Source organism: Ammospiza nelsoni, chromosome 25 (assembly GCF_027579445.1).
Source record: "Ammospiza nelsoni isolate bAmmNel1 chromosome 25, bAmmNel1.pri, whole genome shotgun sequence".
NCBI classification, from domain to species: domain Eukaryota; kingdom Metazoa; phylum Chordata; class Aves; order Passeriformes; family Passerellidae; genus Ammospiza; species Ammospiza nelsoni.
This window is the reverse complement of record NC_080657.1, coordinates 2,811,074-2,872,021: the sequence shown is the minus strand read 5'-3', so window position 1 is coordinate 2,872,021 and position 60,948 is coordinate 2,811,074. Positions and strand designations below refer to the sequence as shown.

General features: G+C 52.6%; 4 protein-coding genes across 8 annotated transcripts; 1 reads left to right on the top strand and 3 right to left on the bottom strand.

Annotated features, from left to right (window-relative positions):
- Window positions 1-417: 417 nt before the first annotated feature.
- SMIM12 (small integral membrane protein 12) lies at window positions 418-1,458 on the top strand. The gene is made up of 2 exons (XM_059488917.1): window positions 418-995; window positions 1,133-1,458. Exon 1 carries the CDS (start codon window positions 579-581, stop codon window positions 855-857), a length of 279 nt encoding a protein of 92 aa, XP_059344900.1. The 5' UTR covers window positions 418-578; the 3' UTR covers window positions 858-995; window positions 1,133-1,458.
- A 6,420-nt stretch (window positions 1,459-7,878) lies between these two features.
- GJA4 (gap junction protein alpha 4) lies at window positions 7,879-11,059 on the bottom strand. Its single transcript, XM_059488894.1, has 2 exons — window positions 10,774-11,059; window positions 7,879-10,031 (listed from the first exon to the last, which is right to left on the bottom strand). Exon 2 carries the CDS (start codon window positions 10,009-10,011, stop codon window positions 8,980-8,982), a length of 1,032 nt encoding a protein of 343 aa, XP_059344877.1. The 5' UTR covers window positions 10,012-10,031; window positions 10,774-11,059; the 3' UTR covers window positions 7,879-8,979.
- A 716-nt stretch (window positions 11,060-11,775) lies between these two features.
- GJB3 (gap junction protein beta 3) lies at window positions 11,776-16,359 on the bottom strand. Of its 4 annotated transcripts, XM_059488907.1 has the most exons (4): window positions 16,081-16,359; window positions 14,792-14,927; window positions 12,977-13,761; window positions 11,776-12,707 (listed from the first exon to the last, which is right to left on the bottom strand). In XM_059488907.1, exons 3-4 carry the CDS (start codon window positions 13,729-13,731, stop codon window positions 12,695-12,697), a joined length of 768 nt encoding a protein of 255 aa, XP_059344890.1. In that variant the 5' UTR covers window positions 13,732-13,761; window positions 14,792-14,927; window positions 16,081-16,359; the 3' UTR covers window positions 11,776-12,694. The 4 variants fall into 4 exon arrangements, with proteins under 4 accessions (XP_059344890.1, XP_059344886.1, XP_059344887.1 ...); XM_059488903.1 differs by lacking the exon at window positions 11,776-12,707 and having other exon boundaries at window positions 12,949-13,761; XM_059488904.1 differs by lacking the exons at window positions 11,776-12,707; window positions 16,081-16,359 and adding an exon at window positions 15,411-15,617 and having other exon boundaries at window positions 12,949-13,761.
- A 3,650-nt stretch (window positions 16,360-20,009) lies between these two features.
- LOC132083924 (gap junction beta-5 protein-like) lies at window positions 20,010-22,758 on the bottom strand. Of its 2 annotated transcripts, none has more exons than XM_059488901.1 (2): window positions 22,707-22,758; window positions 20,010-22,078 (listed from the first exon to the last, which is right to left on the bottom strand). In XM_059488901.1, exon 2 carries the CDS (start codon window positions 22,052-22,054, stop codon window positions 21,227-21,229), a length of 828 nt encoding a protein of 275 aa, XP_059344884.1. In that variant the 5' UTR covers window positions 22,055-22,078; window positions 22,707-22,758; the 3' UTR covers window positions 20,010-21,226. The 2 variants fall into 2 exon arrangements, with proteins under 2 accessions (XP_059344884.1, XP_059344883.1); XM_059488900.1 differs by lacking the exon at window positions 22,707-22,758 and adding an exon at window positions 22,547-22,654.
- Between the last annotated feature and the right edge of the window lie 38,190 nt (window positions 22,759-60,948).

The window sequence follows — 60,948 nt, the reverse complement described above, 5'->3', positions numbered from 1 at the left end:
CTCCTCCCTCGGTGTCCCTCCGTGTGCCCTCTGTGTCCCCTCATGCCCCCTCCATTGTCCCCCCGTGTCCCCCATGATTCCCCAACCGTGTCCCCCCGTGTCCTCCCTCCCGGGTCCCCCTCATGTCCCCTCCGTGTCCCCCCATGATTCCCCCCTCGGTGTCTGCCCCGTGTCCCCCGTGTCCCCACGTGTTCCCCATGATTCCTCCCCGTATCCCCCCCGGTCCCCTCATGTGCCCGGATGTCCCCCCCCCCGTGTCCCCTCACGATTCCCCCCCGTGTCCGCCCCGTGTCCCCTTCTGTGTCCCCCCGTGTCCCCAGCCACTGTCGCTCCTCCAGCGCTGCGTTTCCCTCTCTGTCCGCCAGGGGGCAGCCCCGCCCCGCCGCCCCCTCACGGCCGTGACCGGAACGGGCGGGGCCGGGCCCGGGTGAGCGGGACCGGGGCCGGGGCTGGGCCCGGCTGAGCGGGGCCGGGCGGGGGTCCCTGCGGACCCGGGCGGGGGTCCCTGCGCGGCCCACACGGGTCCCCATTCCCTGCGGCCATTGCTGAAGGCCGGCCGGTAACCGCCGCCGGCAGGCATGTGGTCCGTGCTGTGGGCGGCCGTGCGCTCCAAGGCCCCGTACGTCACCTTCCCGGTGGCCTTCGTGGTGGGGCTGGTGGGCTCCCAGCTGGAGTGGTTCCTGCGCGGAGACCCCCCGGCCACGGCCCAGGAGGAGAAAAGCATCTCGGAGCAGCGGGAGGACCGCAAGCTGCAGGAGATCGCGGGCGAGGACCTGACCAAGGTGGTGAGCCTGAAGGACAAGCTGGAGTTCGCCCCTCGGGCCGTGCTCAACAGGAACCGGGCCGAAAAAAGTTAATAAAGGGTGATTTGGGCAAAGGCGGTGCCCTGGAACTGGGGACTCCCCTGACACCTGCACTGCTTCCACCAGCCTCCCTCCTGCACCTGCTGCTCCTCACCGGAGGGTCAGGTTTGCCACCCCATGGATTTGCTCAAGGTACCCAGAGCTCGGTGGCAGAGCGGGCAGGGAGCCGTGTGTGGAGATGGAGAGAGTCTGAAACTCCTCAGCTCTCGCCAGGCCTGGCTCCTGTGCCACAAAACACTCTCGGCCTGGTTTTATCTGTGTTTCCTCAGGTTTGATTTCTTCCATGGTGTGAAAGTAGAAGTTTGGACCTGAGTGCCACGGGATGAGGTCAGGCTGACCGCTAGTGACAGGAAGAACTGCTGCCCTGCTTCCAGATCCCCTGTGGCTCTCGATGAACCCCAACACAGCCCCACACCCCAGTGCACTGCAGCAGCCATGGAGCTCTCTGGGGATCCCCTCCTGCATCATCCCACCCAGGAACGGTGACAGGGGGAGCTGAAAGTCTTGGTCCTGCTCCCTTGTGGTGCTCTGAGCGAGGCGATGTGTTGGGAATGGGGAGATCTCTGCCCTCTGCGCAATAAACTTCTGTCAGTTCTCGGGCCTCTGTGTCTCCTGCATCAGCACAGCCCCATCCCTGTCTCAGGGAATGTCTCTGCTCCCTGTGTGTTCAAAAACAGCTGCTGCAGTGGGACAAATGCCATTGCTGCGCCTGGCTGGGCACTGGCAGCAGGGTGGTGGGCCGGAAGGAGAAGGAGGCACCCAATTCCCAGCCTGTGCTGTGGCTGTGCCGCCCTCCCAGCTCCCCCAGCTGCGTCATCTGCTTCCGTTTGACCTCTTTATCTGGAGGAGAAGGGCTGTGACAGCACAGGGTGGGGTCCCAGGGGACAGGGATCCCACTGGGGTTTGAGCAGGGAGAGGCTGGCAGCAGGCACTGACTGGTGTCCCCTCCAGGCTCAGGCATTGCTGGCACGGCAGGGACAAACCGCAGCCAGGGCCAGGGCCGGGGTTATCGCTGCCTCCTGCTTTGTTTTTTCCCGTGGTGCCTGAGCAAGGCCCCGGCTCTGCCCCGGCCCGGCCTTCCCCTCCCGGGGACGATAAATCTGCCGTGCCGGTGCGAGCGCCGGGGTCAGCAGGTAGTCAGCGTTCACACCGCGCTGTGCTGTGCCCCGGGGCCATTCCTGCCCCGCTGACAGCTTTAGTGCCCTGCTCCCGGCTCTGTTTGCTGCCCGAGCTGCTGGCCTGGCCTGGCCTGGACTGCTGCTCTCGGCTGGGCTCATGGAGCACTCTGACCTTTGCTGCGAGGGCCGCTGAGCCTCGGCAGAAGGTGCAGGAGGAGCCTGGCTGTGATTTAGAGCCTGTCCTTGCCCTGTGCCACTGCCACCTCCCGCCAGTGCCCACCACGTTGTCCCCCTGGCAGGCTGGCGCTGTCCCCTGAAGCAGCCCCTTCCCCTTTGTCTCCTGCTTTCCCAGCCGGGCTGTGGGGTGACGGCTGTTCCCTATTGTGTGCTGGGGTGGGAATGCTCCTGTTCCTTCTCCCAGCTGGGACCAGCTCGGAAGCTGTCTGTGAAATGCCTTTGTTCACCCCGCGCCGGAGCGGCTCCCCCGGCTGTTTACAGCCCATTGATCCCCTCGTTCCCAGGGCCGGGGCACAATCGGCCTTTGGGGGGGCCTCGCTGCCCCATTTCCTGCCCCATGCAGTGTCGGTGGGGAGGCTGCTCCAGCACGGGGGAAGGACTGAGCCCTGACGGTGACAGCTTGGGCATTGGTGGCACCTGGCTGGCAGCCCCTGCCCTGCTCCCATCCCTGCCTGGGGCACTCCAGCTGTTTTCCATGTGTGTGGGGACACCCGTCCATCCCGCTGCAGCTCTGTGCGTTCCCGCAGGCGCTGGGACAGGGGTGAAGCAGCTTCCCAGACTCGCTGCCTTTTCTCCTAAGCCTCCAGTGCTGTAAACCCACCCTTCCTCCCATTGAATCCCAACAATGTGCCGCTTGGGAAGTGCCGGCGGGACAAGAATAGGAGCGGGCAGCTCTCAGGGCTAGGGCGAGCAGCCCTCACGAAGAGCCAGAGGAAGCTTTGCTGAGTAAGCCATTATGGTAAAACCCTGCTCACAGCCACTCACGTGCAAATGCTCGGTCTGGTGCAGGGGGTTTGTGGTCCAGGCTGCTGTGGAAGCCCTGCCTGCAGTGAGCCTGTCCACAGGCAAGGAGTCCCATCCCTGGCCAGGAGGGCAGTGTTTGGTGTGAGAGCATCCTCCAGGCCTGTCCAGCTTCAGGGATGTCCCTGCATCCATGACTGCACTGTTCCATGGATCAGGGGTTGAATCCAGCAGCCACAAGTACTCCCAGTCCCAGCCCAGCCTGTGATGGCCGTGCCTCAGGCTCCTAACTATCCTAGCTATCCTCTCAGCAGCCCTGGGAGGATGAATGGGACTCAACCAAACACAAATCTGAAAAATCCTACCCTGTTCTTCCATCTCCCACCTAGGCTGAATAGCAGTCATTATCATCTACAACCAGGGGGTCAGGCTGACTGCAGTGCTCTTGGCACAGCCTGAGGGCAGCCGCAGCTTCCCCACGGACCCCCTGTCCTGCCCAGGTCCTGCATTGCTCCTGGAATCCATCGTGAGCAGCTCATGAGAGGAGGAAGGTGGTTTCCTCAGGCAGGATGCTGGCAGCGAGCTGTGCCCCAGCTCACTGAGGGGACTGGGACAGCTGCTGTGCCTGGGGGACAGTGACATCCCCCTGGCCATCCGGCACACCTGGATGGCTGCTCTGGATGTCCGGTTAGATCAGAGCAGGGATGCTCCAGCTGGGGATGAGGTGACTCTGTGCTGGCACAGGGATGTGTGACCGTGTTCACAGGGGTCTGAGGATGAGGGAAGAGACGAGGATCTGACTCCATGTTTCAGAAGGCTTGATTGATTATTTTATGATATATATTATATTAAAACTATACTAAAAGAATAGAAGAAAGGATTTCATCAGAAGGCTGGCTAAGAATAGAATAGGAAAGAATGATAACAAAGGTTTGTGGCTTGGGCTCTCAGTCCGAGCCAGCTGGGCTGTGATTGGCCATTAATTAGAAACAACCACATGAGACCAATCACAGATGCACCTGTTGCATTCCACAGCAGCAGATAATCAATGTTTACATTTTTTTCCTGAGGCCTTTCAGCTTCTCAGGAGGAAAAATCCTAAGGAAAGGATTTTCCATAAAAGATGTCCGTGACAGGGATGTCCCAAGGCCATCCGGGCCCTTCCTGCAAGGCCTGCAGTGATGATGCTTTGGGAGGAGAGGAGCAGGGGCTGGCAGGGACTCACACTCTGCTGTCCCATCCTGGTGCAGTGCAGTGGCCCCAGGACACCCTGGACATGCCCCCAGTGGGGTGACCCCGGGACACCCAGACCTTCCCACAGCACGGTGTCCCCACAGCCCCGGGGCACGGCGGGTGCTCACCCCAGCTGTGCTGGAGAGCAAATAAAACATCCCTCAGCGTGTGTCCCACAGCCCCTGGGGACTTCTGCTCCCTCCCAGCCCAGGCTTTTCCCAGGCTCTGGATTTGCCCTTTTCCTGAGAGCAGCCAAGTGTTTCCCAGCCTCCACGTCTCGCTTCCTGCTATGGCTCCCTCCATGCTGCTCCTGGAGGCTCCTTCTGTGGCCAGAAAGGGCCTGAAGTGCCGTGGGAGAGGAGCAGCTCTGCTCTGCACCAAGTCATATCCCTCGAGCCATAGCTGGGGACAGATGCAGGGGAACGAACGTGTTCCCTTCCCATTCAGCTGCAGGGGAACCTGTTCCCTTCACATTCAGCTATAGGGGAATATATTCCCTTCCCATTCAGCTGCAGGGGAACATGTTCCCTTCCTATTCAGCTGCAGGGGGACGTGTTCCCTTCCCATTCAGCTATAGGGGAACGTGTTCCCTTCACATTCAGCTATAGGGGAACGTGTTCCCTTCACATTCAGCTACAGGGGAATGTGTTCCCTTCCCATTCAGCTATAGGGGAACGTGTTCCCTTCACATTCAGCTATAGGGGAACGTGTTCCCTTCACATTCAGCTACAGGGGAATGTGTTCCCTTCCCATTCAGCTATAGGGGAACGTGTTCCATTCACATTCAGCTACAGGGGAACGTGTTCCCTTCACATTCAGCTACAGGGGAATGTGTTCCCTTCCCATTCAGCTATAGGGGAACGTGTTCCATTCACATTCAGCTACAGGGGAACGTGTTCCCTTCGCATTCAGCTACAGGGGAATGTGTTCCCTTCCCATTCAGCTATAGGGGAACGTGTTCCCTTCACATTCAGCTACAGGGGAATGTGTTCCCTTTCCATTCCTTTCCCATTCCCTTCCCATCAATCCCCAAGGAGGGGATCAATGGATCTTCCTGCAGGTACAGCTCAGGCTTGATTCCCTTCCCCAGCACTCCAGGACCACTGTGGGTCCTTGTTTTTAGGCCACATGGATCTTGCCATGCCACAAAAAGCCCCTGGCTCTGCTGGCAGCAGCCTCTGCTTGCCTGGTGTTGCATCAGGATGATGCCCTGAGCTGCTGGCAGGGTTAGGAGCCATGCCAGGGTGGGCACAGGGTGCTGGGCACTGCTGTTGTGGTGCCTCCACATGAGGAAATGGCTGGGGGTGAGTGACAATGTCAGGATGCAGCTATTGAGTGCATTTCCTCCCTCCTGCAGTTCTCACACAGGGCTGCATTGTCTGCCATGCCCGTGCATGGAGGGACCCTAGTGGAGGGCTAAATATAACCCCCTGAGTTATATAAATACAATATAACTCAGGGAGGAAGGGAGCACCGTGGGGTTTGCTTTTCCTTCACTGTGCACCATTGGAAAGGGCAGGATTATTCCTGGTTTGGGGTTGCCCCAGTGGTGGGCACAGAGTGCTGGGGTCAGGGCTCTGTGCCTGACCTGGGAGGATGCTCCTGACTGCTCCCACTCCCCCTGAGGACACACCTGGGCCCTGTGGGCACGTGTGGCCACGCTGTGGCCCTGCCTGGCACCCTCCTGCCCAGCTCTCTGCCCTTCTTCCCCCTCAGCTGTGATTCTGCTCCCACCTCGGCTCTTCCTGAGTGGGTCAGATTTAGACACTTGCTGTTTGCTGTATGCTGGGAAAGGTTAAAAATAAACTCCTTGGCCAGCAGAGCCTTTCAGGCAGGACAGCCCTCTGTCCCAGGCATGGCAGAGCTGAGCAGGGTGCCTGGCATGGACTGGTCAGAAACCTGGTCAGAAACCTCCCTGCAGAGGGGCCCCAGGGCTCGGGGGGACTGTGACTGGTGTTAGACCAACATCCCCAGCAGGAATTGGGGTTCTGGAATTGGGAGTGTGTGGTCCCTCCAGGACTGGCAGAGCTGCCTCACAGTGTTTCCTAACTCTGGGGGTGCCCATGGGAGCCCCTCACTGTGCCAACATGGGGCTCAGCATCATCATCCAGGGCCGGGTGTTGGGGGAGCGAGTGCCGTTCCCACAAGGGACCGGAGGGAGCTGTTTACTCAGGAGGGAGTGTGGAGGTGTGAGAAATGCCTGTCTGGCCGCTGTCTGTCCCCGGGCTGTGCCAAAGCGCTCAGCCTGGCCTCTTATCAGCTCCAAACTTTTATTTGCCTAAGGGCTGCCCGCCCACCCTTCTGCGAGGCTGCTGCCAACCCCAGCCCCGCTGCTGCCCCCTCCCCAGCCCGGCCCGCAGGTAAAACCCCTCGCTGTTGTTGTTGGCAGCACGTCCCGGCGGCTGGGGGGTCACTGCAGCTGCCCCGAGGCACTTTGTCACAACACGGGAACAATGGTGGGACACGGAGCTGTGTTTGTGCAGCGCCGGGGCACTGCAAATCCAGGCAAGGGAAAGGGGGGTCTCGGCTGTCTTGTTTTTCACCTTGCAGGGTAGCTAGGAAAAGCGTGATGCTCCCTCTGTGCCAACAAAAACAGGAGTCTGGGAGAGGGGAGGTGACCTGGGGACGCTGTGGTGGGTAAACATGGCATGGCTGCTCTGTTCTCTTTCACTCCTTTCCTCCTGACCCAGCACACCAGGCTGCTCCCCCCAGAGCTCTGCTGGTTCCTGGGGAGCATGGGGATGTGGCCCCCATTGTGCTGGGGTGGCCTGGCAGGTCCCACATGGGCAACAGGGCAAGGTCCCTCCAGAGCCCCTCAGCCCACAGCAGGAGATGACTAGTGCAAAGTAAAAAATACCCAAAAACCCCCAAACTATCAGGTGCTGGGCTGATTCCTCCCTAAACCCCACGGGGCTCCAAGGCACATGGCCAGGCTGGATACAGCTCCCCAAAGTCCCTGCAAACTGCAGGGCAGGGTCCTCCCACAGCAGATCTACCCCAGGCTCCTCCAGGAGGGCACAGGGAAGTGCTGGGAGCTGTTGATGTGCCCAAACCCCCACCCCAAGGGGTTTCACCCCCCTCATCCTCAGCAGGGAGGAAGCCAAGGGTGGGCTCGGCTCCCAGCCCAAGGGCAGCTCAGCTGGGTGCCTCCCTCCTCATTTCCTCCAGTGGTCGATGGCAGTGACACTGCCCCATATCACCCATATTTCATTTTCTCCAGGGTATTTTTAGCCTGTCCCACCCTCACTAGAGAGGCCCTTGATACAGAGCAGGCTCTGCTCTGGCCTGGCTTGGCTGGGGAAACTAAACAACAGCCCCAGCCACATTGTGTGCCTTTATCTGTGGCTCATTTCCACCTATTATGCAGCGACGAGCAGCTCCATGGCCTCTGCTGGGTTTATCTGCAGTGGAGGGAGAGGGGCTGAGCTCTGCTTTGGGCCACCACGAGCCTGGGACGTGACAGTTCTGTCAAAACCCTGAGTTGAGGCTGGCCTCAGGGGGACAGGAGGCCGCAGCAGGGAGGGAGGGTTGTGCTTTCAGTGGGTGAGTGGCACCCACAGCACAGCTGGGTGTTCACTTTCCCCTTCACCCCAGTGAAGGATGGCATTTCTCCCTCCCTCAGCCCCAAACCCTCACCTGCCCTCCCAGAGGCAGCTGGAGGCTGCAGGAAGCACAGTCACACCTCCTTCACATTTTCTCATTCATCCAACTTTATTCAACAAGAATGCAACACAGAATCTGCCAGGGGAAGGGAAACAGTGCTGAGGGCAGTGCCCACCCCCACCCTCACACCTGGGTCACACAGGACCTGCAGCCCCTTGGTCACAGCAGGACAATCCCCTCTCACAGCATCAGTGGGCTGGGGAAGTCAGGGTGACAGCTCCTGTGACAAATTTGTCCTTCCAGTCCCCCCTCCCCAGCCCCTCAGCCCAGAGCAGGAGATGACTAGTGCAAAGTAATAAAAACCCCAAAACCATCAGGTGCTGGGCTGATTCCCCCCTAAACCCCACAGGGCTCCAAGGCACATGGCCAGGCTGGACACAGCCCCCAAAGTCCCTGCAAACTGCACCTTTAAGGCAGAAACTCCGTGCTCAGCCCAGCAGGTTAAAAATAACTTAAAGGCACACATCCCATGGGAAAGAGCCCAGGGCTGGGAGGGGAGGAACTCACACTCCTGGGTCACCCACAGTGACCCAGGGATCTGCTGGTGACAACAGAGCTGGCTTAACCCCTCCGTGTCCCATGGGGAGGGGGCAGCTTGTGCAGCAAACGCTGGGCAGGTGCCAGGGCCACTGGAATGGGATGGGGCTGGTGGCCAGGATCAGTCAGAGCTGCCCCAGCCCAGCTTTTCCTGGCAGTCCCAGCTCAGCCTGCTCCGTGTGGAGGCTGCAGAGGAGCAGCTTCCCACGGCTGCACTCCCGGCTCTGGGCTCTGGCTGAACCGCAGCTCCCAATGGCCAGCAGCCTCCAGCCATGCCTTGGGGACAGCCTGTTCCACGCCGTGGCTCCAGGGCTTTCTCCCTTTCCCACGGCCAGGCACACGGGACACGCTGTCCCGGGGAACTTCGTGCAGTTTCCTTCCTCGCAGGGTCTGTGGGGAAAACCGGCGAGAGCTCCACGGCCTGAGCATCCCATCCCAATCCCCGGGCGGGCAGGTCTCTGGGGCCTCCAGAGGGGAATGTGTACAGCACAGAACCGGGCAGGAGGCAGCTGCCTGCCCACAGCCAGCACCTTTGCAGGCACAAGGGAGCGAGGAACGTCCCCCTGCAGGCCGGGGCCAGCCCGGCACTACACGTATTGCTTTTTGGAGGCTGAGCTGCCGGGCCGGCTGCCCGGCTTCTCCTCCGGGGCGGAGGCTTCAGCAGCCCCGGGGGCGTAGGGGTCCGACAGGGGTCTGCTGCCGCCGCCCAGGGCCAGGTTCTCCTCGTTGCGGTAGTTGGCCCAGTTCTGCTCGCTGGAGAGCTTGTTGTAGGTCTGGTAGGAGGGTGCGTGGCTCTCAGCCATGGGCAGGAAGGGATAGTGCTTGGGAGAGTAGGGACTGGTGACCATGTCATCCACAAAGTTGTCCTGGCTCGGTACAGCTGGCCCTGACACTTTCTTGATGTTGCTAAGCAGGCTCTTGCAGCAGAGGTGGAAGAGCTCCAGGAGGTTCAGGATTAAGGAGATCAGGCCCATCACCAGCATGAAGATGATGAAGATGCTCTTCTCGGTGGGGCGGGAGATGAAGCAGTCCACCTGATGGGGGCAGGGGTCCCTCTTGCACACATAGCGGGGCACCATGGAGAAGCCATACAGGTACCACTGGCCCACGAGGAAACCAGCCTCAAAGATGCTCTTGCAGATGACACTGGTGATGTAGGTCCACATCAGAGCCCCTCGGATCTTGAGCCGCCCGCTCTCTGTCATGTAGATCTTGGACATCTTCTTCTCCAGGGCTGCCAGGGCCTGCTCGATCTTGGGGTCCTTGCTGTGCACAGCCCGAAGCTCGCTCTCCTGCCTCTTCAGCTTCTCCTCCTTGCGGGACAGATAGACAACGTGGCCCAGGTAAATCAGGGTCGGGGTGCTGACGAAGAGGAACTGGAGCACCCAGTAGCGGATGTGGGAGATGGGGAAGGCTTTGTCATAGCAGACGTTGGTGCAGCCCGGCTGCTTGGTGTTACACACGAAATCCGACTGCTCGTCCCCCCACACGGACTCCCCGGCCAGGCCGAGGATGAGGATGCGGAAGATGAAGAGCACGGTGAGCCAGATCTTCCCGATCACTGTCGAATGCTCCTGGACTTGGTCCAGCAGTTTCTGCAGGAATTCCCAGTCACCCATCTTCTAGGAACCCTTTGCCTCTGCCAGCAGAGAGAAGACAGCAGCCACGTCAGTGCCCTGTTTCCATGCTGGGGAGCACAGATGTGACCACCCAAACCCTGCTTTTTCAGGATATGGCTGCTCTGCAGTGTCCCAGCAAACCCTCTGAGGAACATCCCACTTCTGAGGGAGGGACGGTTCCAGGCAGCATTTAGGAGTCCCCAGAGGGCTCCTCCTACACAGTGCAGGAACAGAGAGCTGGGAGAGACAGGGATTCTCCCCTCCCAGCGGCACCCACAGCTCGTGGCTCTCCTGGCCACTCTGGGGACAGCCCAGAGCCAGTGGGGCTTTGGGGCTGCCCAGGGAGCTCAGGGCGCCTGAGGGGAGGCACCGTGGGGGCTCACAAATTTGCTGCTGCCCTGGCTTTCCAAAAAAGCAGAGAGCAGGATGGTCTAGAGGGGAAGCACAACCCCTTGGGGTACAGCTGCCACCCCAAACTGAACACACAGCCCTCCACCAGCTCCCTTACTGCAGGGCGATGGGCACCCAGCCCCAGTCCCCTCCCACGGCCAGGGGATCCCCAGCACCGCTCACCACCCTGCTGCCACTCCCGGCATTCTGGGGGGCCCGGCTGTGAGAGAGGGACAGGGCGGCCGCAGCCCCGGCTCCTCGTTAACCGCCGCTAATTAAGCTCAGAAGTGCCGGCTGTGCCGTTAAAGGAACCCCCGGCAGCCGTGGGGTGCCCTGTCCCCAGCACGGTGTCCCGGCGGTGCCCGCACTCACCTCCGCCGCGCCGGGCACGTCCCGCGGGGCTCGGGCCGCGCTCAGTGTGCGGGGTCGGCCCGGGTGCCTCCGCTTATTCGGGGCCCGGGGAAGCCGGAGGAGGAGCGTGGGCAGGAAACCGGGGGCCGGGGCTTAGCACCGGGCCGGGCCGAGCCGCAGGTGTGCGGGGCCGCCCCCTCCCGCGGGCCCCCGAGCAGGGGGCGGCCCCGGCGGGCGGGGCGGGGGCGGCCGGAGCCGTCGGGGCCGAAGCTGGGGGCGAACGGTGGAAGCTCGGGTGCCTCTCACACTCTCATCTACGGCTGCGGGTCCGCCACCGGGCAAACCGCTGAGTCAGAGACCCCGGGATGCTCCGTCCGATCCCCGCCGGTGTCCCGGGGATGTTCCGTCCTTGCCCGCCCCGCCCGGACCGCGGCTGCGGCGCTCGTGGTTTGCCCCCGAGGTCCGTGCGGCGCGGCGGGCGCTGGGTGGTGCTGGAGCCCCGCCGGAGCCCGGCTGTGATCCCGCGTCCCGCCGGTTCTCGGAATGGACCCAACCCGTTCCTGGCCCCTATCCCTTATCCCGCAGGCTCCCGGGCACCGGAGTCCCGCATCCCGCCGGTTCCCGGGATAAACTGCACCGTGCCTGGCCCCCATCGCGTATTCCGCAGCCTCCCGGGCTGAGCCCCATCAGAGCCCAGCTGCGATTCCGTCGGTTCCTGGGATGAACCCCACCGGTTCCCAGCCCCTATCCCGTATCCCGCAGTCTCCCGGGCTGAGCCCCATCAGAGCCCAGCTGCGATCTCGCGTCCCACTGGTTCTCGGGATGAACCACACCAGAGCCCGGCCGGGAAGTCCCGCTCAGGTTCCAGACGGAGTTTTGCTCTCGGGGGTCTCAGCACACCCCAGTGGGGCCGTGAAATGCGGGCGGGCTGAGCAGGGCTGGGAACAGCCGACCCTCTGCTTGCGCTGCTTAAGGAGAGATTAAATGGAAATAATTTCTATTTATTGTAATATTTATCAAGGTTTAGTAAATAATTGATGCTCATCCCTCCTTGATTTCCTTGGGGGCCAGCGTGAGGTTCTGCTGAATTAAAGTTTAACGACGCGTGACAAGCTGGGAGAGGCGGAACGGGCGGACGTGAGCTCAGCTGTGGGCTCGGCCGATGCCCAGCTCAGGCGGATGAGAAGGACCTGGCTGCAGGCTCCTGAGGAACCTCTGCACATCCATGTCTTCTGCCCTCACCAGTCCCCAATTTCCAGCGTGTAGAGCAGATTTTGGTGTCTCCAAAAATGACATTTATTGGACTTTTGGATCCGTAGCTTGAGCTGGGTGTGATGTGAGGTGAGGGGGGACACAGAGGCACCAAGGGAAGCAGCAGAGCCAGCAAGGGCTTTTGGGCAAGACATGGCTTGGTGCTTGTGTGAGACAAGGGGGAGGAATAGCAAACTGGGCAAACTGGGCCAGCAGAACAGTTTCCAACAGACTGGAGCCCTGGTCCTCTGTCGTTACTTTGGGTGCACGAAGAGAGCTCTGGCCACAGAGCCCAGAATTCCTTTGGTTTCTTGGTACAAAAGAAAGCAGTGCATGTGTGAGGCACAGTGAGCTGGGAGGACTGGCACACACTGGGTGACACCAGCCCTGGCTGGGCACCAGCTGGGGGCACTCACACCCAGCATAGAGCAGCAGGACCCAAGAGAAGCTCTGGACACGAGGATCTGTGTGCTGCTGTGATGTCCATGCTTGTGGCACTGCCACCTGCAGAGCTCCAGGTGTCCCTTGCCTTACCTGTGTCTGCTCGGGCACCCGTGGGTCTCTCTCCAGGGACATTACTTTGTTGGGTTTAGTCAGTTTTCACACAGGTCAACTCTTGAGGGTTCAGGGATTTGCCAGGCTGGAAAAGCCAAGTTGAGGGGAATGTGAACCGGCTGGGATAGATGTGAGGTCACAGCTCTTCTCTGTGGGAAGAACAGACACACTCAGGCATGGCCAGCACCAACCTGCCAGCAAGCGTGTCCACACCACTGGGACAGCCAGGGATGTGCCCGTGGTCCCAAGCAGGAGAGTTCCCATGGATGTGTCCCCCTCCCCTTACAGCCACCGAGGTCCTGGTTGAAGAGTGTGGTGGTCACCCGTGGTGCCAACCATCCCTGGCACATACCAGGACACTTCTTCCCCCACCACCCTCCCCAGCACCCCTCAGAGAGCAGTCAGGGCTGCCACACACCTCGGCTGGGACTTGGTCTCCTTCTCCTCTGACTTGACGTGGCAGTGGCAGGTGGAGGCCTTGCTGTAGCTGACGGAGCGCTTGGATTTCCTCCACTTCCTTGTCCTCTGGACAGCTCGCTTGAAGATGAGGTAGAAGATCTCACAGACGGTGAGGACGATGCAGATGGAGGAGGCTCCAACCATGAAATAGGTGAAGACCCTTTTCTCGGTTGGCCGAGCAATGTAGCAGTCCACGGTGTTGGGACACGGATCCACGTTGGTGCACTGGACCAGCCGTGGCAAATCGAAGCTGTCCCACATCTTGTGGAGGAGGTAGAGGAACAGGATCTCTATGACAAGCTTGAAGAAGAGGCTGAACAGGTAGGTCCACCACAGCCCGCCGTGCTTCTTGCCCGTGTTGCTGTAGAGCTTGGGGCAATTCTCTCCGTTCTTCTCCCGGTTCTTCCTCTCGCGGTCCTCCCGGTAGGCCACGTGCATGATGACCAGGAGGGAAGGACAAGTGACAAAGATGAGCTGCAGGGCCCAGAGGCGGATGTGGGAGATGGGGAAGAAGTGGTCATAGCACACGTTGGTGCAGCCCGGCTGCCGCGTGTTGCAGTCAAAGTCCTTCTGCTCGTCGCCCCAGACCTTCTCGGCCGCCACCACGTAGACCAGCACACGGAAGACAAAGACCATGGAGAGCCAGATGCGGCTGAAGGCTGTGGAGTACTTGTTGACCCCGCTGAGCAGCCCCTGCAGCGTTTTCCAATCCATGGCAGCTGAGGGAAACCAGGGTCACCCAACCTGGAGAGGCAGAAGGAGCAATGGAGACCCCACTGCACACCTCTTGCTGCACTAACTCTCACTTACATACAAGATACATACAAGGCCAAAAGGGCCCAAACATTGTTGGCCCATTCGGGCTCCTACAACCTCTAGCAGATGGACTAAAACTATTTATCAAAGAACCTATTTGACCATCAATATCTTCCCCAATCTTATTTATCGCAACCCCAATACTAGCCTTACTTCTAGCAATCTCAATCTGAACCCCATTGCCCCATCCATTCTCCTTAGCAGACCTTAACCTAGGCCTACTCTTCCTATTAGCCATGTCCAGCTTGGCAGTGTACTCCATCCTATGAATCCTCTCCCCCACCACATTACATTCATCTAGGACGGGGGCTCTTCACCCTTGCAGACAGTAAAGCCCATCCTCACACTCCTGCTGATAATCTCTTTACACTTCCTCAATCCCTCTGCACTTCCTTCTGACAGAGCCTTTGCTGTCAGGGATGAGCCACACGGCCAAGTCGCTGCCACCAGCTCCGTGCCTGATTGTGTGTGCTGGTGCAAACTGGCAGCACGTTCTGCTGGAGCAGGCCAGGATCACCAGCCAAAGGGGAAATGGCTGCTCCTGTCCCAGCTGGTGTGCTGGGACATGCCAGGGACCTGTTTTCTGTCTCACGGGTAATACCTGAGGCAGCCCAAACACAGGTGACAGTGGGGCTGCAGAAAGTGAGAGTCCGTGTGTGTGTGTGTCACAGTCTGTGTGTGTCACCACCATGTCACCCTGGCCAGTGCTCTGCCCCTGCAGAAATGCCGGAGGTGCTGACGGCCAAACCGGCTCAGCAGCTCAGCCTGGGGCTGCCCTGAGTGAGCAGGGAGACGTTCTAAGCCTGACCCGGAGCTTTACTGCACCTGGATTTACAAACCCAGGTGGTTTTTACAACCCTCTGGGCTGTGAAGATGTCTGCCCTGGCAAAGAGATTCACAGAACACTTTTAAGGAATTGCTGCTGCCTCCTGCCCACCCAGTGCCTTCCAAGACGTACCTGGAGGAGGCTCAGGCTCCTTCCCCGCTCACCGGGGGCTGTGGGGTGGGGAGTGTCCAGCACGGGGCATAGCCAGGGCACAATGGCAGAGTGGTGATCAGGGTCCTCTCATCCAGTGCACTGCGGTGTCCCAGGGCTGTGGGGTGGAACAGAACCTGGAGCACTGCCCAGAGCCCATGGAACACTCTGGGAGCCTGTGCTTGGCCAGGGCCACCCCAGAGCAAACCCCGAAGCTGAGGCTGTGCTCCCACGCTTCCACACCAGGAAGGGTGGCTGGGTTGAGTGGCCCCAGGCTGGGGTCCCTGGGGTCCCCATGTGCCAAGTGCCAGGGCTGTGCCTCTGCCCATGCCCACACACCTTCACTCACCACGCCGTCTGGAACCAGATCTTCCTTCCGGGCAAACCCTTGGCCGGGAGTCAGGGTGGGGAGCAATCACTGCGTTCCCACCCAACCCTTGGGTTTCAAACTGGGAGAGGAGAGCTGCTGTTTGTCCCCCAAAGCTGGTGCTGGTGGAACCTGGACATTCTGCATGCCCCCAGTGCCAGCCTGCCAATTCACCCACAACCCCAACCCTGGTGCCAACGAGACCAACCCAGCACCCACCTGCCCATAACCCACCTGCCCAGCAGTGTGTGCCAAGTTCAGCCCAGCGCTGGCTCCACTCATGGACCCGCCGTGGGGCAGGAAGGGGCTGTGATCTCCGTGCCCAGCTCTGCACCAATCCCCATGGCAGTGGCCGTGGGCAGCACTCTGTGAGCCCCCACAGGCTGCCCAGTGCTGGATGGCAGCCAGGCAGAGCAGGGGCAGCTCTCAGGAGTGCTCAGCTGTGCCGGCAGTGCCCGTTTGCCTCCCGCAGAGCCCGGCACCTTTGCCAGCCCCCGGGATGCCAACCCACTGCGTCACGGTCCTGCCCCGTGTGGGCGCAGGGCGTTGGAGCCGGCAGCGCCCTGCTCCCACCTGGGCTGCAAACTCAGCAGAAGCACTTTTCTCAGGGGGTCTCTGCCCCTTTTGGGAGTGGGACAGAGGTGGCCATGAGGTGGCCGTGAGGCCATTGCTGCTCCTTGGGGTGCCACGCTGTGCCATCCCCCTTCATCACCCCTGGCACGGCCTGTGGGGTCCCGATGTGGCGCTGTGTGATGATGGGATCCCCACTTCTGACCCCGCTGTCACAGCAGCCACCTGCACCCCGTTACACCTTAGCACAGCTCCCACCTGCCCCCCGTTACCCCGCAGGGCTGTCCCCCCTCCACCCTGGCAGCCCCAGAGTACCCAGTGCCCCAGCAGGTACCTGTCCAGGTGGCAGAGCCAGAGGAAGGTGTCCGGATGGGATCGGGGGAGCTCCTTCCCAGCCTGAGCCCTCCTGCACACGCAGGTTTGTCTGAGCAGGGGAGGGGAAGGGTGGTTGGTTTGGTTCCCAGTAACTGGGTGAGTCTGGCAAACAGCTCCGGAGAGGCTCTGGCTGCACATGCACACACACGCTCGGCTCCAACAACAAAAGGCGGGTCAGATCCCGCAGCGAGATCGGCACAGACGCATTCCTCCGCAGGAAACTCCTTCCAGGTGATGTCCCATCCCTGCAGGGCACTGCAGGCTGGCAGCAAGGCCAGAGACGCCGCTCTGTCCCCCTGCTCTGCGCCCACCAGCAAGCAGGGCTGAGAGTCCCGGATTACGCAATTGCAACCCACTTTTGAAATGATTTTGCCTTAGTAATAGTTTTGCAACAGCTCATCGGTATCTCCAACCTACAGGAACTTGCAGGCACCGCCCTGGCGGGGCCGGTGTGGCCAGGTGGGACCTTTGCCATCGAGCAGGGTGGCACCAGGGTCCCCGTGCAGCCCGACCCTGCTCTGCTGCTGCCTCATGCTTGGGAAAAACGCCAATCACTTGTTTTTAAATTTTTTAAAAGTTTAATAGTAATAAAGTGGTTTAAAAATAATGGTAACACAATTAGAGTAATAACAATTTGGACAAATTGAACTAGGACAATATGAGACAATAAAAACAAAGAGTTACGGACGTCCGGGTACATTTTTCTGGGCATCACGAGCCCAAAAAATTAACAAAAGGTTAACCCTTAAAAGCAACAGCCTGTTGCATATTCATACACTTCATACATGATGCATAAATTCCATTCAAACACAGGATTCTGTCTGGTCATGTCAACTTCTTCCTCCGAATTCTAACAGTGCCTTCGAGGCGGGAAGAAGTTCGTTTCTTCTGATAAGAGGGCAATAAATTCTTTTTCTCTGAAAGATTCAGGTGTCCTGTGGTTGCTATCTCGCTGTGAGTCCTTTCTTTTAAACAAAGCATCTTACATAGCATCGTTTCTATTTTAACATTTTTTATAACCTAAAACTATATTTAACACAGTACTTAAGACAATTAATCCAGCATCACTTTCTGACACAACACATATAATATTCATTTGAATATTTGCAAAAAGCCAATCATAAAATACATGCGTTTTTCACATGCTGCACCCCCATGGGACCTGCAGGGTGTCCCCAAGGTGGGGTGTCGCTCTGTCCCACTCCCCAGAGCACCGGGGGCTTCCAGGAGGCTGAGCCAGCCCCATCCCGCCGGATATCCCATGGGTAGATGCCTGTGCCGATGTAGCCGGGCAGGAATGCTGCTTCCCTTCCCTCGCCTGGTTTCCAGAGTGCCCCGAGGCTTCCCTGGAATCCTCCGGCACACCCTGGGGCCGATCAGCCGCGCTGGAGCCGCCTCGGCACCCGGCCAGGGCCACCCCTCCCATGGGGACACGGCTGAGGAGCCCCGGGGTGCTTTGGTGCCTGCAGGGATTCGCTCCCTGCTCTCCTGGCGGACAAGGAGCCGCTTGCCCCGAGGCTTTTTGTATCCAGGAGGGCAAATAAAGCCAGTGGGGGTTTGTCAGGCTTGGGTCAATGGTATGAGAGCCTAAAGTAATCCAGGTGGCAGCCTGGGGGTGCAGGATGGGGTGACCCTGGAAGAGGGGACAGCCATGGGCACCCCAGTCCCAGATGGGAGCCAAGCAGGGGCTCTGGAATCTTCCTTGATCCCGGAGCTGCCTGGATCAGGAATTTCCTCCCTGACTGCAGAGATTTGCTCCCTGCTCTCCTGGCAGACAAGGAGCCACTTGCCCCGAGGCTTTTTGTATCCAGGAGGGCAAATAAAGCCAGTGAGGGTTTGTCAGGCTGGGACAATGGAATGGGAGCCCAGGAGACCCAAAGCAAACCCAGGTGGCAGCCTGGGGGTGCAGGATGGGCTTAATCTGGAGGAATGGACAGCCACGGGCACTCTAATCTCAACTGAGAGCCAAGCAGTGTCTCTGGAACCTTCCTTGACCCCGGAGCTGCCCGGATCAGGAATTTGAGCTATGTTATGCAGAGAGCTGGTGTGGCAGGAGCTCGGCAGGAATCTGGGGGCTGTGAGGTGGAAAACCCTGGAGAGAGAGAAGTTGTTGAGAAGCACTGGAAGCTCTGAATGCTTGCAGAGGCAGCTGCTCCCTGCCCCACAGCCAAACCCTGTAAGGGCCAGGTGAAGAGAGGGGTCGGATCCCCCTGAGCAGCCTCTTGCCTGCAATTTTGAGATTTCTTGTGGTCACGGTGAGAGAGTTCAGGTGCATTTGGCACCTGCAATCTCCCTCAGGCAGTTGGGTGGGGAGCTGAAACAGCTCCATGCTTGGCAGTGCTTGAAATGCTGAGCTGGGTGTTTGGGTGAATCCATAAATCCGTCAAGGGGCACATCCCTGCGCCCCCGCTGCCAGTGTGGGCACAGGGACAAGGTGACAGCGTGGTTCTGCACATCTCAGCACTTGGGAGCTTAAGGGCTATGCCCAGGACTTGTCACCCTGGTGCCACCCTGCTCCGACACAGCTGAGAGGCCTCAGGGCCACATGTAAACACTGGGATTTAGGGAGGCCCAACCTTGGCTCCTCCATGAAGAAAAAACCCAAACAGTAGAGCTGGATGGCAAACCAGCAGGAAAAGCTCAAACATGAAACCCTTTTCAGAAGGGTCTTAAATGGAGCATTGCAGGATTGTGCCCAGGACGTGTCACCCTGGTGCCACCCTGCTCCAACACAGCTGGGGGACAGCTGAGAGGCCTCAGGGCCACATGTAAACACTGGGATTTAGGGAGGCCCAACCTTGGCTCCTCCATGAAGAAAAAACCCAAACTGTAGAGCTGGATGCCAAACCAGCAGGAAAAGCTCAGACATAAAACCCTTTTTAGAAGGGTCTTAAATGGAGCATGGCAGGATTTTCTGCCTGCCAACAGCTGTCCCCCCTGCAGGGCCACATCCCCAGGGATGAGACTCCCCTGCAAGAACAGGGGCAGAGGAGTCATGGGGGCCTGGGAGCTGGCAGCCAGGGCTGCACATAAATCAGAGAGATTCTCCTCAATTCCCAGCAAACAGGCAGGTTTTGGCCAGGGCAGAAAGAAGCCCAAGCTGGGGAGGTCAATTTACCCTGACCTGTGCACTCAGTCTGCTCCACATCCCTGCCTGGGCTGCAGTTAGTGGTGAGTTTCTTTAAAATTCCCCCATCCCAAGATTTAAGAGGTCTTCTGGGATCTCACAAGCAAATACAGGGAATTTCCTGTGTGAGGACGTGAAATCTGGGAAATATTCAGCTTTTATTGTGACACACCCCCTGGTTTGCTGACTCTGGTCCTGCCTCTGCATTCCAGGAGATATCCCAGCACCCAGACCTCCATTTTTGCCACCAGTATCAAAAGAAGCAGCTGAATGCTCTCGTTTTTCTGGCTGACTGCTGCTTATCCCAAGCCTGGATGGTGCAACACACTCAGAGCCCTGCAATGTTTGCTCTGAGCATGACAAAACAGCACAACAACATCCACAACTGGATCTTCAGGTGTCTGTCAATGAGCAGCAGCTCCAGCTGTGCTTTGGTGTGCAGAGGTGGCACAGGGAGGTTTTTCTGGGGCTCATTTCTGTCCCCATTAGTGCTTGCAGAGGGGAACTCCTTGGGGTTTCACTCTCCAGCCTGGAGCAGGAGTGGCCAACCTTGCTGGAAAACAAACAGCCCAGCCCATGCTCTTTAATGCGGGGCAATGGCTCGCACACAAAGAACAACTTGTGTCCTCTGACGTTGTGCACTTCATAAAGAAAACTTTCAGGTGGATAATCCAGCAGCAGGAGTGGATGGAAGCAAGACAGTGCCAGCACAACTTCCCCTGAGAAGTGGAAAAAATTCTTTATTTCATCATCCGTGTTGATGTATTTCATTTGTACATCTGATAATGCAGATGTATTTCATCATCTGCGTCTCTGACCCCAAAGGTCCCCAAAATCAAGGAGCTGCTGTGGGCTCAGGGGGCTCAGTGCCTGTGGCCAGGATCCCCCCAGGGCTTCTCCACCATCCTCACCCTCACCAGTGGCTGGTTCAGTCCCAGAAGTGCTGCAGCCCCACCTGCTCTTGGCTTCCCTTCAGCCCTGCCTGTCCCCAGCAGCCCCATCCAGCTGCGGGAAAGAGCTCAGTTTTGCCCATGGAAGGTCTCAGCTGGATCCCTGCAATGATCTGTCACTGAGAATGGCCTCAGTCACATAAAGGACACAGCGATGGTGTCCCCTCACCCCCTGTGCCACTTCCTTTGGGACAGAGCCAGGGAGCGCTGGCACTGTCACTGCTCGTGGAAAAAATAATTATCACACCCTCTGAGCAGAGCAAAACCAGTAACAGATCGAGCTGCATGTTCAGTGTTAATGTTACTTGTGAGTGCATTCGCCATGAAATTATTGTTAATTATTCATGCCAGCTAATGCTCAGCTGCTCCGATGGCCTCGGAAGTGGCAGCACTGCCCGTGTCACGGCCGAACGCGATGGATTACAGCAACAAACGAGATCAGATTCTGCCATTTAATGTCATTGTTTAATCAATGCTTGGCGTGTTTTCCCCTCCTGTATTTGGCTGTTTTGCTCAGGTGTTCTGCCCTGGCCAGGCAGGATGATCCAGCAACCCACAGATCCATCCCGCCTGGCTGGATCCTCATGCCTGAGGTGGCTGAAGCACCTGGGACCTGCTCTTGTCCCCACTCAACTAATGAGTGTTATTAATGACAATTGCATCAGTCTGAGGTCGCCTTGACGCCCACTGAGTGGCTGATGTGGGGTGAGAGACAGGGAGAGGGGTTTCCTGAGGTATCAGGCTGTCTGTCCTGGCTGGTACAGGCTCAGAGTGTGGGCATCACTCTCAGTTCACAGCTGCCTGTCACTGCCTTGGACAGAATGTGTTTTACAGCCCCAGCTTTACCCCAAATTCAGCAGGATGATGTAAAATGCCTTTCCCAGGACAGGAGAGGCAGAGACCCCTCGGGCACAGCCCAACTCCAGGGTGCTGCCACCCTCAGCACTCCTACACTGGAGCACAGAGGAGGAAGAGCAGCCAGGAAGTTGCAGGCCAGGTGAGCAGCTCCTGCTTTCTCCTGGGCAGCTCTAGGAACCAGCCTCATCCTTGGGCAGCGTGCTGGGACAGGAGGCTGTGAGCGGGGTGGTGGCTGTGGGGGGTTTGTAGTCAGCCTCGTGGAACACCTGCCCGCCCGTGCCCACGGGGTTGGCACAGGACATGGGGCAGTCGTGGCTGTTCCTCCTGCTGTCCCCTCCTTTGACCTCCAGGCACTCGTGGCACCGCTTCCCGATCAGGTAGGTGGCCTCGATGAGGTTCAGCACCACGCAGACGCAGGTGGTGACCACCATGAAGAGGGTGAAGATGTTCTTCTCGGTGGGCCGGGAGATGAAGCAGTCCACAATGTTGGGGCAGGGCTGCAGCTCACACTTCACCAGCCGGGGCAGGGTGTAGTTCCTGTAGAGGCGGAAGAAGACGTAGAGGAAAACCAGGTCCACGCAGGCCTTGAAGATGAGGCTGAGCAGATACGTCCACCAGAGCCCGCCCCGCTTCTTGCCGGGGTTGGGGTAGATGCGGCGATAATTGTCCCCTTGGATCTCACGGAGCCTCTCCTCCTTGGCCTCCCTGTAGGCCACGTGCATGAGCACCAGGAGGGACGGGCAGGTCACCAGGATGAGCTGCAGGGCCCAGAGGCGGATGTGGGAGACGGGGAAGAAGTGGTCAAAGCAGACGTTGGTGCAGCCCGGCTGCCGCGTGTTGCAGTCGAAGTCCTTGTGGTCATCGCTCCAGACCTTCTCGGCTGCCACCAGGTAAACCAGCAGGCGGAAGATGAAGACCAGGGAGAGCCAGATGCGGCCGAAGGCTGTGGAGTAGACATTGACAGCGCGGAGCAGCCCCTCAAACCACCCCCAGTTCATGGCTCCTCGATCCTGTCAGGCAGCCTGTGGAGAGAGAAGATACCGTGACACTGAAGTGTGGATGCTGTGGGACAGAGGGAGAGAAACAGCAAGAGAGAAACAACAACAACTTCTCACAGCGGCTTGTGAGAAGTTTTAAGGAGCTAGAAAGATGAGATAACTTGTTAACTATAAACAATTTGCAAGTTGTGTTTCTCTACTTTATTTTTCTGTTCCTCTCAAAGACAGTGCGTAAAGAAAGATGTTTCTGTTAGTTAGCCAATAGAATAAAATCGATCATATCACTCTTTTAAATAAAGCCTTCTTTGCCTATTCTACAATCCTGCCTGTCACCTCGGCACAAGAGTGACACTAAAGCAGCAGCAAAAGGAGCTCCTGTGTGCCTCAAAGCACTGAGCCCTGCTCCTGGGGCCACCTCTGACCTGTGCTGGCACAAAGGGACACCACAGACAGCACAGACCTGCTCCGGGTGACACCACTGACAGCACAGACCTGCTCCAGGTGACACGTCTCCTCCAAGCACCGTCCCCACTGTCACCACTCGAGGTTTCTGCCACAGCCACAGCATCCTCCAGCCACCTCCGGTGCTCAGCCCCCATCCCGCCGCAGCTCCCGCCTCGTTGCCCAGGTATTTGTTATTAATTTCCCCTACCTTGCCAAGCCTGGCCCAGGCAGACAACAAATAGGAGCAGCCGGGGCGTGACTCACCGCGCTGCGCTGTCCTCTCCCACCGCTGGAATCCGCCCGGTGCCACCGCTCCGTGTGCCCACGCCGTGCCCAGGGGGCACCGGGGAGCCCCCGGCAGGGCAGAGGCAGCGGCTGGGCTGGGCTGGGGGGGGCTGCACAGCCCCTGCAATGCCGAGGGGCTGAGCATTCAAAAAAAACCCCAATTTTCACCAGCCACAGATACTTGCGTGGCCGATTTGAGCCCGGCTTGCATCGTGCCGGATAAACGCGCCCTGCAAAAACTCCCAGGGCTGCGTTTGGCGCTGGATCTCCTTAAATATTTTGCCTACCAATAAAATAATAAAATTCCCCCTCGCTGAGGAGTGAACTCATCCCCTTCCAATGCACCCACCTGCAGGACTGGAGTGGCCACGGAGCTCCCGGTTCTCGTCCCTCCCTGGAGGAACGCGCACACCCCAAATTCCTCCTTCCCTGTGCCCTGGTGCCAGGCCGGGCACAGGCACCTCCCCAGCGCCCTCCTCACCTTCTCGGGGCCGGGGGTCGCGGCAGAGGGGGTCCCCACGCCGCTCACCTGCGGGCGTCCCTCGGCAGCGCTGCTGCAGGTCGGCGCCTGCCCAGGGCAGGAGAGCATCACCCGGCACCGGAGACAGCCCATGAGTCACCCCCGCGCTCCTGGGAGCGAGGAGGAGATTCCCGGGGGAAGGGACGGGGCTCCAGGAGGATCCCCACGTGTCCCGTGGAAGATTTGGAAGATTTCCAGCCAGATTTCCCCAGGCGAAGGGCGGCCCCGCAGCGCTGCCGTGCCGGGAAGGGGTGGGAGCTCAGGGCTGGCTGTCCTCAGCTTCTGCAGGGGAGTTCAGGGTCCCTCCATGCCTTCCCTGCACCCATCTCTCTTCGCTCCAAAGTGGCCAAAGCCTTGGGAGTGTCCTCCTTCTCACCACGCTTTATAATCCTTTTTTATTGAAACTTTGCACCATGGCCATAATTTAGCATTTATCCCTTGCCACCCTCTATTAAATGGGTGGTAGTTCATAATTTCACTGGCAATTAATTAAGCACTACCTGGGGTCCCTCCATGTCTTCCCTGCACCCACCTCACTCCAAAGTGGCCAAAGCCCTGGGAGCACCCCCTCTCAGCTAAACACCACCCTTTATAATCCTCTTTTATTGAAACTTTGCGCCATGGCAATAATGTAGCATTTACCCCTTGCCACCCTCTATTTAGTGGGTGGCAGTTGATAATTTCACTGGCAATTAATTAACTGCTTACCTGTGCACCCCTCACCTGCAAGCTGGCACAAGTCTCTTCCCCATCACCCCTCCTTGAAACCAGAATCTGAATCCCCAGCTCAGAGAACCCCCTCTTGGGGGTTTGATCCTCATCTCACAGCTTTGGGGTGCAGGGATGGGGGTCAGAGGGGAGAGAAGTCCAAGGAGGTGTGGGGTGCAGGAGTTCAGGTAGAGCTGGAGTCATTTGAGGAGCAAACACACATTTCATTTGCAATTCTGCTGGGGTTTGAAAAAAAATGTAGAGAAACAAATCTAAACAGCTGTAAAGTAAATTACCAGTGTTTGCGGATGGCTCCAGGGAAGAGTTCTGCAGTTTGAAATCAAACAAGCCCATTTTTTTTGTTGTTGTTTTTTTTTTTTTTTTTTTTTTTTTGTTTTTAACGTGCCTGTGTAGTGGCTGTGCTGGGAAAGGGGGGTCCCAGGGGCTGTGTCCCCCATGGGCAGGCAAGGAGGACCCAGAGCAGCACCCACCCACCAGCACACAGTGGTGGGTTAGGGGGATGTTCTGCCCCAGGTACCCCTAATTTTGTGGGTGTCAGAAGTGGCTCTTTGTGCCTTTTTGGGTTAAAATCCCCTCTTTTGGGGAGCTGCCAGGTGTGATGGGCGGTTTCTGCTTTGGGTAGAGCCCCTCCATCCCTCCACAGGTGAGTCCCCAGCGCAGGGGACACAAAGGTGTATTAATGGCAGCACTTTATCTTCCAGGAACAAGCCCCATTAGTACATTTTCACTACAACATGAAATATTAATAACACTTTGCATTTATATAGCGTCATTCATCCCGCAGTCACCAGCCAAGCCGCTGACATGAATCAAACGCTGCAGCCAGCTCTGGAGGAGACAGGTAAAGGGGATTAGACCCCTTTTCCTGCTGCACACACCGAGGCACAGGGTTTTCTGCAGGTCACCGGTGCCACTGAGGATGTTTTGGAGATAAAAACCCGACCACACTGCTCCGACCTGGCCTTCCTCCTCCTCCAGCTGCTGCAACTGGAAATTGCTGTTCCTCATGCTGTGCTGACAGTGCAGGGAGGGGAGTTAGGAAACCTGTCAGCCCACGGAGAGGCAGGCCCTGACACAACCCCAGGGCTCCAGTAGCATGAAAGAGCAAGCAGGGAACCAGTGGGGAAAGAAAGGGCTCTTTTCATCTTATTAAAGAGCCTTGTATTTAAAACCTCCTCCAGCTCCGTAGCACGGGGTGATTGCGAAGGCTTTTACACACCAGCTGAGCAGGACTGGCTCCTGCTGCAGGAGATGCTGCATGCAGATGCTGGTTAGCAGGGCGGAATCCCACGGTTGATGATGGATAAGGACAGATAAACAAGTCCTGGGCAAAGTTCCTGAGCGGTGCTGAGCGGCAGGGAAGGGGTGTGGGCACAGCCCACTGCCCCCAGCACCATTGTTATTCCATGAAGAAGGCACCTTGTTTGCAGATAATTAAAAAACCCCAACCAGATTAGTGAAAATTAAACACCCAGAGCAGGCTGGATGTTGGCTCAGCCATGGGGGAGTCTGTGAGCATCACTGGCTGCTGCTTCCAACCCTGCCTCAGCCCCCTGGCTCCCCAGCTGCATTCCCCATCCCATGGGATTGTTTGGAAGTTCTTCCATGGAAAATCTGTGTTCAAGGAGTGTCTGGATGGGAGCAGGCAAACCCAGCCTTGTCGTGGCCATCTGACACGGCCAGCACCCATTAATCTTACATTTCTATGTGAGGCTGCAGGGAGTAACCTCATTTCTAGGGAGACCTTAATTAATCATCGACTCAAACTGCCTCCATGAGGTGGTTTGCAGCCGAGGAGATGAATTGGCATGGTCAGCAGTGGCTGAGGATGAGGATGGGGTTAGCAGGGACCTAAATCATGGCAGGTGATGGTGGTGAGCAGAGCAGGGGACACGCGAGCAGGGGACAGGGCACATCTGTCCTGTGAAACTTCCTCTGCATGTCAGGCTGATGAATGGGAGATGCTGCTGAGGCTCTTTGCCCCTAAAAAGGCAGAAATGAGAATGTTCTCAGCTTGTGCAGCCCCTGTGAGGATGGCAAGGGAAAGATGTGGAGGACAAATTCCAAAGCAGGAGGGGACAATCACACAGCCCCAAACCCCAGGCTGGGAGGGGTTGGGGGCTTGATGCCCTCATGAAGGAGCAGAGAGTCACGGACAGACCCATCACTGCCTGTTTTGGGTTGTTTGGCCAAATAATCGCCGTGCAAAGGACATCGCCGCCCTTGCCACTGACCTTGGCAGCCTCCAAATGGGCGGCTCACGGGTCAAAGTCTTTATATCCCATCACCATCCTCCTGAGTCACGCCTGTCTCCTGGCAAGTGACATCCTTTTCAGATGGCAGCTAAACGGGAAAGAGGTCGCGCTCCCAATACGGCGACAATAGGACATGACAGCACTTTTCTGAGTGATTAAGCCTCAGGTGATGGCGGGGCTACAAGACAAGTGGCTGAAGGCTGAGAGACTTTAATCACCTCGGACACGGCGCTGCATCCTCGCACTCCATCCTGCCAGGGTGGGTTTTTAGTGCGAAACAGGAGCGATAATAAAAATAATCCAGCCCAGCCTGTGCACCCATCCGTTAGTTATCCGTGCTGCTGTTAATAACCAGCCCAGGCAGCCTGTTGGCCCTCAAAGATCCTCCTGCAATAAATCAGCGCTGATGCCTTAAAATAACTGTCCGGGGCTGCGGGAGCTGACACTAGATGGCATTGGGAGAACACTCAGCCGCCTTCCCCGGAACAGTCTGGCAAAACAGAGCAGAAAACTCAGGATGACGGAGCAGAAAATGTCTCAGCTGGGGAGAGGCCACCAGCTCACCTCCATCCTCACATGCACCAGTTCAACTCCATCCTCACAGTCCTCACTTCACCTCCATCCTTGCATCCACCAGTTCATCTGCATCCTGAACCCACCGGTTCATCTCCATCCTCTTGTCCACCAGTTCATCTCCATCCTGAGCCCACCAGTTCATCCCCATCCTTACATCCACCAGTTCATCTTCATCCTGAACCCACCAGTTCATCCCCATCTTCATATTCACCAGTTCAACTCCATCCTGAACCCATCAGCTCATCTCTATTCTCAACCCACCAGTTCAACTCCATCCTCACATTCACCAGTTCAACTCCATCCTCACAGTCCTCACTTCATCTCCATCCTGAACCCACCAACTCATCTCCATCCTGAACCCACCAGCTCATCCCCATCCTTATATCCACCAGTTCAACTCCATCTTCACACCCACCAGTTCATCTCCATCCTGAACCCACCAGTTCATCTCCATCCTGGACCCACCTCATCTCCATCCTCCCATTCCTCAGTTCACCTCCAGCATCTCACCTGCACTGAGAGTGTGGTGATGGGGCAGAGCTCAGGGTGTTTCATCTCTGAGCTAGTAAAATAGGTTGTCCCCAAAGTATTATTTTATTTCCCAGTGAGAAGCTGCACTTGTGGCTCCCCAGAGCCTGATGGCACCAGCACAGACCTTTGGGACTCGTGGTGCCCTCCCCTGGCAGGGGTAGGAGCACCTGGGTGCCTGTAGAAGGGATGGGGATGAGGAGTGGGGCTTTAAAGTGAGTCCCAAACCCTAAATGATGCTGCTGCCCCAGCTCCCTTCACATTGAAAGGTTTTCTGGCTGCAGCCTGGGCTGGTGCCTGGCCTGCCCTGATCAATCTCTCCCTGGAGATCTGTTTGTCTGTCTGTCCGTCCATCCACCCCTCTGTGTCTCATGCCTGGGTGCATCCCTGTCCCCAGGGCTGCTGCAGACAGGTCCCTCCTGGGAAAATCCCGGGATATTCTCAGTGGAGCAGCACAGCTCCCTCGCCCTCGCAGCCCTGCAGCTCGGCTCGGAGCCAGAGACTGTGTGCAGGCGCCGGCAGCAGTCTGGCCTTCCCCCCATCAGTCTGGCCTTTCCCCATCACTCCAGGCTCCTTCTACCTGTCAGAGCCGGTCTCTGCTTCCCCCAAATCACCTCCTGCACCCCACTGAGCCGAGCTGACTTTGTCTCTTAATGCTGCATTGTGCCGGCAGCCCGAGAGCCACAATAGAGCTCCTGATTGCAGCTCCCTCCCTTCCTCCCTGCCAGCCCCACTGGCAGCACATGGCACACGGCTCTGCCACAGCCCACCCTCCTCTGCCCTCCCAGGGCACCCTCCATCCTCCGGAAAACTCCACATATTGGATTTTATGTCACTGTTGTGGGGTGATGCTACAGGTTTTGGGGTGTGCACCAGTTCACCCCCATGTTGTGGGGCTGGGGTTCTCCTCCCCTGTTCTCCTTGAGGGTAAAACAGAACAGTGCCAAGACTCAAATCCTCTCACAGGCACCTGAGCTGGAGAGCTCCACTTTTTTTGGGATCTCTGCCCAGGCAACCTGACATGACAGGATTCTTCCAAAGGTTAAAAACTTGCTCTCACTGTAAGGACGATATCACGTTAGAAACAACCCCTCAGCCCTCTCAGCTGGCTTGCACCTCTCCTGGAAACTCTGGGCAGCAGAACCAAACTCTGAAAAGGGCCCAGACTTGGCTTGAAGCAAGAGATTTCACATCATCATGTCTTAAAATGTCAGCACTTTAATTAGCTCCATCTGAAGCTGGAGTGGGTTTGTCACCCCTCTCTGCTTTCAGTTCAGGTTGAGAAATTTGCTCAGGCTGACCTTTTCCCTCCCAGACCCAAAAAAAATCCCCAATCCCTATTGGCATTTCCTAAAAATAGGACAAAATAGCCCCCCAAAAATACCAGCCAGCTGTAGGGATGATGTTGTGCAGCATCATGCCAATGCAGGGAAAGGGACTTCAGCTGTGAGATGCCTGCCCTGGCAGAGCTGAGGGGATGTTGCCAGTTTCTTGCGCCAGGTTTTTCCCTTTAATCTCCTTCAGACACTGCTGCTAGGCCCCCTTCTTCCAAAGGGAACCCCCAGTTAGATCAAGGTGTCCCCTGCTCAGTGTTTTCTACAGCATCATTTAAATCTCCATCTCACCCACCCTTTTAATTTCATTTTTTGTACCCGTATGGCTGCTGGAGCCATAACTTACACTCCAGGATAATTTCTTGCTCTAAAGGATACGGTGAACTTCTTCACAATTTGCTGACCAGCTGGGAATGCTTCTCCAAGTGGGATCCACTGGGTAATGATTCCATTTCAGCTGCTGGAGATGGAGGCTTGAGCCCACTTATCCTCTGTGTGCGTGTGATAAATTAATGAAAGCAAAGCCAGAGGAAACACCTGAAAAAACACAGGGAAGTGGGAGGCCACAGTGCTGTTGGGTTGGGAATGGCCGTGCTGAGGTGTCACAACACCTCCAAGGGCTCTGCTCTTCACACCAGCCTGTCCCCAGCACCAGAGCAGAAGGCACCAAAAGCCAGTGAGCACTGTCAGGACGGTCACAGGCGTGGATGGCTGGAGGGATGTGGAGCTGTGGAGGGCTCGGGGATTCTCGGGTTTTGGTTGTTAATTGCTGCCCTGAGATGTGCAGGATGTCTCTGCTTCGGCCTGCACATCCAAAGAACGAGTCTGGACTCTTCACTTTTCGGTCTTGAGGTTGTTTATTAATTCTTATCTATAAAATTTTCTTTCTGCCCAGCTGAGATCTGCTCAGCAGGGCAGCCACAGGCCCTCTGTGTTGTCCTTTTATACTACAAACTACGTATATCATATTTACACTTAATTCCCAATCACCTGTGTTAGACAGTGCACTTCTACTCTAACCAATCCCAAAGTGCCAACATGACTGCAGAAAAAATGGAGAACAAGAAGAAGAAAGAAGGACTAGACCCAAGTTCCTCCATCTTGTCCACAAAACCCCCATACCAAAAATCCTAAAATCTACATTTTCACCCTGTGATAATTTAATTATTATTCTATTCAGACCTCTGTGACTTTCAGGTCCTCATACAAAGCTGGTAACTTGCTCCAGGGGTCATAATCAAACCCACAGGTGTTCTGGGCTGTGTGCCAGGGTCTCTGAGGCCCCTGGCAGGGTCCTTGGCAACTCTGGACAGCCAGAGGGATGTATGAAGTTCCGACAAAGGATGTTGGGTTTGAGTTTGGCCCACAGAGCAGCTCCTGGGGCATGGGCTGGTGCTGTTCCATGCCCTCCTGGTGTGCCACAGCAGCAGATCATCCCTCTGCAGAGCGAGGCAGAGCTCCAAACAACTTCCTCAGAGCCTGATCACTCCTCAGCACGTCAGAGGAAGAAGAGAGGCATCAAAAGCAAGCTGGCTTTTGCTCGTTTCTCATTGCTCGTTGCCTCCCCGCTCATCGCCGGCCAGCCTGGAGCCCCGGCCCCGCGGCGCTCGGCCTTTGGTGGAGCGTGACTCTGCTCTGCCACGCAATTATGGCTGGGAAAGGAAGGGCCAGATCGCCCCGGGAGGGGAAACAACGAGAGCCTTTCATCCACACCCCGCCTGCCGCTCGCTATTCTTATCCCTCCTGATCAAGGGAAGCGTTTCCTCCTCCTGCCATTGAAGCCGCGGCGTGGCTGGGGCAGCGCCGGGCTGGGATGGGCTTTCCCCAGCCCCACGCTGCAGGCCATGACCCTGCAGGATGGGTTTTGAGCATTGATGGGTTTTGATGGGTCTTTTGTGCATTGATGTGGAGATGCAGGTGCAGCTGCGGCGCTGCCGCCCGCCGAGGAAGGTCAGCCTTGGTTTGTGCTTGATGTGGGAAATGCTGGAGCTCCGGCCAAGGAATGGCTCCTGTGCTTGTGTTAAGAGGAGGAGAGGAGCTCTGGGAGGGAAATGTGGTCATTGGGATCTAAAAATTCCCTTGTGCTTTCATGAGGGGGGCTCCATCTCTTGTTTTCTGCTTGGGTGACTTTGCCCCCAACTCTTGTTCTAGTGAGGAAAGGAAGATCCCGTGAGTTACCCCTCGAGGTTGTGTCCCACTGCCCTGCAAATGGAAGGTGCCATTAGCACCAGCCATGGTGCCTTGGTGGTGAGGAGAAAACTCCCCAAGAGCCTGTGTCCATCCCATCCCCTGATGGCCAGGCCAGGTGGTGGATGGGGTAACACAAACACAGCCAGTGCCTGAAGGAGGTCCCTGGGCCCATCTCTGATAAGTGATCCCAAATCAGCAGAGCCATCCCAGGGTCCAGGAGACGCCACATTGCCCTGGGGATGCTCACAGCTCACATCTGCTACAGGAACACTCCCCTTGTACAGCACACAGGTGTTGCTGACACTTCCAGGCTGTCTTTGCCACTCTTTGGTCCTTACAAACTGCTCCAGGAATTAACCAACCCAAGGTTTTTGGAGATGCTGGAAGAGGAGCACTCCAAAAGGCAGCTCCTCCTGCCAAGCCAGGACTGCAGCCCCCAAACAACCCCAGGCTGAGCTGGAGACACCCCACTGAACCTGACCTGCTCCACCACCACATCAGGCTCACAGCTCCCCTCCAGCCTGTGTGGAAACAGAGGCTTCTGAGCACCTTCTCTGTGCCAACAGAGCTGCAGGAAATCACCTCCATCACCCTGAAGGACCAGGAGCTCTTCCCAACTGTCAGGGATCCCACAGAGAAATAAAATCCAGTAAAAATTCACTCTTCAGTTTGTTCCCAGGGAACTCCTCACCACCAAGCCCAGGATGAGCACTCCTGCTCATGGATGAAACCTCATGGATGAAGCCTCGTGTTTCAGGAGCCAGGGCTGCTCTCTCCCAAGCTCCAGGGTCACAGATTTAAGGATTTTTGGCTTGTGGCACTGGGGGCACCCCAGAATCCTGGGGAGATGCTGAAGTGGAGCAGCCCCATGGAGAGGAAAGCAGCTCCTCACACCTCCTTGCACTGGGCTCCTTGCTGCAGGTCCACGCCTGACTGCAATCAATGTAACCTTTTAAAATTAATCTACTTTCTCTCCTCTTTTGCACACAAATACAGTTGCTGAAATTCCTCCATTTCCATGACATTTGGGAAAAAATTTGTGTCTCAGCGGAACGCTATCTTTACACTATAGATGTCATTACTTTAAAGGGGAAATTAAAGTAAAGGTGGTGTGTATTTTTTATTTTTTTTTTTTTTTTGCCTGTGATATTGGAAAATAAAGGTTCTTTCTCCCTCTAAGTTCAAGCAGCTGCCAAGTGGAGCGAGCAGAGCAGCCAGGACAGCTGGGGTCTGCTCCCAGTGCTCCCAGTCATGCTGTTCTGAAACCAGGGGAAAATCCCTGCTACAGGTTCATGGTTAAAGGTCAGTGACCAGAGAGCCGGGGCAGCAGCCCCAGCACGAGCACAGGGAGCTGCTGCCTTCTGCTCTGGCTCCTGATTTCCCCACACAGGGGGGAAATGGGGAGTGGAGGCCCCAATCACCCACCCTGGAGGGGGAGGCAGCAGCTCCCGGCTGACAGCCCAAATTTACACATCACTCTGCTTTTGGACCTAAAATACAAATTCAGGGCTTCTTCTTTGTGTTCCAAAAGCAGAGCTCAGGCCACTCCCAGCCCTGGGGATGAGGAGCTGTGGCCTGTGTGTCACAGGAACAGAGCTGCATTAGGATGCAAAGGGACATGTGTCAGCTTGTTCCCACGGGCATGGCTGTAAAACAAATCTGAATGCAGGAGGGAGGAGAATCTTCATCCATGGAAAGGGTGGGAGATGCTTCCTCCTTTGGAGATAAACATGAACTCCCATGGAGGTGGACCTCTTGTGTTCCAGGACAGCAGTCAGACCTGCAGCTGCCTCTGGGAGAGAAGGAAAAGGGTTTAAAGGGCTAATTCAGGCTCTGTGGGTGTCCCCACTGCTCCACCTCTATCCAGAAATGCCCTCACTGTGCTGTGTCCCTGCCCAGAACAGCCCCACAGAGCCACCAGGGACTCTGCCATCCCTGGGAACATTTCTGTTTGTGTTTCTGGGCATCTGAGGATGCAGGTTGAGCATCTTTCTGTGCACATCCCTGTTTCTGAGCATCTGGGGATGCAGGTCCTGAGCATCTTTCTGTGCACATCCCTGTTTCTGAGCATCTGGGGATGCAGGTCCTCCTGAGCATCTTTCTCTGCACATCCCCTGTTTCTGGGCATCTGAGCATGCAGGTCCTGAGCATCTTTCTGTGCTCATCCTCGTGTTTCTGGGCATCTTTAGATGCAGGTCCTGAACATCTTTCTGTGCACATCCCTGTGTTTCTGGGCATCTGAGAATGCAGGTCCTGAGCATCTTTCTGTGCATGTCCCCTGTTTCTGAGCATCTGAGGATGCGGGTCCTGAGCATTTTTCTGTGCACATCTTGTGTTTCTGAGCATCTGAGGATGCAGGTCCTGAGCATCTTTCTGTGCACATCCTCGTGTTTCTGGGCATCCTTAGATGCAAGCTTTGAGTATCTTTCTGTGCACACCTCATGTTTCTGGGCATCTGAGGATGCAGGTCCTGAGCATCTTTCTGTGCACATCCCCTGTTTCTGAGCATCTTTCTGTGCACACCTCCCCCATTTCTGGGCATCCTCAGATGCAGGTCTGGGCAGAGGGCCTGGGCAGGGCAGCAAGACCCCATGGACCACACAAGGTCTCCCATGGAAGGAGGATGGAAAGGGCAGGGCATCACTGCCCAGCCAGGCATGGTGAGGAGTTTGCAGCGTCACACAATGTCCCCTGGCATGTGTGGGATGGTGCCACTGCCCACAGAGCCCTCCAGCCACCCCTCAGTGCCGACGTGGCTGGATTGCCTTGGAACAAGCCCAGCATCCTGCTCCTTCTCTTTCCCAGGCTAATTTTATCCTCCTCCCAGTGACAGATTGAGGGCTTCAAAACCCAGCCCCTGAACTCTCCCCGGCTTCCCCGCCATGGAAATTGCAGCGCGGTGGTTCAAAATGGGAGAGCAATTTGCAAAACAAATAAGTCTCGGATTAGCTAACGAGTGTCAGGCTGACCTTACAGGGACCCCTTCATTAGGAGACACTGAGCACCGATTAACTGCTCTGGGATGGAGGGAGCCACTTCAGACTGGTTTAATGAATTAAATATATGCTCCTATTTGGCTCTTAATGTAAAAAAAAAATTGTTAAGTACAGTAATTGTCACGTTCCCGAAGTCAGTCATCTCCCTACCTCGCAGTTCACCGAGACTTTCCCCTTCCCAGCACCAAAGTTTAATTTGTTAATGTGCTGCTGGTGTCACGGTGCTTCCCTCCATTAACACAAGCCCATCAGAGTGTTCTGCTCAGGCAGCTCGGCAGCGCTTTCCTCCAGGTCTCCTCCTGCTCTCCAGGAATATTCCAGCACTTGGATTGCTCCAGGCTCTGTCCTGGCCATCAGCTCCTTCTGGGGCTGCGTCTTCTCCTCTCCTGCTCCTCCTTGTCACTACAGGACAAGAGAAATGGCCTTGAGCTGTGCCAGGTTGGACACCAGGAGGAATTTCTGCATGGAAAAAGCTGCCAGGCATTGGAACTGCTCAGGGGGGTTCATGCCCACCTCTGGAGGTGTCCAAGGAAGGGCTGGATGTGGCACTCAGGTGAGGATTGAGAGGAATGGTGGATTTGTCTTTCCAAACCAGCTGTGGGTCTGCTGGGAGATAAAACCAGCACTGGGAGATAAAAGGAACAATGGGAAAGATTCCACTGGGAATCCAATGGGAAAGAGATTTGCTTTTACAAATAAACTTTAGATTTACTGAGAAATGAATTTAGACATTGAAAGATGAAAGAAACGATGGGGAAGAAAAACCCCTAAATTTGTAAGAATTAAAAATTAGAAGGGAGGGTTGTACATTAGAGGGGAATCTTTGGGATCAGGTGTTGTGGGAAGTCTGAAGCTCTCAAGTACCTCAGACATGGGGAAAAACCCCTAAATTGTGTAAGAATTAAAAATGAAAAGGGAAGGTTGGACATTAGAGGAGAATCTTTGGGATCAGGTGTTCTGGGAAGTCTGAACCTCTCAAGTACCTCAGAAATGGGGAAAGAGAGAAGGGAAATGCAGCTGGGAAATTGGGATAAAAAGGAGGCTGCATCCTCCAAAAATTGGAGAGACCCCAGGGGAATGCCCCATGGCCTCTCCCTTTATTGGAATAAAGTTCCAGGACTCTGTCTCCTTTTTAGACACAAACCTCTGCTGTTTGTGGATTAATTTTCCTAACAGGATCATGCACACATTGGATATGATGCTTTTCCAACCAAAATGACTTCGGAAAAAGAGACAGAAAGGGGAAAACCAGTGACAAGGACAGTAATGAAATGCCTGATTGTCCTGGCCATGGGCTGTCCTGAAGCCCTGCCCATGGTCCTGTAAACTCACACCTTTAGTGATGCGCCTCTGACTGGTGGTAATTTAATTACAGCACGCTTAGAAGATTAAATCCACGATTAAAAGAATTTATATGGATTAGCGCAGGATGATTTTAAATCACTGCCAGCTCGCAGCAAAGCAAATGTGCAACCTGCAGCAAGAGCAGCAGTGCTGGGAAGGGCTGCAGGAGATTCTGGCCCTGATTTTGTGCCAGGAGAGCTGGGGAAGGGGCCAGCAGGGAGCCCCCAGCCCCTTCCCAGCAGAGCTGCTCCATCTGGGGCACTGCCATGGCCAGGAGGGGTTCATTCACCTGCCCAACATTCTTCTCTCCTGATCCATCATTCCATCACACCCATATCTGCTTAAGAACATTCAGCTCTTACTCCCCAGATATGGGTTTTAGTCCCCTTTTAAGCCAATCTGTTACTTTTCTTAAGTCTTTTATTAGATGTGGTTTTATGGGGGAAGGAAAGAAGCTGGATGGGAGGAAAAGTAAAGAATGCAAACTTGGGAGATTTACCAAATCAACTGGTTTAAATCTAATTCCCAGGCCTCCAGCTAAAGCTGTGCCCCAGAAAACTTTATTGTTTCCCTCTCTGGGGTGAGAAGGAGAATGTGAAATTCATTTTTCTGAGCTGGGTGGGGAAGGGAGGATCACAGGCAGCTTTTTCATTAAATCTCTTCTTCCAAAACATCCATTTGCAAATTTTCATCCCTTTATCCAGAGAGTGTGATCACCTGGCTGCTGTGATCACCCCAAACTGGGCAGGGGTGGAGACTGAGTGGGTCCAGGGTTAAATCAGGGACAATCCTGGAGCAGTCCCAGCATGGCCCCAGCCTCTCTCTGCTCTGGGGAGTGCAGGCACAGGCTCCAGCACGCCAGGGACGTGGTTGGGGATGCTGGTCAAGAATATTCCTGCAGCCATCTGCTCCCAGCCAGGCAGGGACACAGAGGAGCCCTTCCCAGCCTCCATCCTGCAGGGGATGGGATGAATCCATTGTTTTCATTCTTTAGGATTTAGCGTTTGTTTAGACCTGGAACTCAAGGGCACCTTACAGTCTCAGGCCCCAAGAGATATAAACAACAGTGAATTAGAGGGGGTAAACGTGGAGTAAGTGGCTTCATTACCTAGAACTATATTTGAAGGATTAATACCGATATAAAAATTATATTATATTAATTATTAATATTATTATAGCAAATAGTTAAACTATTAATATTATATTAAATTTAATATATTATTAATTATAAAATATACTTATATAATTTATAGTATATTACATTACATTTTATTATGTTATATTATATTATATTATATTATATTATATTATATTATATTATATTATATTATATTTATTATATTATATTATATTATATTTATTATATTTATATTATTATATTTTTATATTTATTTTATTTATGATATTAATTTTATTTTATTTATTCTATTATTTTATTTTATTTATTCTATTATATTGTGACTATATAAACACCTGTATATAAATGGACCCAACTTATATGAAAAACTCGTGACACTTGTTCATTTTGGGAGTAGCCCCTCAGAGACTTCTGACTGCCCAAGGCGTATCTATTGAAATCCTTCAATAAATCCAATAAATACCCACTTTTATTCTCTTAATCTTGCCCAGCCTCTGTTTTTGGTAGCCACTCCAAGGCATCAGTTTCCCTGTGCAGGATGGCAGCGCCACCAGGCCCTGTGCAATCTGCTTGATTTGAAATATTAGTGAAGAGATTAGAAACAGTGCTCATGATTTCGTGATGCATATGGTAATTAAAGTGTTACATTGCAATTATGATGTAATTAAACTGTGGGATGCTCTTCAAGATGCAATTGCCACTCATTTGCATAACTGATGGATTTGCTTATTAGCACCCTTTTAATATATGTATTAAAAAGAGCATCAAGAGCGTTGGTTGCAGAAGCAGCATTTCATCTTCCTCCAGCAGGCTGCAGGGCCTGGGCTGCTGCTGTTCCCAGCTCCCACTGCTGCTGCAGCATTCCCTGCCTGGGGCTCTCCCCACCAGCACTCAGGAGTGGAATTTTGGGGATTCCAAAATCCAGCCCCAGCTGGAGCAGACGGATCTTCCTGCAGACACATCTTCCTGCACGTCCAGCTTCTCACTGGGGCCCCCCAAGCAGCACCTGAGCAGCTCCTGGTCAGTCCCCTGCTCACAAATTCTGTCATGCTCTGTATCTGCTGAGCTCTTATTCCAGAGGAGGAGGTTTTCCCTTTTTCTATCCTCCTGGTCACTCCCCTCCTCACAAACTCTGCCATGCTCTGTATCTGCTGAGCTCTTATTCCAGAGAAAGAGGTTTTCTCTTTTTTCAGCCTCTTGGTCACTCCCCTCCTCAAAAACTCCACCATGCTCTAAATCTGCCCAGCTCTTATTCCAAAGGAAGAGGTTTTCTCTTTTTCCAGTCTCCTGGTCAGTCCCCTTCTCACAAACTCTGCCATGCTCTGTATCTGCCAAGCTCTTATTCCAAAGGAAGAAGTTTGAAATCCTTCAATAAATACCCACTTTTATTCTCTGTTTTTTTCCTTTTCCCAGTCTCCTGGTCACTCCCCTCCTCATAAATTCTGCTCTGTGTCTGAATCTGCTGAGCTTTTCCAGAGGAAGAGGATTTTTCTTTTTCCAGGCTCCTGGTCACTCCCCTCCTCACAAACTCTGCTCTGTATCTGTAACTGCCCAGCTCTTATTCCAGAGGAAGAGAATTTCTCTTTTCCAGCCTCCTGGTCACTTCCCTCCTCAAAATCTCCACCATGCTCTAAATCTGCTGAGTTCTTATTCCAGAGGAAGAGGTTTTCCGTTTTCCATCCTCCTGGTCACTCCTCTCCTCACAAAACTCTACCATGCTCTGTACCTGCTGAACTCTTATTCCAAAGGAAGAAGTTTGAAATCCGTCAATAAATACCCACTTTTTTTCTCCCTTTTTTTCTTTTTCCAGTCTCCTGGTCACTGCCCTCCTCATAAATTCTGCTCTGTATCTGTAACTGCCCAGCTCTTATCCCAGAGGAAGAGGTTTTTTGTTTTCCCAGCCTCCTGGTCACTCCCCTCCTCACAAAACTGCCATGCTTTGTATCTGCCCAACTCTTATTCCAGAGGAAGAGGATTTTTGTTTTTCCATCCTCCTGGTCACTTTTCTCCTCTCAAAACTCTCCCATACTCTGTATCTGCTCAGCTCTTATTCCAGAGAAAGAGGTTTTTTGTTTTTTCAGCCTCTTGGTCACTCCTCTTCTCACAAACTCTCCCAAGTTCTGTATCTGCCAAGCTCTTATTCCAAAAAAAGAGGTTTTCCCTGTTTCCAGCCTCCCTAAGGCAGTTCTCAGTTATTCACCTTATCAAGGATGCCCTTTGGGGGTCCCTGCCACCAAACCTGGCCTTTCCAAGCAATCCAGACAAATCCCTCCAGCTCTACACTCACCAGCTGTGCCCAGCCAGCTGTGCCATGGAAATGCTCCTGCTCTGTGCCACAGCTACCTTCACTCAAAGAACATTTCTGGAGTTGTAGATTCTTGGAAAAAACCCCACTTGAAAAATCTGACTTTTTTTTTCCTCTTTAAATTCATCAGAATTTCCTCTGAGGGGCTAAAATAAAATAATTCTCAGCTGGGCTGTTCCTAACCTGGTCCTGATCCCACGGCTGGGAGTGGGTGCAACATCAGGCAGATGTGGGTGTGAGGTGGGAACACAACAGGGAGAGAAAATCATCGCTGAAAGCCAAATCCTGTGTGTGGACATTGCTTTTATACTGAGCAAACCATGCCTTAAAACATCCCTGACTGCTGCTAATGCCTCAATCTGCCTCGCTGAACAGCAAGGAAAGGGAAAAGGACTTTTCAAATGGTTCCTCTTAGCTGCTGCTTTTAACCCACACTGGGGAACACGAGATTCCTGAAAAACATGATGGCTGGTGTTCTGCAGGAATGGATCCACGGGGAAAATAGTGCTGCTGCTTGGAGAGGATGATGGGTTGGGCTCTGAGGAGTGTTTTGTCCCCTGCCTGGAGAGAACATATCCAGGTTTAAAGCTCCCTGAGCAGGACATGAAGCAATCCCACCACCTAACCTGACAATTGTTGAGTGAAAAGGTGTTGTAGGCTGCTGTTGCCCCCCACAAACCACTCCAGGGTGGCCTAGGGAGGTGACAGGTGATGGAGGTCTCCATCAGTGAGGTCAAACAGCAGCTCATAAATCGCCAGCCCCCTGTGAGCCGGCATCTCCGAGCCAAAACCATTTACAGTCATTTAGAGGAAAAGCTTTTTCCCTTCTCTGCGAGCTACAGCAGATCTATGATAGGGCTTTTCAAACTTCAGCATCCCCCTGGCAGCCTGTGTTAGGCCTGGAGGTGGAAATGAATGATTCCTCAGCAGATTAAAAGATCTGTGTGACAGCAGAGCAGTGCTGCACTCACACTGAGCACAAGCTGTGCTGGTGCCTGCAGGGCACCCTTGGGGCTCAGTCCCCCTGGCAGAGCCACCTGGGACCCCAAAATGAGCCCTGAGCAGCCTCCAGCACCCTCCCTTCACCACTTATTGTGGTTTGGTTGGGAAGTTGTAGATGGCTGCTAATTAAAATTGATGTCGTGTTCACCAGAGCCCAATTCCGCATCGAACTCCTGTTGCTTCCTTCTCTGCTAGAGCAGGTCTGCCATATTTAGCCAACTTTTAAACTCATTAGCAGCAGCAGATGCTTGGATCTGCAGTCCCTAATGACTGTAAATGAGAGTATTAGTTTATTGACTGATCCTCTAATTGTTGACACCACGACCACAAGCGACAGCTCCAAGCCCTGTGCTGAAGGACACCCAGCCTAGGGACAGAGGGACAGACAGACAGTGCTGCCAGGGCTGGAGGCAGGACAGAGGGACCAGCAGCCCCCAGGGTGTGACCCACATGCAGATGACTGCAGCAGGTGAAGAGCAAAGCAGGAGTTAATTAAATTACACTTCCCCTAGCAAAGGTCAGAGCCTCAGAGCTGTGTTGATGTGTGACCTTTGCAAAGGGACTTGACCTCCCTGTAATGAGGTAATGAGGAGCCTGGTGGGGCCTGGAGCAGCTGTGTGTGCCATCCCTGCTCCCCTTCTCCTTCACTTGTCCATGGAAATGTGGATGAGTGGGAGGAGGGCAGAGCCAGAGCAGCCCTGCATGCTGGGGGACGTGCCGGCCAGTCCTGCTCCTGCTCCAGCCCTGATGGACACTCCAGGGTGATTAATTGTGGCTGTGCCTTAATTAAAACATCTCCAACCTGCCCTGACCCAGATGGGCACAAACACCTCCAAAATGAGGAGGTTTTGAGCATGTGAATGACCCACAGAGCAGGGATGGAGCCAAGCCATGGGAAGACACAGGAGGAGAAACTGCTCAGCCTGCTGAGAAATGTGCTCTCACTGCACAGAATCCCAGCCTGAGACTGGCTGGAGGGGGCCACACCTTCCCCCAAAGGGCTCTGGTGTCCCCCCAAACCAGTCAGGGCTGGCACTGGACCCACACCAGGCTCTGCCCTGGTACCCCCAAACTTGGTACCCCCCTTCCAAGATGCATTGCAGCCTTTTTTGGCCACTATTTTATTGGAAATGAGACCAAGAGGTGCCACACAGAGCCTGTGGGAGCTGCTGAACCCCCCAAAATCTGACGGGGCATTGTGCCTGCCCAGCTGACTCTGGGGAAGGGAAAGAGCCATGGAGAAAGTTGTGTCTGCCTTAAGGGGTTGGTGGATGTTTCCCCAACACCTAGAAATCAACAGAAAGAAACAGATTTACAAGAGGATTTAAGAGGCATCAAGTTGCCTGGATACCAGATCCTGTAACTACCCCCAAAAAAGTAATTATAAAAGCAAGAAATCTGTCTTGGCTAAGCAGGTGGATGGGAAATTGGAAATCCATTTGTGGGAGACTTTCTGCTTTCTAACAAGGCAGGTTAGAGCTCAGCCCTGTTCTCTGATGCTCCTGCCTGCCCTGCAAGAGGATGGAGTGCTGGCTCCTGGGTTTCCCAGCACTGTGCTGGGCTCCACACTGCTGCCCACACCTCCAGGTGGCTGTCACAGGCCAGGTTGTCTTTGTTTGGAAAGACAGGAGTCTGCTAAGGAAGGCAGGAGCCTCCCCTGAAATGGAGAATGTAAACCCTCCCCACCCCTCTGAATTGCTATAAATTTTAAATTAATGGGCTCTCAGACAAAAATATGGGAGCAGGAAATAATAGTTCTTCAATAGGGAAAGAAAAAGAAAAAAAGGATAAAATGAACAATGCAGTGAACTAAACCAACACTGCCAGAGCCAGAACCCAACCTGACACCCTGTGGGTCAGGCTGTTGGCAGCAGTGCCATTGGAATTGTGGCTCAGCCCTCCTGCAGTGTCAGGGCTGGTTCTGCTGGAGCAGGGATCCTGCAGAAAGGTGCAGTCTCTGCCTCTGAAGATCCAGGGGCAGAGGCAGCTGCTGTTCCTCTGGGCAATGCAGTGCAGAAGCCGTGCTGGTGTTCCAGAATCTCCAGATTCTATCCGGGTAGGAATGCTTGGCTCCTCCCTCTGGGCTCCCATCTCCCAATGGGATGCTGTAGTTCTTATCAGCCATGCAGGGACATTCAATAGCTGTTATCAGCAGTGTCCCCTCTGGAGGGAGGTGTGATTGTGGTCACTCAAAGAGAGAGATAAAGCAAACTGCCCACTTGACAAAGGTAATCTGCCATACAGATGGTAATGGAAAACAACTTGTGTTGCAATCTTCCACACAGGTCCCTGTCACACAGGTTCTGCTCTGCCCTGGCAGCCCCTCAGCTCTTGCTCTCAGTTCAGGGATGAGATTTGAGCTTCCCAAAAAACCTCCCCTGCGTGGTGTCCTGAAGCTGGAGCCCTCAACCCCTCCTGGCAATGCTGATGGAGCTAAGTGGGCTTTGACTCCACTAAAACAGCCCCTTGCCAATGAGAAATCTACTTTAGAACTACCTCTGGGGTATTGTTCCTCTTGGAAAAAGGCTGAAAAAATTAATAAAAACAAAAACCTCCTCTCTATAATCCCCAAATCCAAATTTCTTTGCACAGACTCAGCCCACTGGTGCATCACAAGGATCTGTAATTATGAATGTAGAAGCCTTTTGCTGCTGTAAGTGTTTCTCTGTGGCCTGGGAGGAGATGGGTTGTGCTGGAAGCAAGAGAGATTTTGCTGCAGCATGAAAAGCAAAGCTATTTAGTTTAGGTAACATCTCTGGAGCTCTAGGGGTCAAGAATGAGAACTCCAGGAAAATAGTTTTCAGGGCAGGATGGTCTGGAGAAAGGAGAGGAAAAAAGAAGTGAGAAATGCATTTATTTGATGTCCAATTTAGCCTCTCCCAGACTGTCTGCTCCTTTTCAGCCTCCAAATAGGAAAAGAAAAAGGAGCAGTGCTGCCAGAGCTCCAGGGGCGTTTGGACAAGGGTTTTGAGTTCAGGGTGGGATTGTTGGGGTGTCTGTGGAGGGACAGGAGCTGCACTGGATGATCCCTGTGGGTCTCTGCCGGGGGGATTGTGGTGTTTGCTGGGTCCCCAGGATGAAGGAGGAATTGAGAATCTGACTTCATGTTCTTAGAAGGCTAATTTATTATTTTATGATATGATATTAAATGATATTATATTACCATATTATATCATATTATCATAATATCATATTATATTATCTCATATTATAGAATGCTATACTAAAACTATACTAAAGAATAGACAAAGGATACTTACAAAAGGTTTAACAAGATACTAGTGAAAAACCTGTGACTCTCCAGAGTTCTGGCACAGCCTGATCATGATTGGTTATTAAGTTAAAACAATTCACATGAAACCAATCAAACAATGACCCGTTGGATAAACAACCTCCAAACCATATTCCAAAGCAGCAAAACACAGGAGAAGCAAATGAGATAATTATTGTTTTCATTTTACTCTGAGGCTTCTCATCTTCCCAGGAGAAGAAATGCTGGCCAAGGGATTTTTCAGAAAATGTGACAGTGACAGGGGATATTCCATAATTCTCTGGGCTGTTCTGCTCCAGCCACACACAGACCCATGGGCTCCATCTCCCTGTGAAAAATTCGTATTTTGTGATTGGCTTTTTACAAATATTCAAATGAATATTATATGGGTTGTGTTGGAAAGTGATGCTGGATTAATTCTCTTAAGTAGTGTGTTAAATATAGTTTTAGGTTATAACAAAATGTTAAAATAGAAATGATGCTATGTAAGATACTTCTTAAAAGAAAGGACTTACAGTGAGATAGCAGCCACAGGACACCTGAATCTTTCAGAGAAAATGAATTTATTGCCCTCTTATCAGGAGAAATGGAATTCTTCCCACCTTGAAGGCCCTGTTGGGATTCAGATGAAGAAGATGATGATGACCAGACAGAATCCTGTGTTTGAATGGAATTTATGCATCATGTATGAAGTGTATGAATATGCAACAGGTTATTGTTTTTAAGGCTTAATCCTCTGTTAACGTGGGTCGTTTTTTTGGGCTTGTGCTGCCCAGAAAAGGTACCTGGACTGTCCATAACTCTTTGTTTCTATTGTCTCATATTGTCCTAATCCAAATTATCCAAATTATTACTACTCTAATTGTATTACTATTTTTATAACCATTTTATTACTATTAAACTTTTAAAAATTTAAAAACAAGCGATTGGTGTTTTTCCCATCCCTCAGTCACTCAAGCAACCTCCATTCACGATCTCTCCCTTACAGGCAACATTTCTTCCTCCAAGAAGCCTCATAACTCTGCATTTCTGTGGTTTTGACAAGAAAAAGGGGAGGCTTGGAGCTCTCCCTGTGTAAATCAGCTCATTAATGCTGTGTACAGAGGGCTTTGGTGCTGTGCAGCAGGCAGGGAACAAAGAGAGATGGAGCTGAAATATTCCTCCATGTGGAATCCTGAGCTCTAGGGCTGGCTGGGATATCAAGGAGGATGACAGGGATGTGGTTGGTAGGTGTAGGAGTGACCCTACAGCAAGAGGTGACCTTGACCCAGAAGATTTCTTCTTCTTCTTCTTTGTTTTTTCGTTGCACCTCTGTGCAGCATTGTGTTTTTACAAAGGCGAGTTCCAGGCTCCAAAGAAAGGAATTGTTAAACGTTTATCACAACTTGCCTGGAGGGATGTGAAATACAAGAGGAAATCTCCCCCTCTCTGCCTCCCACTGCACCCTGTCCTGAATTGGGCAGGAAAAATCGTTTGAGTGATCTCAGCAGGATGAGAACAAGCATTTACTGCTCTTTAAGGACCCATAAACCACTTCAGTGCTTTGCTGCTTTCTATCTGACTATCTTCTACATTAGCCATTTAAATTAAAACATTTATAATTAATTGAACAAATCATTTCCTCTTCCCCTCTCTCCCTGCCCCTTTGGGGACTGGAGCATGTAGGATTTCAGTAAATTTTGGTCTCTTAAGCCATTTCCTTGAGAGGGTTGGTTCTCCTGTGGGGTGGGAGGCAAGGGCAGGCACAGAGTGCTTTTAACTGGAAAATCAATTAATAGGAAAGACAAATTAAGGCACATTTTATTTTCAAAAAGGGAAATGAAAAGGGCACTGGGAGCTTGCTTGAGAGCTGCCAAGGGGTTCCAGGATGGAGAGGAGCAGGAGCAGGGCTCTGGAAAGATGGGACAATGCCCTGGTGCAAGCTGGGGGTGAGCAGAGGGACCAGAATGTCGCAGACATCTTTTTATGAAAATCCTTTTCCTGGGATTTTTTCTTCCTGAGAAGCTCAGAGGCCTGAGGAACAAAATGTAAACAATGATTATCTGCTGCTGTGGAATGCAACAGGTGCATCTGTGATTGGTCTCATGTTCTTGTTTGTAATTAATGGCCAATCACAGCTGAGCTGGCTGGGATAGAGAGTCTGAGGCAGACTCTTTGTCATCATTCCTTCTTTTTCTATTCTTGGCTTAGCCAGCCTTCTGAGATGAAACTTTTCCTTCTATTCTTTTTAGTATAGTTTTAATGTAATGTATATCATAAAATAATAAATCAAACCCTCTGAACATGTACTCAACATTCTCATGTCTTCCCTCACCTGAAAAGCCCTGTGAACACCATCACACCAGAACCCAGGAGGGACACCACTGACCCAAGGCACACCATGCAAGGACTTTTCTGGGTGGGTGACATTCATGAAATGACCATGATGGGGCTCAGGAGCATCCCAGGGATGGCCACTCAGCTTGGCAGCTGCAGAGTTGAGGGAGCTCTGGGAGATCTGTGGTCTTCACAGAAAATACAGTTTATTTTGATGCCCTGGAAATGCCTTTGTCAGCAGATCTATTCTTTCATTGTGAAAAAGCCTATTAGCTTCTGCTTTCTACTTCTGTGGGAATTTATTCCTCCATCAGATCTGCAATATAAAAGTGCTTTCCTCTCAGAGATTGATACCATGTGTGTGAAAAGCTCCGGGCCAGGCACTCCCTTCCCTCAGGAGGGATGAGGGATGGCTTTGAGAGCAAAGCACTGAGCAGCTCCAGCAGATAAAATCTCAATTCCAAGGGCTGCTATGACATCCTGGTGACCTTGGGCTGTGCAGGATGAGCTGGGGTTTCAGCAGGAGAGCACAGCCCTGGCCTGTCCTGGGGTCCAGCAGTGACCCCTCAAAAGAGCCCTGAACCTCCCAAGGGGGACATATAATAGGTGTGGGTATAAATAAATGTATTTGCTATAGATAGGGACTAAATACTGTGAGATAAATCTAAATTTCAGCAGGAGAGCAGAGCCCTGGTCTGTCCTGGGGTCCAGCAGTGACCCCTCAAAAGAGCCCTGAACTCCCCAATGGGTCATGAAAGGGGTGTAGGTATAAATACATGTATTTATTTGCTATAGATAAGGACTAAATACTGTGAGATAAATCTAAATTTCAGCAGAGCAGGGGATGGGCAATGCTGGAACCTCAGCACCAGCAGCCACAGCAGAGCACTCAGTGACAGCCCTGCCACCCACCAGTGACACTTCTGGCACAGAGGCCTCTTGGAGGCCAAGTGACAGAATAAATTCTCACCAGCACAGAGCCATCATGTTGCTTTTAATTATCAGGAAAGGTCCCAAAGCGTTGCAGGCTGTTGATGGATCTTGTTTGTCAGAACTCCTTGGGTTTTTTTCTGTCCTGGATGTTTTTTTTCCTCCAAGTAACCCTGCTGGAGATCCAAGCCCTGCAGGGACGGAGGAGTGGACAGGGAGAGCAAATGCTGCACATCCCACCTGTGCTGCTGAGCCAGGGCTTGGGATGGCTCTGGGGTGGGAAACGTGACAGAAATATTAAATGGGAACTTCTCCTGGCTCTGCTTGTGTGAAACACAGGGTTCACATCAAGCAAAAATAATAATTATTTCAGATCAAAGATGCCCGGGCTGAGTGTGTTCCTCCAAACTGTGGTGCCCTGGAGGAAAGGGTCAGGTCACTGCTGCTTTCTGCTTTATCCACCCACAATCATGTTTAATATGCTACAGCTTTACACCAGGCGCTCTCAATTTGTCAGCAAAACACCTTGCAGAGGGTTACCTGCCACTTCCCTCCCTTAATCACTGCTGATATAATGAGGTGACAGCCAGCCCCAGAGCAGGGGGACATTTTTGTCAGGAGGGCTTTTGCTGCTGCTGTGGCTTGCTCTTCATTTGGCAGAGGTTTGGAGCTTAACTGAGACAAAGGAAATTTGGATGTGGAGGGGACAGGGGCAGGTTTCCAACCCTCCTCCTGCCCACAGCTCTGGCCAAGACAGGACAATTCCATCCTCAGTGCCTGGAGCTGTACCAGAGCCATGCTCCATGGCAGGGCACCCTGGAGCAGCAACAAAACCAGGCGTATCTCCTCAGAGCTGAGGCAAAAAAGGTGATGTAGAGATGTAAAGAGACCCTAAAAAACCATCTATCCTGGGAAAATGTGGCTGCTGGAACATCTGCTGCTGTTGGGATTCAGCTCCTCCAAGGGGACCTGGCCACATCCATGGCATGTGGGTCCTTGCCAGGGGGTTTGGGGCTCAATCTATTGGAATAATACAATATTCCAATTGGAACAATGCAATATGGAATAAAACAATACCAATACAGCTGGACAGGACGTGCCTGAGCTTGTCTGACCCTTGGTGCTGAACCAAACAGTGGCACTATTTGGTTCAGAGGCCTGTGGGCCTGTGTGGTGTTTCACCCAGAGACACTTTGGGCTGGCTGGGTGTGTGGTGTTTCACCCCACAGACACTTTTGGCTGGTGGGTGTGTGGTGTTTCACCCCACAGACACTTTGGGCTGCCTGGGTGTGTGGTGTTTCACCCCACAGACACTTTGGGCTGGCTGGGTGTGTGGTGTTTCACCCCACAGACACTTTGGGCTGGCTGGGTGCTGCAGCTGGGTCCGTGGGGACAAGTCCAGGCCTGCAGGAGCTCTGGTGGTGCTGGGATGGAGCTTCCCCCCATAACAGGGGCTGCTCCTCAGGTTTCCCTCTGGCAGAGAAGCTTTAAGGCGCTGGTGAAGGAAAGGAGTCGGTTCTGATGGAGGGTTTGGATGCAGAGCTTTATTCTGGCCCACAGGCCTCTGAATGCAGCACCAGCTCCAGCAGAACTCCCTGAGCCCGTGGTTGCTGCTCCTTTGAACCCGGGGAGAGGGGCAGGGAAGGGGCAGGGAGCCACCAAGCAGGGACAGGAGGGGAGGGACAAAGGGACAAAGGACACCTGGATGGCCCAATGTCCCCAGGGGTAGAGGGCATCCTTTGAATCTGCCAATCACTCTGTGCCCTTCTGGAATGCCAGGAGTGACAGACAGTGCTGGGAGGGGAAAGGAGAGGTGACTGACACAATCCTCAGCTAGTGCCACTCCTTGTGCTCCAGCAGCATGAGGAAAGTTCCTGCCCCATCTCCCCTCTCTCCTGATGGCCCCTGGGCCATGGACATCACCCCAAATCCCAGCCCCATGAGGGATTTTTCTCCCCACACAGAGCCACTGAGGGCTGTGAGCTCCAGCCTACATTTACCCCTTCCCCATGGCTGAAGGTGGTGCCTGACACCCACATCACAGCCCTGGCCATAAATCATATTTTGCCCAGATTTAGAGGAGAAAGGAGCTATTATGAGAAATAGATCAGAAGTGACACAGCTCATTATTGTGAGGTGAGTCTGAGCTGCAGACAAGGGCAAAGTTAATAGAAAACGTATCCAATCCACAATGGTAACTTTAATTGTTAGCACTAATGAAGCCTATTTAGGATGGATTATGTATCTGGCACTTCAGATGCAGCCCTCAATTCATCTTCCCCGGCACATGTCTCATCACATCACATCCAGAGGCACAAGGAGAGCTTTTCCCTTTCCATTCAACAACTGGGCTTGAAAAGCAAATTCTGTGCCATCCATCAGCACAGAGGCCCAGCTGGCCAGGGCAGGGACTCGTGGGGACAGTCACAGGGGTCACTCCCCTCCTCAGCATGGCCATGAACTGCAGCATTGATGTCACAGGAGCTGCTCGAGGTCCCCAGCTGGATTTGTCACCTCTCCTGCTCAATTTCCAGCTGCAGCAGCCCCTGAGGTGGCTGCTGAGGGTCCTGGAGGTGGCAGGAGGCTGTGACTGCCCTGGAGCATCCATCCCCCTCCTCCCCAGCCTCCTCCCAGCCACTTTCCCAGGCACACTTCTGGAATTAAGGACAAATTGTAATTACTTTTCTCAGTAACCAAACCTTTGGAGGAAAGGGCTGGTGATAGATTTCAGGCTTTATGGGAGCTGACAAAGAGCATTACTCACATTGCACGAGAGCTGGCACCTCGTCAGACAGGGAGGTCTGTGCTGACCATCCCTGGGGCACCAACAGACACCAGGAGGTTTTTTTTCCTTTAATATGGGAATGAAGCACATTGTCCTGTCGAGTTCCTTGGGCTGTGAAAAAGAGTTACCAAACTCTTGTTTGAAAGGTCACTGCAGCCCAAATATTGCAGAGCAGGGATTTGGTGTTGAGGTTCTCGTGGGCACAGGGCTCTGCTGGGTACCGCCAATCCCACCCAGGTCAGACATTCCCCAGGGGGGCCCAGCAAGATTCTCCAAGGTGTGGACAAAATAAAAATTGTTCCAAAGGGTGAGAGAAGCCTCTCCAGCTCCTGTTTCCTCCCTGCACCAGCCCACTGAGCCAGCAGCTCCTGTTTAAACTGGATTTAGCTCAATGATCACGAGTGTGTCAGGAGTTAATGTTGCTGCAGCCTCCCCCACGCAGGGGAGGCTCCCACTCTTCAAATGGGATCATTCTCCCTTTTGTCCCCATTTTCCCTCCTCAGCAGTGCTGCACAAATGGGCAGCGAGCACCTTCTCAGTGCACTGGGGATTTTCTGCAGGGAAAACCAGAGGAATTCATGGTGGCAGTGATGACTCCAGTGCTCAGGTGGGTTCCATGTGGCAGCTGGGACCCCCACATCACCTCCATCCCTGTTTGAGCATGGAGAAGGTACATTGTACCTCCCATGTTGTGTCCTCCAGCTTTCCTCACCCTGAAAACTTAAATCAAGTGACTGATGGGAGCCACAGAAAGTCTGAGATGGATGGATGCATCTCTTCTTCCACCCGTGGTATCCATCAAACCACTGGATTTTGTGTCTGTGCCCCTTTAAATAAGGCTCCTTGCTTTGCACTGGGGAGGGAAAAGAAGGGAAAAAAATCGATTAAAAAGAAAAGGAGGTGAGGGGGAAAAAAGTTAATTATGTCCCACAAAAATTAAGGGAAAGAAAAATGATGTAAAAAAATCCCTTCTCATATAAAAAGGGTATTTTATAATAGACCTTTATGCTTTCCATCAAGTGAAATCAACACATTTACTCCAAGTGTTAAAGAGGAGCCTTCAATCAATCAGAGAACTTCATTTTTACTCTGTAATGAATTCAATTGACCTTGGTGTTGCAAAGATTCAGCAGTGGAGGCAGGGGGGAGGCTCTGAGACACCCCCTTGTCCCAGCAGCTGCCAGGGCCAGCCTGGTCCCCTCAGGAGAACCCTGGCAGCTGCAGCCCTGCTCTGGAGCTCTGGAATTTTGGGATGCTGTGGATATGGCACTTGGGGAAGGGGACATCACTGGGAGGGCGACACTTCTGTGTGAAATTCTGAGCTGAAAGCTCTGCTCTCAAAGCAATTATCAGCAGCTAATGGGAGCTGGGAAATCTCCTCTCCCTTCCCACTGATGGAAATCCCACCTTGTCCCTACATGTTGCACATTGAAGGGCAGACACTTGATAACCCATGGAAATCAGAGGTTTTGTCACTTGCTAACCCATAGAAATCAGAGTTTGTGGCACATGGAAGGGCAGACATTTGCTCACCTGTGGTGTTGTGAGGTCCCCAGTACGAGGTGAGATGAGAATTTGACTCCATGTCCTCAGAAGGCTGATTTATTGTTTTATTATATTTTATTATGTTAAAAGAAATGCTATACTCAAACTATACTAAAGAAAGGAGACATCAGAAAGCTAGAAAAGAATGAATAATAAAAACCCATGACAGACTCAGAGAGTCTGACACAGCTGGACTGTGATTGGTCATTAATTAAAAACAATTCACATGCTGGATAAACAATGTCCAAATCACATTCCAAAGCAGCAAAACATGGAGAAGCTGAAGCTTCCCAGGAGAAGAAATCCTGACAAAGGGATTTTTCATAAAATATCACAGTGACACTGACCCGTGGAAATCAGAGGTTGTGGCACATGGAAATGCAGTCACTTGCTAACTCATGGAAATCAGAGTTTGTGTCATTTGGTAACGCATGGAAATCAGAGTTTTTGTCGCTTTCTAACTCATGGAAATCAGAATGTGTGGCTGCAGATTCCCCACCCATGAATATTTTGGAAGGTCACACGGATGTGGAGCCACAGGGATTTTGGGACATGGATTAGGGGGGGAAGGACCTCAGGCCTGTGAGGTTTTTGGGGACACAAAACCCTCTGCTTTTCCACACCAGATCCCTGAATCCCCCAGTGACACTGAAATGTCCCAACCCCACCATCAGCCACTGGTCCCAGTCCCAGGGAGGCTCTGGGAGGTGCAAACACCCAAACTGAGCTGCTCCAGGGGTGAGTGCAGCCCCCAGCCTTCCCTCTCATCCCTGCACAAGTACTGATAAAAGAGTGGCTAAAAATACAGAAAAAAGCATTTATTTCTGAGGGAAGAATCCCTTGAATTGCACTTCCGGCTAATTAACATTTATCCAAAGTGCACTCATCACAAACATACATTAACCTTTGAGGCATCTATAAGAGCAATTGGAAAATATATAATGAGAGTGGAGAGAACCCAGAGCATGAGACCTCCCCTCTGAAAATGCCACCCTGGCGTCCTCCTGGATGCATTTTCAAGCGGTTTCCCCTCAATTCCTGGCTTTTCAGTGCTCCCCAAGTGGGTCCTTGACCCCCCTGAGCTGCCCCTTCCCTGCTCAGAGCTGGGACAATCGCCCACCCCCTGTTCCCCCCTCTCCTCTGGGGACCAGCGATCAGTTCCTGTGGTAAGCCCAGAGAAAAATGAAGGATTTTGTCCAAGATTTAAATTAAACCAGCAATCAATATTGCTGCTGAAAGCAGAGAAGAGCAGCCATGGTGCTGAGATGTCCTTAATGATTCCAGTCAAAGTCATTAGCAAAGTTACTTCCCTGGCTTTTTTTTTTTTTTTTTAATAGTAATTGGGAATGGTGAGAGAGCCCCTCATCCTCAAGGAAAGACAGAGAAACATTAAAGGCATCAGGGAAGAATTGGAGCTGGAGAGATAAAAGGTGGAGTTGGTTTCCATGTGCCAGCTGGGCTGGGAGAGGGAAAATCTTCAGCAAAAAATTCTGCATTTCTTGACCCCACTTTTTACCCCATGTGGGGAGGAAATGGCTGAGTGGCCACTGCCCTCCCTCATTGAACATGAAATTAATGAGGATCGACGCTCAGCCTCGTCTGAGATTTATTTTATTTGTTTTATAGATGTTTTTACATGTAAGTATGTGTAAATAATATATAAAACAGAGTATATATATTACATATTTCTAAATAATAACATGTAATCTAGAAATAGAAATATATAGATATATAAAAATAAATATATATAGATTTAAATATATATATGTAAAATATTAAATAGAAAACATATATATTTTATATATCTGATATATTTAAATATATAACAATAAAATATAATGTACCAATAAATCATATATATTTATGTAAAATATTTATATAATATAGTTATTTGATAATGCAGTTATTTAATAATACAGTTATTTAATACCATTATTTAATATTTAGCTTAAATACTTATTAATACAGTTATGTAATAATATACTTATGCACAATATATTTACTTACTAATAAATTTTTATATAACATATTTTATATCATCATTTTTATATTATACCTATATTATACCTATATTTCTATATTATAATATATTATAACATATTATATAATATATTTTATATAATATATACTATATATTATATTTTATATATTATACAAAAGATATTATAATATCTAGATTTTTATCTCATAGTATTTAGTCTTTATATATAGCAAATATTTATATATAGCAAATATATATAATATACATATATTTATACCCACACCCATTATGTGTCTCCTTGGGGGTTCAGGGCTCTTTTGGGGGCTCACTGCAGGACCCCAGGAGAGGCCAGGGTGCCCCAAACTTCTCATCCTGCCCTGAGCCCAGGTGGGGCTGGGGAAGGAGAGGCTGGGAAGGATTCCCTGTGCATCCAGCACCCAACCCAGGTTTGCTCAGCACTCAGGTTCCAGTGGGATGCAATCCCCAAAATCCTCCCTGAGCCAACAAAACCTACTGGAGCAGGAGTGGGAAGGAGCTGGGGCGTGAAACTTCCCCCAGAAAAACCCAGGAGTGGCTGCACTGGGCTGGGATCTGCAGCAATCACCGACAATTCCAGAGGGGCTGGGTGGCACCGAGGGAAGATTGAGATGTTCTAATTACTCCTGTGAATACCAGGGGTGCTGCTGATGAGGGAGGCAGGCACATGCACATCCACACACACACACACACATTGCTAATTAGGGAGCAAAAACAGCAGCAAGGAGCCTGCAGGCTCACAGGGATTCATAATTGAGAAAAAAGATGGGTAAGCTGTAGGTCTGGCTGTAAACTGTGACCATGGACAAGCTGGGAGGGTTTTGATGGTCAGTGGGCATGAGTCTGATGGTCAATGCCTAAAGTTCTGATAGTCAGTGCCCAAAAATTCTGATGGTCAGTGCTCCAGAGTTCTGATGGTCAATGCCCAAAGTTCTGATAGTCAGTGCCCAAAAATTCTGACGGTCAGTGTCCCAAAGTTCTGATGGTCAGTGACCCAGAGTTCTGATGGTCAGTGACCCAGAGTTCTGATGGTCAGTGCCCAGAGCTCTGACGGTCAGTGTCCCAAAGTTCTGATGGTCAGTGACCCAGAGTTCTGATGGTCAGTGCCCAGAGCTCTGACGGTCAGTGTCCCAAAGTTCTGATGGTCAGTGTCCCAAAGTTCTGATGGCCATTGTCCAGAGTTGTGATGGTCAGTACTCCAGAGTTATGATGGTCATTGCTCCAGAATCCTGATGGTCACTGCTCCAGAGTTCTGATGGTCACTGCCCCAGGGTTTTGATGGTCAATGCTCCAGAATTTTGATGGTCACTGCTCAGGTCAGGCCAGGAGAGGACTCAAGCCACCAGCCCCAAAGACACCTCAGTCCATTGTCACCAGCCTGTACCCCCAGGGCCTGGCATGGCACCATTTCCAGAATGGGATCCCTGTGGCAAATCCAGGGCTTCAGCCCCTTTCACCTGCTTGTCTAAGTCTGAAACTCATGGATGGGCTCAACAGGACACAGGTGCCTCTTTCTGAAGAAAGAATTCTGAATTTTGGGGATTTTGGAAGGAATTTTGAATGAGGTAATACACACTGGATTCTCCAGCCCTGGCAGCTCAGCTCCTCCTCTGCACAGCCCCAAGAGCTCAGCAGGCAGCACTGGGAAGAGGCTGAACCACACAAAAATGTACCTTGGGAGCTTGACAGCTCCATTCCAAACCCTTTTGGTGGGATTTTGTGTGGTTCTTCGTTCCTCTTTCCCAAGAGCTTTCCTCACACCTTCCCTGGATATTCCACAGCCAAGACCCTCCTGCCCACAAAACCTGTGAGCAGAGCAGAGAAAAATCTCCCTGCAGCAGCCTCATTTCATACCCTTGGCTGGAGCTCTGAGCTGGAAATCAGCTGGAAATCAGCTGGAAGATCTGATTCCATCCCACCTTTCTGTCCTGACCAGTCTGAAATTCACAGGGCTCGACAGGTTAAAGGTGCCTCTTTCTGTCCTTTCTGGCAGCCATGCCCTGCAGGGACCTGGAATAAAGAATTTAAGACTGCAAAACCAAAGAGGCTTCAATCCTGGCTGGAAATGTGGGAATTCCCCAGGAAATCCAGCAGCAGAGGTGCTGTGAGCAGGGAGAGGCTGCGTGGAGTGAATTCTGCAAGGGGAGGCCCAGCAGTGATGGGAAAGGAGTTCTGGTTGGCCAAAAAGTGCAGGCAGCAGCGTTTTAAATTTTTAATTATTTTTCTTTTTTAGCCTGGAGATGCAGTGCTATTATCAATGTTATCACCAATGTTATTTTTCACAGCAAGTGGCGTTAATATTACCACACTTATTAATACATAAAGCTGTAGCATTTTTACTAAACCAGCTACAAAACTCTGAGTTGCAATTAATGCTGACATGAATATATTAATAATACATTAGCCCTGGTTTGTTTTGTGGCTCCCACTTCCCTGAAATAGTTTTTTGCTTTAACTCTTGATCCTGCTTGTTCAGTATTTTGGCAAGGAATGGGTCTAATCAGTGATCATAGAATCACAGAATCATTGAAGCTGGGAAAGACCTCCAAGAGCATCCAGTCCAGGTTGAGATCAATCCCCAGCTTGTCACCGAGTGTCACCTCCAGCAATTCCTTGGACACCTCCAGGGATGGGCACTCCAAACGTCTCTGTGCAATTCCAAGGTCTGAACACCCTTTCCATGGGGAAATTCCTGCTGGTGCCCACCCTGAGGTTCCCCTGGTGCAATGTGAATCCATTTCCTCTCCTCCTGTCCCCTTCCCTGGGAGCAGAGCCCAGCCTGGGGCTGTCCCCTCCTCTCAGGAGGTTGTGGACAGAACCCATTTTTGTTGGATGCCAAACAAGGATGTGGAGCAGCTTCAGTGCTGGGAGAAGAACTGGCTTTTCAACAGAACCACCAAAAAAGGCACATTTCAGAGGGTTACCCCAAAACAGAGGCTGTGGGTGCTGCCTTGGGGGGCAGCCACCACTTCACACCCCTGGGCATGGCGCCTGAGAGGAATAGTGGATTTGTGTTTCCAAACCAGCTGTGGGTCTGCTGGGAGATAAAACCAGCACTGGGAGAGAAAAGAAACAATGGGAAGGATTTCACTGATTCATGAATGGAAAAAGACATTTGATTTTACAAATAAACTGCAGGTTTGCTGATAAAGAAACAGTGGGGAAGAAAAACCCCTAAATTCTGTAAGAATTAAAAATTAGAAGGGAGGGTTGTACATTAGAGGGAAATCTTTGGGATCAGGTGTTCTGGGAAGTCTGAACCTCTCAAGTACCTCAGAAATGGGGAAACCCCCCTCAATTCCATCAGAATTAAATATTCAAAGGGAGGGTTGTACATTAGAGTTGGATCTTTGGGATCAGGTGTTTTGGGAGGTCTGAACCTCTCAAGTACCTCAGAAATGGGGAAAGAGAGAAGGGAAATGCAGCTGGGAAATTGGGATAAAAAGGAGGCTGCATCCTCCAAAAATTGGAGAGACCCCAGGGGAATGCCCCATGGCCTCTGCCTTTATTGGAATAAAGCCAGAACGGACTCTTCTGTCTCCTTTTTGGGCATAAATCTCTGGTGTTTGTGGATGAATTTTCCTAACAGCACCCACACCAGAGTCACGTGGGCCACCCCAGCAGAGCAGCCTGGCACGGTGCTGTGTGAGCAGAGCCTCATCAATCCTGGCAGAGGGTAAGTGACGTTCTGCTGGGCTTTCTCCCAAATCACACTCATTCCTCAGGCTGCAGTCCTCCCCTGCCTTGGCAGCAGAGCTGCAGAACCGAGCAGGCACAGCTCTGTGGGCTTGTGCAGGGGGAAGGCAGCGTGACAGGAGAAATGAGGCTCTGCTGGGCTCCCAGGGAACCTCAGCGTGTCTGGGCAGGCAGAGTCAGGCATGACTGAGTTGGGAGTTACCTAAGGATGAACTGGACCTTTAGAAGAGCATGAGCCATTCATCCTGGACATCAGGAAGGATTTCTTCATGGAAAGGGCTGTCAGGAGCTGCCTAGGGAGGTTTGGAGTCCCCATCCCTGGTGGTGTCCAAGGAAGGATGTGGCACTCAGTGCTCTGGACTGGGTGAGGACAAGGTGGGGGTGACAATGTCAAGGTTGGACTCAATAATCTTGGAGGTCTTTTCCAACCCCAATGATTCTATGGCAGAGCAGCCAGGTGACATCAGCTGCCCTCCAGCCACTGCTCTGCTCCTCTGAGATGGTCACCAAAGCCTCCCTGCAACAGCTGCAGTGTGCAAGGCCACCAAGAAGCTTCTTGTGCAGTTTAGTTTTCACCCAAGGACGCAGAAATCATCTGCTCTGGCTCAGCCCCACTGGATTTAACTCTGAAAAGCAGAATTTCCACAGTCCCACGTGGAGGAAGAGTCTGTGAGGGCTGAGGATGCCCCTGGAGCCAGGTGATGGTGCAGGAATCTCAGCTTTGGTTTTGCAGTGATGTTTCCCTGGGTGGATGAATGCTGGGAAGTCTGGAAGATTTCACAAGCAGAAGACAAACACAAGGATCAGGATTTCCTTTGTCAGTGATATCCTCAATTACTGATTTATTTGGCAGGGCCTGCAATGGGTAAGGGCTCCTGGCTATGGAAGTTACAGTACAGGAAGGGAGAAGTGAGGGAAAAGGACTTTGTAGTGCAGGAAATGGCCTGTTTGAAATGCTGATTTAGCTCGTGCCTCAGAGTAATGCAGGGAACCTCCTGCTCCCCTCTTCTATTTAGAAAACTGCTTCTTGAAACTGATAAATGCATAATGGAGAAACTTTTCATTTCCTCTGTGGTCAGGGGCAGATATCTGCATTAACAGAGATAAGAGTTTGATGTTGTGGAGAAATGCAGACTCCTGCTGTCCAGAAAGGAGACATTAATGCAAATTCCTGTCAGCTTCCACGTTTAACTAAAGTATCACTGCTTCCATCTTGTCCCAGAGAGTTCTCCCAGCAAACCTCAGCACAGAAAGATTTGATGATCTTCTGCCCTGGTGGGATGGATGGATGGATGGATGGATGGATGGATGGATGGATGGATGGATGGATGGATGGATGGATGGATGGATGGAAGGATGGATGGATGGATGGATGGATGGATGGATGGATGGATGGATGGGTGGATGGATGGATGGATGGATGGATGGATGGATGGATGGATGGATGGATGGATGGATGGGGGATGGATGGATGGATGGATGGATGGATGGATGGATGGATGGATGGCAGGCAGCACTACCCTGCCCACTCCAGCCCTCAGCCCTGCTGTTTGTGCTGCCAGGTTCCCAAATCCAGGCTGGGCTAATCCCAGGCCCAATCCCAACATTACTCTTGGTGCTTTACAAGGTGAAACTCACAATTTAACCGCTCCAGAACTCAGGAGTTGGACTTTGATGATCCTTGTGGGTCTCATGTGCAGATGTTGCTTCTTGAAATATTGGGTGGGGCTGGAAACCCCAGGATTGGATCTGCTGAGAGGGACAGACAGACTCCACTGCCCAGGGCAGGGCAGACACGGGGCTGCCCCTCCACCTCCAGCATCAGCTCCAACATGCTGCTCCCTTTTCCTCTGCCAAGAAAATAGCACCTGTTTAGGAAGGCCTTTAAAGTTACCTGGCAGTAAGCTCAAATCGGGAAGAAAGCAAAACCCTCAGATCTTAAATATAAATGATCAAAAACCCTCCTGGAAAAAAAAAAAATCTGAAAAAATTAAAGAAAAAAATCGAAAACCACACAGCTGACTTTTAACCTCTACGCTCTAAAGTCCACGGAGAAACCTCTGTTGCTATTGATTTCCATGGGAAACTCTCTGATAAGCCCCGGATGGGTGTCAGGATGAAACATGAGGATCCAGGCGGGGATCGCGACCCCGCGGCCTCCCACGTTCCACCCATGCCCCGCCAACGCCAGCCCGGTGGGAGCTGCTTTGAAATTCATTCTGGGCGCAAACAAGGCCGGACATGGGGTGCTCCTTGCTGTGGTTCCTTTGAATCCAAGTTTTTTTTGCAGCTGGAGCTGGGGATGGGCAGAGGAGGAGCTGTGGCTGCTGCAGCTCCCTGGGCTCCGGCTGCCGGAGCTGGCTGAGTGTAGATACTGCAAGTTCCCCAAAAATCCTCACTTATCTGGCTGGGGAGGAAGTGCTGCCTTAAATTCTGTGTGTTCAAACAGCAAACACTCTGAGTCTGGGTCTCTGAAGGGCTCTGCACACAGCACAGCCTTGTTTTTAATTTTGGAGGTTTTCCCTCCCCCCGCAATAAAAAAATTCCCTATCATTATTCTTTTAGGATTTTTTTCACACATTTTCCTCTTTCTTTCTCTCCTCTGGCTTCTCTCCTCTTTCTCTCCTTGCCAAGGCTTGGAGCTTTAGGCTGTGTTTTCACAAAGAGTTTAGAGGAGGAAAAGAATTCCACTGCTGTAAAAGCACCAGGGTTAAAACCCCAATTTCCTTCCCAGCTCGGTCACTGGATAAGAAGAGAATCCAGCCATTAGTGACTTACAAAGGTTTATGGTGAGAATGGCTAGAGCTGAGTGGGGATTGAAGCCTGGATCTCCATTGAAACCCACTTTCACTCCCTTGCTTTGATTCCAGAGTGTATGACCTGAACTCCTGCACTGAGTGGGCTGGAAATAAGGATTGACCCTCCTTTACTTGACTAAATGAAAGATATTATCTGAAAATGTCAAAACTTGCATCAAAATGAATGAGACTTAGATGCCAAAATAGCTTTGTGTATGTGGCCCTTTAGGTCTTTATCTTGATTCAATATTCCTGGGAAGTCAGTGTGAAGTGAAGGATGGGTTTTCATCTCGGATTTTGCTGACTAAAAGTCATGAGCTGTAGGTAAATCTCACCTGTAATATCTTACCCGTCAGAGCCCCTTCAAAACCCTGGGTAGCACAAGCATCCATCAGGGCTGACACATTAATTCAAACAGTCTTATTTTCACATCATTTAAGGCCACTCTTCCCACTTTTGTTTTGCAATTGGAAATATTTTCGAGGCATAACACAAACCACCATCCTCACACTGCTGCCTGCAAGCACAGGGCCCTCAGGGACTGTTTGCATTCCAGTCAGAATTCACCATTTGAAGGGGGTTAGATTTAATCCCATCCAAATACCCATTTTGCTTAGCAGAAAAGGAAAAACAACATTCTCTTGCTGAGACAAATCGAGCTCAGGTGATGCTGAGGGTGATGGGGGTTTCTCTGCACCTCATCTCATCTGCAGGGGGAGGTCACAGGAGCTGGGAGCTCTGGGCACAACCTCAGCTGTCAAAGTGGGATTGATGGGCAGAGATGTTCACACACCAGATCATCCCAGTACAGAGGGGACAGAGGAGAGGCAGGATCTGCTTGGGACCAGGAGGAGATTTGCTCTGGAAGCTCATGACAACTTCAGGAAAATCAGTGGCCAACCAGACCAGCCCCAAAGGTCCTGGGTGGTCCTGCTGGGTCCCAGCAAGGTTGGTGTAGGTGACAGAGAATTTTTGTCCCTTGTTGAAGATTGCAATGCAAGATGTTTTCCATTACCATCTGTATGACAGATTATCTTTTGTCAAGTGGGCAGTTTGCCTTATCTCTCTCTTTGAGTGACCACATTCACACCTCCCTCCAGAGGGGACACTGCTGATAACAGCTATTGAATGTCCCTGCATGGCTGACAAGAACTACAGCATCCCACTGGGAGATGTGAGCCCAGAGGGAGGAGCCAAGCATTCCTACCCGGATAGAATCTGGAGATTCTGGAACACCAGCACGGCTTCTGCACTGGATTGCCCAGAGGAACAGCAGCTGCCTCTGCCCCTGGATCTTCAGAGGCAGAGACTGCACCTTTCTGCAGGATCCCTGCTCCAGCAGAACCAGCCCTGACACTGCAGGAGGGCTGAGCCACAATTCCAATGGCACTGCTGCCAACAGCCTGACCCACAGGGTGCCAGGTTGGGTTCTGACTCTGGCAGTGTTGGTTTAGTTCATTGCATTGTTTATTTTATCCTTTTATATTTTTTTCCTTTCCCTATTAAAGAACTGTTATTTCCTGCTCCCATATTTTTTGTCTGAGAGCCCATTAATTTAAAATTTATAGCAGTTCAGAGGGGTGGGGAGGGTTTACATTCTCCATTTCAGGGGAGGCTCCTGCCTGCCTTAGAGGACTCCTGTCTTTCCAAACCAAGACATCCCTCCAGTGGGAACACAGAGGATGCCAAGGCTTGGGGCGAGCAGAGAGGGAGAGGCTGGTGCTGCTCATGAGTCCCAGTTTGGGATTCAAAGGATCTTAAAGGATCTTGAAGTCATTCCAACCCCTTTCCATGGGCAAGGGCAATCTCTGCTGATTCCAGGCAGAGAGAAATTCCCGGCTGTCACTGCAAGGCTGTGCCCACAGGGATACCCCTACCAGCAGCACTGCC

Excerpts from the sequence above, each read along its gene's own strand:
- SMIM12 (XM_059488917.1), top strand. The coding sequence starts at position 579 with ATGTGGTCCGTGCTGTGGGCGGCCGTGCGCTCCAAGGCCCCGTACGTC.
- GJA4 (XM_059488894.1), bottom strand. The coding sequence starts at position 10,011 with ATGGGTGACTGGGAATTCCTGCAGAAACTGCTGGACCAAGTCCAGGAG.
- GJB3 (XM_059488903.1), bottom strand. The coding sequence starts at position 13,731 with ATGGATTGGAAAACGCTGCAGGGGCTGCTCAGCGGGGTCAACAAGTAC.
- LOC132083924 (XM_059488901.1), bottom strand. The coding sequence starts at position 22,054 with ATGAACTGGGGGTGGTTTGAGGGGCTGCTCCGCGCTGTCAATGTCTAC.